The 72,089-nt window shown below is 44.0% G+C and overlaps 1 protein-coding gene, 1 long non-coding RNA gene and 2 pseudogenes across 2 annotated transcripts; 3 read left to right on the plus strand and 1 right to left on the minus strand.

Moving 5' to 3' along the window:
- The first annotated feature begins 7,664 nt into the window (after nt 1-7,664).
- On the plus strand, nt 7,665-11,903 carry LOC125391271 (uncharacterized). Its single transcript, XR_007229054.3, has 3 exons — nt 7,665-8,458; nt 10,274-10,479; nt 10,860-11,903. It is a non-coding gene; the product is annotated as an uncharacterized LOC125391271 (long non-coding RNA).
- Nucleotides 11,904-20,710: 8,807 nt separating this feature from the next.
- On the minus strand, nt 20,711-23,380 carry LOC146892045 (uncharacterized; annotated as a pseudogene).
- Smim13 (small integral membrane protein 13) lies at nt 23,141-44,841 on the plus strand. Its single transcript, XM_048420548.3, has 2 exons — nt 23,141-23,514; nt 40,738-44,841. Exons 1-2 carry the CDS (start codon nt 23,439-23,441, stop codon nt 40,923-40,925), a joined length of 264 nt encoding a protein of 87 aa, XP_048276505.1. The 5' UTR covers nt 23,141-23,438; the 3' UTR covers nt 40,926-44,841.
- Nucleotides 44,842-47,728: 2,887 nt separating this feature from the next.
- Nucleotides 47,729-48,006, plus strand: LOC125397971 (small ribosomal subunit protein eS27-like pseudogene; annotated as a pseudogene).
- Nucleotides 48,007-72,089: the final 24,083 nt, after the last annotated feature.

Consider the following 72,089-nt stretch of genomic DNA (forward strand, 5'->3'; position numbering starts at 1 on the left):
TTCTGTTAAAGAAAATTTTGTAATGGATTTTTCAAATGCTTCAGGTTAGTTTCATATTTAGCTAACAACGCGAACTTCCAACTGTCTTAAACATTCAGCTCATACTAGAGACAGACATGGTCTTTGTTATTTCTCTTCACCCCATGCCACCCAGGGTTGCCATGACAGTCTAAAAATTGGGCTCAGAGATCTTCTGAAAATATACTAATTTTATTTATTAGTAGAAATATAGTTCCTAAAAAATCCCACTAACTTAATGATGCCATTTACATGGGTGAAATGAAATAAATGTGGCTATTACTCCTTCAAGGTCTGCATGATACAGAACGGACACATTTGCAGACAATAACTGGATGTATGGCTCCAGTTATCGCAAAGACATGAGACATGCATAAAACAGTTAAGTCACACAAAAGCAAAAATTACTGTCCTAGTTATTAAGCATATTTGAAGTTTGTGTTTTCCAGGCTTTAACACGCTCTCAGATGTCGTACCAGCAATGAGGAAACCAGTGCCACCTGGTGCCTAGAGGGCCGGTCCAGGTCTGACAACAGCTGTAATTCACTGTGCAAGAGACTAAATTCTAGGAAGCTCACATATGTTAAGGTTAGCTAGCAAGTCTGGGGCTAAGTCATAGATTCTCTTTCTGGCCCTTTGATGTTCGCATCCATCATAGGTATCTGTCTCAATCATTTGCCCTGATGTGAAGCTGGGTGAAGCCTGGTGATGTTGCCAGCTGAATCGACTTTGTCGATTTGTGCTCAACGACTCCAAGGTTGATGCCTGATGCTTCAAAGGCAACAGGACATTCCTAAGGAACTGAAGTTCAGTAATTCCTGATCTTTGATACAGAAGAGTCTTTTTAGGGGCCCAGCATTTACAGTTGTCACGTTTATTATGCAACTTTGAATGCACCTAGTTCTCCTAAAGCTCATTCCGCCTCCTGTCTCCCTAGCAAACATTGCATAGCTTTTGGACTTTGCTAGGTGAACATCTGACTAAGTACACAATTTTATCTCCTGCTTTAAGCTGTGCTCAGTGACCAGACAATCTCTTGGACATGTTTTCCAATAACATTTCTCAGAAAGTACAACATACCCATAAGTGCAAATGTCTAACCACATTCTGAATTCTTTGTACAAACAAGGAGACACTAACTTAGATCCTGTGAGGAGCAGGTAAACAGCCCTTACTCAAGTAAAAAGGCAAAGGTTAAAACAAAAAGCAAACACACCCATGTTGAATTTTTGTGCTTGTGCTTTGATTCGTTTTGAGATAGTCTTTGCTATGCAGCGTTGGGTGACCTGGGACTGGTTGTATAACCCAGCTTGTCCTCAAGTTTGTAGCAGTCCTCCTGCCTCAGCCTCCCAAGTACAGGGATTATCTGTGTGAGCCACCAGCCTGGCATCCACCTACTGTGGGACAAAGGTTTTACTCTGTAAAAATTTGTTTCTTGTACTTGTTTAATAAAATGTTGATTGGCCAGTAGCCAGGCAGGAAGTAGAGGTGGGGCAATGAGAACAGGAGAATTATGGGAAAAGGAAAGATTCAGTCTGTAGCCGTCACCCAGATGCAGAGGAAGAAAGATGAGAATGCCTCATTGAAAAAGGTACCAAGGCATGTGGCTAACACAGACAAGAATTATGAGTAAATATAAGTTATAAGAGTTAATAAGAAGCCTGATCTAATAAGCCAACCAATTTATGATTAATGTAGACCTCTGTGTGCTTCTTTGGGACTTAACGGCGCAGGACCAGGCAGGACAAAAACCTCAGTCAACATCCACCTGTGTTTTATTGAGATTCATTTAAATCTTTATTTTTCCAGAAAGTAAGTTGTAAATGAAAATTCTAAACATGAAGTGATAGCCAGGTGTGGTGGGACATGCTAATAATCTCAGCACTTGGAAGGCAGAGGAAACGAGACAAGGACTTCAAGGCAAACCTCAGTTACACAACAAGTGCAAGACTACGCTGGGATATATTTGGCCCCTTGTCTCTAAAAAAGTGGAAGAGAAGACGGGCAAGATGCGTCAATGGGTAATGCTTGCTGTGCAAGCGTGGGGATCCATGTTCAGATATCCACAAGAGAGAAAGCGAGGACCAACACCCAAGTTTGCCCTCTGACCTCCACACTCACACCTTGACATGTGCACACCCTGATGGGCTTGTCAATTTGTTTACAGCTTACTAGGTCTTCTATCGACTTGAGTTGCCCTAACTTGTAATTAATCCTAATCTATTTTTAAATAATATTAAACTACTTCTCAATTAGTAAAATAACTCTAAAAGCCAGATGCGGGGAAATGAACCCAATAACCTGGTGCCTGAGAGAGTAAGGCAGGCTGATTGTGTGTGAGAGAACCATTTGAACCCTATGGAGAACATGTCTCCAAAAACCAACCAACCATCTGGTCACGGCGATACCTGCCTAGCATCCCAGCACTTTGGAGGTAGAAGACAGAGGAAAAACAGTTCAAAATCAGCTTGGACCACGTAAGACCCTGTTTCAAAACCAACCAACCAGAGACACATGGTATCGATTTCTTTTCCTAAAGCACATCAAGAGGTAAACTCTACTTCCCCTCTCCTTAAGCTTGGTCTGACATTGTGGTTTGACATGACCAATAAATAAGGCAGCAATCCCCGTTCATTCATCAGTGTTGTGTCTAGATTTCAGAGTGTGCCAGCAGCTTCTGTCTTTGCTTGAGGAAGTAAATTTGAATTATGGGCATAGTGTAGAAAGAGAAGAGCCGGTGTGAAGGAAGATCAGATGTAAGACTTGTGAGTAAGACTTTCTTGGACCTTCCATTGCAATCCATGTGCCTACTAAATTCAGTTGAGGCAGTGACCTTCGCTGATTTTCTGAAGAGCTGAATCCTGCCCAAATTCCTAATCTCATCACATGAGACAAGAAAAATTAGTTAAAATATTTCATCTATTATAAAACACCTTCCAGAAAATTTCCCATTGATCTAGAGCCATGTTCCCATCCAGTGATGTTCCAGTGTGTAAGAGCACGTGACAGTCAATTCTCACTGTCAACCTGACTGGATGTAGGGTCACTTGGGAGACAAGTGGGGCACATCTCTGGGTGTGTCTGGAAGGGCATTTCCTAAGAAGGGTAAAAAAAGAGAAACACTCAGCCTGAGTAGTGCCATCCCACGGGCTGGAGTTCTGGACAGTAAAGAAGAAAAGGGGACAAATGGCAGAGGCTGGCATGTTCACACTCTCTGTTTTCTGGCCTCCATGGTAACTCTTCTAATAGCTGGACAGAACACTCTAAAACCAAGAGCTCAAATAAAGTTCTTCTGTCTGCCATTTTCACCATAACTGTGAGAAAAAGTAACCAATACAGATGGAAAAACTTAAAACCGTATGGAATTGGTCTTACTATTTAACAGTAATTCAGAGTTGTCCCGGATCTAGAAGTTGAATGTGTAGACTAACAATAATAATTTTTCAATATGCGTTTGAATGTCATTTGAGTGTCATGAAATAATTTTGTTTCAAGAACTCTTGCCAAGGCTCCAGATACTGAGAATCTATAAGCATTTCTACTGAATAAAAACTTAACATTTTTTTTCACATTCGAAATTAAAAAAACAAAAACCCTGCATGCCACGGTGAAAGGAATGATCCTCAAGTGCCGGCCAACACTGACTCCCCATCTTTTGGCTGTAAGCCCTTCTCTGGAGATGTACACAGATGGCTCTGGGCTCAACAAGCCATGACTTTCTTGTGAGATAGAATTGGAGGCCTGCCATTCAGACCCAGGAGGAAACAAAGTCGGACGGGATGATGTGCTAATTAATGTGGCTGTCGAGGAATTTTCAGTGTTTTTATTTACTTCCTCTAACTTCCTTTCAAAGGTGGCTTAAAGAGAAAATTACACATTACCAAATTTAGCTAATAGACTTTCTGTTGCTGCGGAAAAAACATCTGGGGTTCAGTCCCGGGGGGGTTGGCTCTGTGGCCTTTGGATTTGTGGCGTGGGGCATCATATCAGCAAGAGCCTGGTGCAGCACAGCTGTTCACCTCTGGCCAGGAAGTGAGAGGAAGAAATCGAGGACCCACAACCCTCTCCTTGAGGGCATGACTCCCGTGGCTCAAAACCTCCCATTAGGCCCCACCTTTTAAAGATTCCACCACCTCCCCAGAGTGCCAGGCTGATGATAAAGTCCCTACTACATGAGCCTTTGGGGAACACTCAAGAATCACAGACATGCTTTCTCGTGATACCCGTACCAACTGATAGAGGGAATAGAGAAGAAAAAGATGACTTCCTTAAACACGTGAAACACTGCAATGCCTGCTGGGGCTCAGGGATGACTCAGTCAGGAAAGTGTATGCTGTTCGAGATGAAGACCCCTGAGTTCCAGCCCATGAACCCATGAGAAGTTTAGCATGGTGGTGTGAGCCTGTAATACCAGCAGTGCATAGTGGTGTGAGCCTGTAACACCAGCACTGCGTGGCGGTGTGAGCCTGTAACACCAGCACTGCGTGTGGTGTGAGCCTATGATGTCAGAATTGCATGGTGGTGTGAGCCTGTAACACCAGCACTGCATGGCGGTATGAGCCTGTAACACCAGCACTGGGAGATGGTGACAGCAGGATGCCTAGAGCTCTTCAGCCGGTCATTTTGCCTAATCAGTAAGCTCCAGGCCAACGAAGAGACTTTGCTTTAGAAAATCAAAGTAGTCAATGCTGAGGTTGATGTCTGTCCCCCATAAGCACATGCACACAAGCGCGCGCGCGCACACACACACACACACACACACACACACACACACACACACGAGTGTGCGATCCTTCAGGCGTCCTCACTAAAGATATCTAAAAGTCTGGTTTCTTGCTACTGAACGATAGTCATCACTATTCATTATCACTTTATTTCTCCATTTCTGTGAGTCTTGGCTTCAGAGAGCCACGTGTGTTTGCCCCAGCGAGTTGTCCTAGGCTGAAGCAAACCCCTGATCTAGGCCTCACTGAGTCTCTTCTGACTTTGTGCCCACAGGCTCATGCGGGAGCAGAAAGTACAGACAGGATCACTTGTTCTAGTTTGGATGGCTTTTCAGGGGATGGAATGGTCCCATTGTCCAGCTCTCTCTCTTGCTCTCTCCCTCTCTCTCTCCCTCTTTCTTCCCCCCCCCCTGCTCTCTCTCCCTCCCTCACCCTCTCTCTCTCTCTCTCTCTCTCTCTCTCTCTCTCTCTCATACATACATATATTCAGAGGGAGGGAGGAAGAGAAATATGCTCGCCCTTATAGCAATTGTTTCTCATCTGCTTCCCAAAGGAAATCAGCCCACAGTAAATACATCTGATCGGGTGTGTCTCTCCTAAATCCCTTTTGTTGAAACTAATCCTCAAGGTGATGGGATTAGGTGGACTCTTTGAGCGCTAAATGGGCGCTAAGCAGATGTGTTGGCTAATTTCCACTTGGTTGTGACAAAATGCCTTGTGAGAGCTGCTTAAGGAAGGACGGCTTTGTTTTGGCCAACATTTGAAGGGCAGAGGAAGTGTGGGGGAGAGAGAGACTGTACCTGTGACCACGGGAGCATGAGACAGCTGGTCACCTGACTGCTGGTCACACTGCTCTGCAGCCAGCAAGCAGCGAGAGATGGATGTCGATATCTGCCTCCTCCTTTCCTTCTTTTTATTCAGACCTGGACCCAAATTTATGGGATGGAGCCATCTCCATTCAGGGCACATCTTCCCCCTTGGAAACACCTGCACAGACACATCCAGAGTGTCTCCTAGGGGATTCCAAAGTCAGCTCAGCTGACAACGAAGAGGAACGATCACAAGAACGCTGCACCATATTTGGGATCAATGTTTATATAAAACAGATCCCAGAGAGTCTTCTGACCGTCTGCCCGAGAAGATACAGCAAAGCAACTCAGTTTATTAGGCCAGCACAGCGATTCTTTAGACGAAATGGCTTGTACTGCACACTGGACAATCTGAGTCCAATCCCCAGAACCCATGTGTGAAGGAGAGAACTGACTCCCAAAAGTTGTTCTCTTACCTTCCCACATGCACCATGACACATGTACGTGCACAGTGCAAATATATGCACACACACACACACATACACACACTACATATGCACATTATATACGTACACGCACTATATACACACACTACACATACACACTGTGTATACACATATAACATACACTACATACATACACAATACATATAACAATTATAAATATATAAAAAAGAGATGTGGTCTATGGATTGGAAAGGGGGCCCCTACTACATACCAAATTCACTGGTGCTTCAATTTGAAGACTTCCTCATTTCCAGAACTTCCAGGCAGCTATTTCTGTTGTTTGTAAACCACTCCTATTGGGATGTTTCATTATACTTATAGCACAAAGGGACTGAGTATCAACTCAACAGCAAGCCTTGATTCATGCAAACACTTCATCATTTAACCTTCCTTGTCCTATATTAGCTTAGAACAAATTCCATGCTATAAATTTTAATCTGTGAGCATACCAGGTTGTTTTTTCCTCCTGTCAACACTTCAAGACTCTCTGAGGAAATGCATGATCAGGGTTTAAATAGAATCTGTGTAGCGGGTAAAGTGCCCTGTTGCCCAAGCTTCCAACCCAAGTTAGACCCCGGTTGCTTTTTAAAAATTTTTATTTTGTGATTTTTTTTTGTTGTGTGTGTGTGTGTGTGTGTGTGTGTGTGTGAGAGAGAGAGAGAGAGAGAGAGAGAGAGAGAGAGAGAGAGAGAAAGGATGCATGAGAGGCAGCCTGGGTATATATGCACCGCATACAGACAGGTGCCCATGGAAACCGAAAAGGGCCTCTGAACCTCTGGAACTGGAGTCACAGGCAGCTGTGAGCCAGATGTGGGAGATGGGATCTGAACTTTCGTCCTCTGCGGGAGCAGCAAGTGTCCTTAGCCACTGAGCTGTCGTTCTACCCCTCCAGGTGTTTCAAATTAATTAATTGATCAGTCAGTTAATTATTCAGTGGTGCTGGAGATGGAACCTGGGACCTTATGCATTTAGAGAAGAACTCATCCCCAGACCCCAAACTTCCCTTAAATGAAACTAAGATTTCTATGTGGTTCTTACGTTTTAAGTTAGTCATAATTCCTTATACCATCGGCCAGTACTTAATTTGTTCGAATCGGTATCTAATAAAGTCTCATACACTGGAAAGGACTGGTAGGTCTTTCATTTCCTTTTGATCTATACTTTCTGTCTCTCCTTCATTAGACAGTCTTTATATAATATGCTTTTTAAAATTATTGCACTTTAGGTCTCAGTCATATGAATGTAAACATGTTACAATAATGGTTGTCTTGGGATGTTTGTATGAACGAGGCATTTTTGGAAGTACTTTGCATATATTATTTCAACTTGACTATTTTTGGGGCTGAGAATTGAACCCAGGGCTTCCTGTTTTCTAAGCATGCACCTGAGCATCGAGTTGCCTACTTTGCCTCTTCCATCTCACTTAATCTAGACCAGAACCCACTGAGCTGGTTGTCAATTTCATCTTATAGACAGACAGAAAGCCAAGGGTTAACAAGGTGAATTCAATTCCCTAGGAACACACAGTTAATCAGAAGCCAAGCAGAGTTTGGAGACCACATCATTCCTACTCCAAAGTCCATGCCCTTAACCTGCAGCCTCGACACCAGAGAAAACGCATCCCGAGAGGTTAATAGAGCGCTACGCTGTTCTCGGCATTTCATGGACGTTTTTGAAATATTTCTTAAGCTAACAAGGGAAACCGGATGATATCATAAAACAGCCACCCCGCCAAGCTAAACCCACAGAGACCTATTGATCAGCCGGTCTGTGGAACTGGGTGGGAGTTGGGTAAAATGGCAGGTAAGCCAGGTATGGTCACTGTCTCCTACTCACCACCCGGAGACTGTAGACAGAAGACTCTGCTGAGGTGAGTTAGAGCAGGCAGCAGGCTCTTCCACTTAGTGTGAGGGGAAGGGATCCCTGAGTAGGGTGTTAATAGACTGTGAAGCTCACGGCAGCTTCTGTTCCTTCCAGAACCCAATGGCATGGCATGTAGGCAGATGAACACCCAGACCTTACCATGCCCTGGCTGTCTTTCTTGGCAGAACCCCAGTGGGAAGCAGATTGTCCAAACATGGAAACTGCCAGCATCTCTTCGCCAATGCCTTTATTTAAAAGCTCAGTGTGTTCTTTGAATCAGTAGTAGCTAGGGTTCCTTTGACTCCTGCTGGGTCTCTGTCGCTAACACACGGATATAAGGCATCCTTCAGCTTGGCCCTGGTCAGGCACTTGTGGGTTCTGTCTTGGCAGCAGGGCCTAGGGTCCCAAGAAGACCAGCCCGGAGCATCGCTGCTTGCTGGGATTACAGTCCAGTGTTGCAGGGACCGAGATCACTGTAGGAGGCTCACAGCCTGTGGTTAGCTGCAAACCCATCTTAGAGTTCCCAAAGTCTGCTAAGGTAAGAGATCATATACTCTTTTCCAGACCTTGGGAGAAAGCTACTGACTTCCATGCTTGCTGCTCTGCCTTTATGACCCTAAGCAAGAAGTGTTGTTGAGCATTGATGTTTTGTTCCTATTTAGTCCCGTCTGCAGCAGAAACTCAACCCTCGGGTTGTTGACCCTCTGCTCTAAGCCTAATGTTCTTTCTGTTTCCTCGTGTACCCCCGAAATGACGGTGTTCTTAAGAAAGTCAAATAGCTTTGAACATGGATTAGAACAGTGATTTTTCTACCTTCCCAATGCTGCAACCCTTTAATACGGTTCCTCGTGTCATGATAACCCCAACCATATGATTATTTTTGTTGCTACTTCCTAACTATAATTTTGCTGTTGTGAATTGTGATATAAATATCTGTGTTTTTGATGTTCTTAGGTGACCCACCTGTGAAAAGGTCATTTTTTCCCCCAAAGGGCTTGTGACCCACGGGTTGAAAACCACTGAATTAGAGAAAGGCCTAATCTGAGAAATAGCCTACCACTTATTCCAGCCCATAAACTGTATACAGCAACAGATTAAAAAGCCAAAACCAAGATGCATTCATTTTCAACGTTAGCAGGGACTCATCACCAGGCAGCAACGTGGAGGTGATAAGTCCACAGGTGCTAATTCTGAAAATGCTAGGATAATCCCAAAGCCAATTCTGTGCTTCTACCTCTGATGACATTTAAACATTGTCAGCACTGTTTCTTGTGATCAATCAGAGTATAGTATATATCATATAATATATATATCAGTATATATATATATCAGTATATAGTATGTGGTAGTTGTGGCTGTGATGCTTTGGATGCCTCGGCTCTCCTCCCATAAGCACAGTAGAACTGCAGTTCCAGAACTCTGGAAGGATGTGTGGTTCACTTTAAGACACCAGGGAATTGGGATCCAGCTCTATTGGTAGAGTGCTTGACCAGCATCTCTGAAGTCATGCGATTGACCTCCGATACCACATAAACCAGGCATGGTGGGGCAAGGCTGTAATCCCAGCACATGGGAGGTGGATTAAAAGTTCAAGATCACCTTCTGCTACATAGCGAGTCCCAGGCTAGTCTTGGGTAAATGAGACCCTGCGTCAAGATTAGGGAGCAGGGATTAGCGAGCTGGGAAATGGTTTAGGGTAAAATGAGGATCTGAGTTGATCCCGAGCACCCATATAAAAAGTCAGGCACATATAAAAGAGAACTTTAGTTCTACGCCCTCCTATGCCTTATATTCTACAAAAATGGACACATATTTGCTGTAGGAACTTGATGAGACTGAACCAGTATCCTATTCAGAAAAGGGATGTGGCGCCTAACGGTGCCAAAGTGATGTTTGAGCACCCTCTGCTGGATGAATTAGGTATGTCTCAGGTAACTACAAGAGACTGCTGTCAATATGATTTGGGGGTGGAGGTAGGGGCACAACTTATACCTTTTTAAATATAAGCTCCGGAGAAGATTTTATTTAAAATCTGCACCAAAAGAATTGTATTCTTTAAACAAATGCCCTCTGACTCACCATCCATGTACCAGAAGTATTTGTCTTTTACAGACCCCAAAGAAAATGAAATTTATGTGCATAGTCATTAACAGACACAGTTCACATCTTGAAATATCTAAGACACATTGGAAAACAAGGAGACTATATACTATGCTTTTCTCCTTCACAACACCCCTGCTACCCAACGCAAATATATATATATATATATATATATATATATATATATATATATATATACACATCAGACTATACTTTTTCTACAATATTTTTCAATTTATCTTCCAAATCTCAGTCCAGATTCTGCCGGCCCTGTTCATTCACACACAAAGCCGTGCTGCAGACACAGTGTGGATAACAGGAAGTCCGTTTTATCAGCAGAAGTATCACCTCTGTCTTCAGGGAGCCTATAGACTGCCACCCAGGGAGGAAATCAGGCGGTGTTTGGCGTAAACTTTGAGAAGAAGCGACTCTCTGTGAAGATGTGACCTAATTGGGAAGGTAATCGGAAAGCAGGACTTGCTCAGTGGTTTGCAACACTGGCACTTGGGACACTGAGGAAGGAAGACACCAAGCCCAAAGTCCTGTTAGGATGTATAGTGAGTTGCTTGGTTACACAACAAGATTTCGACTCAGCAAGCAAAGAAGGGAAGGGAAGAGAAGAAAAGTGGAGGAAAGGGAAGGGAGGAGAAGGAAAGGAAATGGGAAGAGCAGTGGGGAAGAGGGAAGGCCAAGGGTGCCATGAACTCTCAACACCAATGGGAACCAGGTGTTCAATGAATGTGTGGGAGGTTTTTATACCAGTTGTCCAGGGACGATGGAATATTGCAACTTACTTTTCTTCTTTTTAAATTTTACTATTGTTATTTTATGCGTTTCAGCGTTTGTCTGCATGTACATCGCTAGCTCCGGCTGCAGGGAATGTATTGCCTTCTCTGGCCTCTACAGGCAAGCAGGCACAAGACAGATATGACATATTTTGACACCATTAGGAGGTAGAGCCTAAATGGAGAAACTGGGTTGTTGGGAGAAGACCTTGAGTTGAAACCCAGCCCCACTGCCTGTCCCTTTTCGCCTTCCTACCAAGATGTGAACAGGCAGCCTCCCCGCTGCTGCTACCACAGCCACAAGCTGCTCCAACTGCCATGCCTTCCCTTCATATATGGACAGAACTCTCACACTGTGAGCCAAAATAGACCCGCCTCTCTTTGGCTGCTTATTTTCAGGTCATTGAGAGACGAACAATGAGAAAAGTGGCTAACACAATAGGTAAAAATCTACTAGAGACCGAGTGCCCTTAATCAGAAAACACAAACCTCCGGCTCTCCAAAGTCTGACCCTTTTGAGCATTGTTGGGACACTACAAGTAGAAAACTCCACTCCTGACCACACATGAGAGGCCACAGACGAATCACAAACACAGATATGCTAAAATGATGTCTAAAAATGTCTTTAGGCTATGTGTATGAGGTAAGTATGAAACGTAATTTGAATTTTGTGTTTTGACTTGGATCCCTTGCACCCATAACCTATCTTACTATGTGAATCCAGGTTTTCCCAAGTCCCAAATCAAAACCAAACCCCAAACCACAGTGGTCCTGAGCATTGTGACTAAGGGATGCCCAACCTGTGAGTTGTTTACTGCCACGGGGCAGTCAATGCATTTTAGAGCCTACTCACCACTTGGCCGAAACATTCCTAATAACTGAACCCCAGGAATTTCATGTGAGTTTCCACATGGACAGAATGGGAGTGGGGCAGACTGATTGAAGCAATGCCGTGTTTCTAGCTAAGGCCTGTGTGAGCTTTTGTGTTTGTTACCACTATGGCAAAACACAGAAGATAATCAACTGTTTCAAAGGACTTATTTCCTTTCATAGTTTCCCAGGAAAAATATAGATATGATCTCCCTGTTAATATTTTCAGTGGTTGCCGTCTCTTTTGCTCTGGGCAGGTGAAGGTAACAGTTGGTAACAGCCGTGGCGGGAGGAGAGAAACAGTTTTCCTTCTACAGCTCTCACAGATGCAGAGACAAGTGAAAGCAGCACGAGGTCAAAGGTCAAAGGTCAAAGGTCACACCGCTAGGCTAGCACAACACCACTCATCCTCAACCCTCTAGATTGTGAGCAGGAGAGTCACTGTGAGTTTGAGGTCAGTCCGAGACCCTGTTTTTTAAAAAGAAAATATTTCTTTCAATGCTGTGCACTTAATTATATAAAGAGTTTGCTGTTGCTGTTGTTAGGATCCAGCTAGGAACTTTTCCATCTGTCTGGTGTTAATTAGTTGTTTTTAAACACTAATTGGGAAATGGCGCATTTTGGTTGTTTTATAAATAGAGTAAAAAACCCACTGAAACTGTTGGGAAAATTTAAACAAGTAAAGCAATTCCATGTCCCTGCTTGACACCAGTTTGTCCCAGAGGTGACACAACTGTATAGTTTTTGACAACACTGGAAATCTATATATATGTGAGACAAAATCCTACTGGCTAACTTGGAACTCACTATGTAAACCAAGCTAGGCTTGAACACACAGAGATCTGCCTCTACCTCCTGAGTGTGGGGCTAAAGGCACACACCCCAACACCCGGCCTTCTCCCAGTACTCTCTCTAAGGGAGGAAATCCTTTCAGCAGCAACTGTCTTCACTTATTAATAGGGTTGCTCCCTGAACCTGGAGTGTGTGTGTGTGTGTGTGTGTGTGTGTGTGTGTGTGTGTGTGTTTAGATACCAATTAGTATAGACCTCAACAGTTAAGGGCTTCCTTCAACTTCCCACTTAAGTGGCTAGTCACAGGTCTTCTGGGCCTCTCATACTTGTGAACAACTGGCTGTAAAGTGGGGGGGGGGTTCCCATGATCTCTTCAAAACCATAATTTATTACACTGGTTCTCAACCTGTGGGTCATGACCACTTTTCGGGGGGGGGGGTTAAACGACCATTTCACAGGGGTCACATATCAGATATCCTTGCATATCAGATATTTACATTACAATTCATAACAATAGCAAAATTACAGTTATGAAGTAGCAGTGAACTAATTTTATGTTTGGGGGTCACCACGACAGGAGGAACTGTATTAAGGGGTCACAGCACTGGGGAGGTTGAGAACCACTGATTTATTAGAGTGGTTTATGGAACTTGAGAATATGCTTTCTGCTTTCATCTATTGGTTTATTACAAAAGATGTAGACAGATAGACAGATAGATAGATGACAGGTATATATACACATAAATGATAGGTACATAGAAGATAGATAGAAGGATGGATAGATAGATGATAGATAGATAGATGAGAGATAGAGAGATAGATAGATAGATAGATAGATAGATAGATAGATAGATAGATAGAGAAATGAACAGAGATTACAAAACACCTGGCAGAAGCTACTCAAGGGAGGGGTGTTTATTTCATCTCCCCATTTCAGAGGTTTAAGAACTGTTCAGCTCAACATCCAGGAAGCAGAACAACAACAGGAAGAGGCAGGGCGAGGCATGTCTATCCAAGACACACTCCGAGTGACCTGCTTTCTCCAGCCAGAACCCACCTGACAGATTCCCCTAACCCCATAATCTGAGTCTGTGAAAGCAACAAAGCCTTTACATGGCCAGAGACCTCATGATATCTCTCAGGGGTCACCCTTGGTGATGTGTACCCCCATTCCCTCACATCCCACCCCATCCCAAAGGTGAGCTTTACTGATCAAGGTGTTTCTCAATGCAGTCGACAGACAATAAGATTAACCACCATAGTAGGAGGAAATGGATTGCCAAACAAAGGCCTCCTAGAACGCAGTCCAGAGGGGTCCCAAGGACAGGAGCTCCTGCCACCATGGGGTTGGATGTGCCATGCTCCTGCCACACAGATGTCTCCAACAACCAGAATCTTAGGGATGTTTGTAGAGGTTTTATAACATAGGTGTGACCCATAATTAACTCGGTGTCTGGCCCTTTCTTTTCTCCCATGAGGATAGGAACAGGACTGAATGTTCCAAGCTTGTAATCATGGTCTTTCTGTTGAGTGGCCCCATCCAAAGATCAAGCAAAAGTCAGCCGTGAAAACAAAAACTACGTATGTCACTATGGAAATTCCAAACCATTAGGAGCTGTTTCTGAAACTAGAATTAAAAACAAAATGTTTGAACAAAAGTTCTCCCCAGCACCCTAACTACTCCAAAAACTGCAAAGATTTTAGAAATGTATATTCCTAATTATATGAAATAATTAGGTTTATAAATAAGGGTTTTTTTGTGGGGTTAGTGAAGGTTTTGAGACAAGATTTCTTTGTATAGCCCTGGCTGTCTTGGAACTGGCTCTGTAGACCAGGCTGTTCTGAAACTCCCAGAGATCCACCTGCCTTTGCCTCCCAAGTGCTGGGATTAAAGGTGTGTGCCACCACCGCCTGGCTATGACAGATATTATAAGTATGATGGTAAAGACCAAGTGTTAAGAAACACTGAATTTGTACTGCTGGCTGCACTCTCCTGGCTGCCAGCCTGCTGCCCCTTGCTGTGAACTCAAACTGCAGCATTGAAACATCCTCCTCAGTGCGGAGACAGCTCTCTTATCCCATTGTTTTTTTGTTTGTTTGTTTGTTTTGAAAAGGAAGAAATACTGAATATAAATTACTAAACTGCTGACTCTCAGATATTCATCAGTTTTGATTTTGAATTTTTTTTTTAAAGGAAGGAAAGTTATTCGGCGATCCATAAGGATCGAACTGTATCGTATAAGAAGATATTGCTTTCTTTTTCTGTACTTGTAGAGCTTGATTATTTGACATGGGGAGTTTCGTTCCTGGTCTTGGTGTTTGAAGGCCCATCCCTAGTTGAGGCACTACTGCAGCTGACAGCGGCTGGGAGAGGGAGAGCCAGCTTTCTATGAGGGTGTGACCCCTGGTAGGTCAACCATGACCAGGATACCGTCCCATTCTCAAGGGTATGTATGTATGAGTCTGTGGCTAGAGGCACTTGCATACAGGCCTTAAAAACTGTAGACATGAATTGGGTGGGTAAGGTTTGTGTGAATATGATCAAGATAACATTAAATGCAATTTTCAAGGAATAACAGTATTATTTTTTTAAAAAAAATTGCTGCTGCCTCCTATGCCTTCAGAAGTTTATTTAGCTTTCCTTAAGCTTCACATTCCTACCTGTAAATTCTAGTGCTATTATATGGTCCTCATAGGGTCAATAAAATGACTTAAAGTTTTAGTACAGTACACATAGGTATCCTTCAACAGCCACCAGTATTAATTCCCAATTTTCTCTAACATTTCTGGCATATTTAGGGGTTTAACTTTCCTTTATAATTGCTATATTTCAAGAATGTTATCTATGTCACTTTAAATTTTCAAGAGTATTAGAATCAGTTGTGTATGGTATGAAAAGAAATGGTATGATTTGAAGGATTTTTATAATAAAGTTTATTTATTTATTTTTTTTACATAGAAGACACTCCTAGTACCTCAGAATGTTCTGATTTGGAAACAGGGCTACTGAAGACGAGGTCTTAAGAAGGTGCTGCTGTCTCTTATATGACTAGTATCATACAGAGAGATGACAAGCACTCATGGGGAAGTGCTGGCAGATGGCTACTTCTTTTAGGGGAGCATTTTCTTTCAAACCACCATAGGTACTTTGTATTTATATTGTACTATCAAACTAGTACAATAATAGTAAATATTGTAAATAATAGTAAATATAGTAAATATCTAACTTATTAAATGAATCCCCAAATGTTGCATGATGAGCATCCCTACATGCTCACACTGTGAATAGACTGCACTATTTAAATAAAATCAACCATAGGTCTAGAGGCGGAGCACCCAACCAGTTGACCAGAAATAACAATAGAGAGTGAGGGGAAGACTGGAGATCGGAGAGAGAGGCACAGGGAAGACATGTGGTTGGAGGAGTTTTCATTTCAGATGGCATAGAAGACAGTCCTCTTTATGAGACAGCAGGGAAGGAGGACGGAGCTGGGTGCTTTCTCTGTCTCTCTGAGCTGGTAGGTTTTCACCCTAGCATCTGGCTCTCAGGTCTTAATTGGTAAAATACAACGATGTAGACTTAGTTAAAAAAAAAAAAACAAACACATTTGCCCCAGCCAGGCGGTGGTGCGCATGCTTTTAATCCCAGCACTCGGGAGGCAGAGGCAGGCGGATCTCTGTGAGTTTGAGGCCAGCCTGGTCTACAAGAGTTAGTTCCAGGACAGGCTCCAAAGCTACAGAGAAACCCTGTCTCAAAAAAAAAAAAAGCAAAAAATAAAACAAAAAACCAAAAACATTTGTTCCCCTACATGGAGGCAGCTGAGGCTGCTGCAGAGACAATGGCAGCGGGAGGTGAAGGCCCCAGGGCCACAGCCTCAGTAGCAAGGCAGCGAAGGCTATGGAGGAGTAGTCAGCATCTGAGGCAGCCATCAGTTCAGGTGCAGCCCCTGTGCCGCAGATAAAACAACACCCGGAAGTTATGCTTTGCATTTCCCTGTGTCTCATCTCTTTGCCTATTTTTTTTTGTATCTCACAATGCAAAGTAACACGTGTGATGATTCATAAACAGGTATGTCTAAATGTGTATGGACAATCTTTGAATCTAAATTAGGAAAAGTACACTTGATTTTTATGTTTGTTTTTAGGGACAGGATCTCAGGTAGCTGGGGCTAGCCTCAAATTCTGTTGCTGATGGGAGCCTTGAAATATTGATCCACCTGCCTCCACTTCCCACGTGCTGGATTACAGGCATGTACACCATACCCAGATGGTATATATACTATTTTTAAAATGTTTGAAGTTGTACCCAGTGACATATGCCTATAATTCCAGTATTCAGTGTAAGTGAGGGTGCCCTGAAGCCACCAAACCAGACCACTCCTTTAGTAGAAAGAAAGTTTTATTGGGTATCCAACTACTAAGGCTATCTCTCTCTGGGGTAGTGGGGAGGGCAGAAAGAAGTCTGAAAAGCAAGCAGATTTTCTCTAACAGTCGTCAGAGTTGGGCCTTTGAGCTGACACGGGCTGTCCAGCTCACGTTGGGAATTAGATGCCCTGCCTGAGGTAGTTGATTGTGGGAGGTTCAGGGAAATAAAATCCCACCTCATGAGATACCTGAGGAACGTTGAGTTTAGGTTTACCCAGTAACAATCCTGCTTACCCGGTCAGCGTTCTTTTGTTTAGGACACTGTCACCAGCACTGCCATTTTGGGGGGACCCACTTTGGATCAAATACTCAGGAGCACAGTAGTAGGACCTAGAGCTCAAAGCCAGCATATGTGTGCTACAGAAGACCCTGTCTTCACACACGCACGCGCGCGCACACACACACACACACACACACACACACACCACAGAGCCCAAGTTGGGGTGTGTGTAGGAAATCATGTTGGAAGTTATTTGTAGAAGTACTTTGAGGCCTATGACAACTGCTTCTTGGTTTGTGTCTCCCAGGCCCCAGGGCTATACTAACCCAGGATTTCCTTAATCCAATTTCAGAATTTGACTGTTTCTAGGCCACAGGATCAGACAAAGCTGACCGAAGCTGCAGGTTTATTTTTGGTGCCTTTTTATTCCTGTGTGACTGCCCTTTGTTGTCTCAGTCCTGTGTGCCTTCCAGGCTCCTGTGCCCTAGCCCAGATGTCCACTTTGTCCTCCACAGAGAGGAGTCGTGGGTAGCATCATTCGGTGTGCTTAGCTCCCCACCCCACCACCAGCAAAGAGCCCAGTTCCTCACCTTTGTCCATTTCTATTCCTATCGTCTCATTCATGGTTGTTCCTCATTGTTGTTGTTTGATATTGGCAAGGAGATTTTTTTTGGATTTTTTAAAAAATTGTATCCAACTAGAGAATGGACCTTATCTACATAATCTACCTTTATCAAAAACACAGTCAAAATACATTTAGTGGCAGACTTGGTTCCAGATTCTTGGCCTTTTGTCCAGAGAACTAAAAATAAGGGTTAACACAAATTGCAAAGTAGCAAAATAATTTTTGAAGTAAATTGATAATATATACTAAATATGACTGAGACCACTTTGGCTTTGATTATTGTTTTGGGCTTTCTTTTTATATAGTACAAGAGATATTTATTTACTAAATAGGGTGGTTCTCTGTTCTGATTGACAGATTATGTAACTTTTTCCCCCTTACTGTGCATGTCCTTTCTCACAATGCATATGTTTTTACCTATAGGCATACTTAATTATTCATAAGCACAAAATGGTTGTTGTGGAATATTAGTTAAAGATATGTTACATTCCTTTATGCTGTGGAACATCACTTGTTTAGTGATGCAAAAATGTATCGCGTTCTTTTTATGTTGCATTTGTTTAACTCTGTAAAGCTGTGTTACTTTGCCAGCCTAAAACACCTGATTGGTCTAATAAAGAGTTAAATGGCCAATAGTTGGGCAGGAGAGAGAAATAGGTGGGGTTGCCAGGCAGAATAAATAAGAGAAGAGAGAAGAGGAGTAGGAAAAAGGAAAGAGAGGAGGATGCCAGGGACCAGCCACCCAGCCAGACAGCAAGCAACGAAGTAAGAAGGAAAGAGAGGGATATAGAATAGAGAAAGCTAAAAGCCCAGAGGCAAAAAGTAGATGGGATATTTAAGTTAAGAAAAGCTGGCTAGAAACAAACCAAGCTAAGGCCAGGCATTCATAAGTAAGAATAAGTCTCCATGGATTTATTTGGGAGCTGGGTGATGGGCACCCAAAGAGCAAAGAGTGAAAATAACCAACTACAGATGGTAAGTAGGAGAGTCTCCCTAAAAGTTCACTTTTGGAACAGTTTTGCCTCAATGGGTGTGCACCCTAAGCCAGTTCAAGCTGAATCCTCAGTGTTTTCATGATTTCTACCCTGATACATTGGGAATATTCACAAACAGAAACTATCCGAATCGGATTGTTGTAGGGGTAGAAAAACTTACATGGAGGTGTGTCTAGTCTGCTGCAGGTGGGGTCTGAGGAAGCTCTGAGGTTGACTAGGGCAATGTTTGGAGAAGGTGCGGTAAATGCAGGTAAAGAAACTGGGCCGACACCTGGTATTAACCCATTTGCTTGCATGCCCCTATCCCTATAGGATCAACTCCCAGTCTCTGGTAACATCTATTCTGCTCGGAATTTAGATACGATTAACCATTTTAGACCCCAAACACAAGTGAGATTGAACCTGCTGCTAAAATGTCTTCCCTAAGAGAGACACAAACATCTCCTCCTCCCAAAATACTAACAAACCAACAAACTAAGGACCTGGTCCATCTGCGTTTACTCTGAGGAATCAGTGAGGTTATTAGGCTTGCTTACAGAGCAATGAGTGAGAGATTATGGGCTGGAGAGTGGGTGGCCTTATTACAGCCGCACGAGAAAGCCTGAACCCGGCAGGAATGGCGTCTCCCCCGTGGATGCACAGACAGAGCCTTTTCCGTCATCCTTCCTCGCCTGTACACTTTTACCCCTCCCTGAAGCCGCAGGCTGCTTTCTGACATTCTATGGGGGGGCAGGTTTCTTGAAGCCCTGGGCCTGTTCTGTGACCCTGGTTTTAGGATGGAAGGTTTCCTTTAGGTTTTGTGTGTTCAAGCCTGTCCTTGAATTCCTGACACCCCCCACCCCCGCCCCGGACTTGTTTCACTTTCCGTGTGCTGGGATTTACAAACGCAAAGCACTGCAGCTGTAAAGATGGGGGGTACTTACAGTATTCAGAGAAAACAGTCTTCCCTATGGCACCTAATCGTGCCTTCATTCACCTAGGAGCTGGGGTTAGAAACTTGGGAGTTTTAAGTGACAGAGTATCATTTAATGTGCACACTACCATGTTTTGAAGTATTTGTAACATATGTGTGTGTGTGTTTGTTTGTGTATAATAAAACATGCCTTGTTTCACACTAGTTTTTAAAGATGTAAAAAAATTGTGTATAAAGATCTGTGTCTCTGTGTGGATTTGTGCACATGAGTACAAGGTCCATATGACCAGAAGAGGGCATCAGATCCCCTGGAGCTGGAGTTAGACTGATATGGGTGAGGGGAACCGAATCTCTTGAACTTACCTAACCGTAATATATAAACTTGGACCAACACCTCTTCTCTCCCAATTCCCCCATCCACCAGTTGCTTTCGGGGAGGGGTGGATTCAATTCTTTTTTATGAGATCAAAATTTTTTAGAATGAGATCATGCTTCATTTTTCCACATGGCTTATTTCACTTAATATAATATCCTCTAAGTTCATCCATATTTTTGTAAATGATATGATTTTGTTTTTTATTGCTGAATAGAATTCCCTGTGTTCTGTTTAGCCACCTTTTTAAAATTCATTCTTAGATGAAAATTTATTTGATCCCCTCCCCCAATCTTGTCTGTCAACTATTGCTGTAATGAACATGGCAGCACAGATGCCCCTTCAGAATACTGTTTTAATTTCCTTTGGATATATACCTAGCAACAAGATTCCTGAATCACGCGATACTTCTAATTTTATCATTTTGAGGCGCCTACATGTGGTTTTCTATAACCACAGTTTAAATTTACATTTTCACTAGTGTGTAAGGGTTCCTTTTCCTCCACATGAGCCTTTCATTTTTCTGAGATACAGTCTCATATACTCCAAGCTAGTCTTGACCTCACTATATGGCTAGGTGTAGCACAAATAATAAAAACCCAGAGACAGAAATTGGGGTTCAATCTGAAAACCAAAAAAGCAAAACAACCAAGTCACTAGAGAAATCTCACCTCCACCAAGGCTGGGTGACTGCAAACTAGACAGACTCCTCTCGTTTTATATTCCCTGTAGTGCTGGAATTAAGGACACATGACTCCCTAGTGCTGGGATTAAAGGCGTAGGCCACCATCACCTGGATTTATTTTTGCACTAATCTTGTGTTGCCCAGGGTGGCCTTGAACTCACAGAGACCCCTCTGATTCTGTCTCCCAAATATTGGGATTTAAGGTGTGTGTCACCATTGCCTGACCTCTAGTGGCTTTAGCTTTGCCTTTGGTCTTCAGGCAACATTTATTTAACAAGATACAAATAATACACCATGTACAGCTAGGGCTGGCCTTAAACTTCTGATCCTCCTGCCTCCACCTTCCAAGTGCTAAGAATACTGACATATGCTACTGATCCAGGCTTTCCAAGTCAGTTTAGACGTCTGTTTTCTTGGTCCTTACAACCAATCCATCCACTCACTAATCATAATGATTTTCTTCCACAATGTGTCTCATATCTGTCTGCTTTTCACCAAGCCGGAGATGACTGCCCTCACATAGTGACTTTGATTCACTAGTTCTGGGTGGTCCTGATGTGTGCCCAGAGCATCCCACTGGTCTGGTTTTGAAGGATACATCGCCGTTACCTGGCAACACTAAAAAACCAGTCTCCTTGGCCTTGCCTTGGAGACTGGAATTCTTTCAGTGTGGGGATACGATATAGGTTTTGAAGTCTCAATGGATGGTTCAGATGTACAACCAGGCTTGAAAAACACTGTCCGGGTTCAGAAGGAAGGCCAAGCCTACTTGAGATCCTTGGGGGCTCTGAACTACGGCTCTTATCATCCAGTAGCTCTTCCTGTTGGTCTCTCTACGGCTGGATTCGTAGTCAGGACTCAGGCCATAAATCACTTCCTCAGGTAGGTCTTCCTTCTTCCTCCAATGTAAATACCCCTGTGTTTGCCACATCACCTTATGTATTTGCATCAGGAGTGTAAAGGTCATGCCCCTATCGATGTTACTGTCTGCATCTCCACCTACAACATGCACACCTTCAGCTCAGGCACCATTTTTATCTCACGGCTCTATCCTCAGCACGTCCAAGAAGTCCCTGGCACACAAAAAGTGCTTGTTATAGATGGATAAAAGAGAAGGTAGGAAAAAAAAACCCTCTTGAATTCTTATTTCTTTGGAACTAGATCTATTCAAATGTGTTCCTTTCAGTCAGATTGTAATCAAATGTGCTCTGTTATGCAAGTGGATTGAATCATCCACTAAAATGAACAAGTTGATTACTAAGTTTACTGCATTGAGCTCACTTTCCTCACAGGAACTGTATATTAATACTTGTGCAAAGCAACTAATGCCTTAATATATTTTTATATACATTTATTCACAATAATGTCGCTTCTTAGTTATCTGGGAATGACTAGGGCATATTTATTAAATGAAAAGATTTCTTAGCTTTATGTGTGTGTAGAAACATGAAGACAGGGAAAAGGAATTTGTAGAAAAGTCTTGCGGGGAGCAACAGAATTACAGGGGAACTTGCCAACCTTGAATTCTCAAGGAGGAAAGTGCTGATTCCCCTTTATTGTGGGGCACCATTTGCATTAACAGATGTGGCAGAAGTAGAGGGTTTTCACTTCAGGTGGAAGGAGAGGCTTGAGATTGTTAACGTACCTTGTTTCTCAGAAGCTAGTTTATGGAAATGTGGTAAAATCTTCAGTTGTGGGTCATATGTCGCTTGAATTCACGGAAATAGCTGAATAAAACTTGCTAAGCAGGTAGGCGAATTAAGGGCACTAAGTCACCAGCCACTTCGAAATACATTATCTGTGGGAACACAACATCTGTTGCTGGGGGAAGGGGAAAAAGCTTTTCAGATTCTGACTTCTTTCAGTCAGGGGACTTATTTCCTCACAAGTATCCAACCTTCGCCGGAGGCAATAGGTTGGGTTCAAGTGCAACCAGTTTTTCAGGCAACAGACTCCCCCTTTCCCTCTTGCTCACTAAAAACAATTTTGTAATGGCTGAACTGTCACTGGCACCTCGACATAGCCTAGTAAGGAAGACAACCCATGGCACAACACAGGCTTTTTGAGAACATTAGCCAGCAGTCTTCAGAGGTGGTGACTCCAGAATACCAAAGGCACAGGGGACGGGAAAAGGAGAGCGCAAAGGAGAGCGAGGAGAAACCTTGAACAGTGTTGAGGCCTGGGAATTGTAGTTCCTTGTAGGGCAGAGACCGGCAGCATGCAGGAGCTTTGCACTCCATTTCCCAGCAAGCCCCGCGCAGCGGCGGAGTCGTTGCGGAGTGGGTGCCTGGTGGAGCTGCTGCGGGGGAGTGGAGGAGCAGCGGCGGCGGCGGCCTCGGGGAGTGGTTGACATCTGGCGTCTCTGAGGGCCGAGGGGTCCTCGCAGAAGCCGCAGCCAGGGCCTTGCGGCCGCCGCGCCACCTCCACACTCACGCCTTTCTCTTCGGTGGCCGCCATGGCAGCGCGTCCGTTCGCCGCCAGCCTCTGCACGCCGTGGCCCCGGCTGCCCGGAGCGATGAGGCGGTAGTGGCGCCTCGCGGCCCGCCCGCTCTTCCCGCGACTCGGTCGCCCCGGTCGGGGGTGGGGGGTCTGGTCGGCGGGCCGACCCCGCCGCGGCCGCCCCCGCACCGCCCAGTCCCGCCCCCTGGGGGCGCTGCCCTCGGGCGCCCGCCGCCCATGTCGCCCAGCCGCCCTGCCACCAGTCGCTGAGCCCGCGTCCATCCACCAGCTCTCAAAATGTGGCACAACGTGGGGCTGACCCTGCTGGTGTTCGTGGCCACGCTGGTGATCGTCCTACTGCTGATGGTGTGCGGTAAGTGGGGGGGGGGGGCGTCGAGAAGGCGTGCGTGGACAAGTGTCTTTGGGGTCTTGGTGGTCACCTGGCCTCCCAGGATCGAGCTAAGAGGAGCCATGCCTCCTGCTCAGGGCAGATCGCCGGGGCATCACGGAGGAAAGCTCAGCAGTCAGGACTGACATCCTGACTCTAGGTAGAAGCACGTTCCTACTTCCCGGACAGGTTTGTCCTTGGTGTCATTAATGCCATACAGTCTACCCAGATTTTCTCCGTGGCCTGTAATCGCAGGAGAAGTGGTTGGTTTCATCTTTTCATTTGGAGGTTCTGAGCCTGATCGAGAGATTTCACCACCTTCATTTAACCAAGGGTTGGAGCACGCTTGGGCTTGGGTTTCCAGCGCGTGTGAAGTTGTTTGTTTACTTCGAGTTCAGGCTTTAACCAAATTCCGAGCAGGAGCAGATATGAAACCCGGCAGAGCCTAAAAACCACTAATAAACATGCAGGGTCCGGTAAACAGTTCTTGGTTCTGCTGTAATGGTGCTGTTTGGTTTGCTGGGTGTATTTTCCTTCTCAGAATGAGAGAACGTTAAACTGTTCTCAAGGCGTGTTTTTGATCCCTCGTAATTTGTTATGCACAGTAGCTGATAACCACAGGTCTTAGCAGAGAGGCCAGACAGTTGTGAGAACCTGGAAAGTATTTCAAATAGATGCCAACGAGCACTGTTATTTATAAGAACGAAGTATGTGTTTGACGTGATGGAGTATTTGGTTAAAATTTTATAAATACCGTAGAGCTTATTATTACATAGTTAATGCTCAGTCCCGTGGCTGTACTTGGAAAAGATACTTACGCACTTGTATTTAGATACCTATATGTGTATTTAATTTTTGTCAGTCATACTGATTGAACCAAGGACCGCACATATGCTAAGCACATGCTGAACTATTGAACTGATCCCAACTCTAAAAATTTTTTACTATTTCTAGTGACACAAGAGTTAAAGTAGTATTCTTTTTTAAAAAACAAAACAAAACAAACAAAACAAAACAAAACAGGGTCTCACTATGTAGCTTTGGCTGGCCTGGAGCTTTGGCTGTCCTGGAGTTTACTAGGTAGACCAGGCTGGCCTTGAACTCAGAGCTCCAACTGCCTCGGCCTCTCAAATACTAGGATTAAAGATGTGCTAGCCAGTTGGTGGTGGCACACGCCTTTAATCCCAGCACTTGGGAGGCAGAGGCAGGCGGATTTCTGTGTGTTCGAGGCCAGCCTGGTCTACAAGAGCTAGTTCCAGGACAGGTTTCAAAGCTACAGAGAAACTCTGTCTTGGGAGCGGGGAGGAGATGTGCATCACCATACCTGGTCCAGATTTCTTTTCTCATGACAAAAAACAATAAAATAATCTCTCGATTTTTTTGATGCGGTGTAAATAGGTGATTTCCCTAGTTGTTGGTGTTTAAGATTTTTTTTTTTTTTTTTTCTGAGATGGGGGCCTCAGGTAAACTAGACGGGCACTGGGCTTGCTGTGTGGTGGATTACCTTGAGTTGCTGATCCAGAGTGCTCCATCCAGTTGATCCAACCCTAGGGATGGAACTCCAGGCTTCTGGCAGGCTAGGCAAACTATGCCCCTGTAGTGATACTTCATTTGTATTTTAATAAATAAAATTTGCCTGAAGATCGGAGAGTAAAACAGCCACACTGACCAGCCTTACAGCCCAGGCAGTGGTGCCACACACCCTTAATCTCAGTAGCCGTGCTAGTTTGCCGTAGACACCTGGTGGTAGTGATGCACGCCTTTAATCCCAGCCCCAGAGAGGAATATAAAATGGGAGGAGACAGCTCTCACACACATTCTGAGATTCCTGGAGGCAGGATGGCCATTTCGGACTGAGGTAGAGGTAAGAGCCAGTGGCTGGCTGTTTTGCTTTTCTGACCTTCAGGTTGTACCCCAATACCTGTCTCTGAGTATTTTATTAATCATGCTACATGCCCCCATCTTAAGGCTCTTGAAATAAGAAAAAACACATTCCTGAGCATTAATTAGATGAACGAAGGATGAAGGCATATGCTACCCTTTTTACTTGGAATGAGAATGTGACATACAAGCCATACTAAATCTTATGTAAACACTTGCCCAACTTGCTCTGAGACATTTTAATTCTGATTTCTCAACTTTCAATGGCCATCAGGTTGGTTTTTTTTTTTTTTTTTTTTTGAGACAGGGTTTCTCTTTGTAACCATCCTGGAACTTGCTGTGTAGATCAGGTTGGCAGGAACTTGCCTGCCTCTGCCTCCCAAGTGCTGGGATTAGAGGTGTGCGTCACCATCATACACCACCGCCCTTTACTCATTTTTCTAAGTGGGCCTTGCCATTAGTTTTGGGAAATGGTGAGAGGTAAGATAAGATACTTTAAAACTAATAAGGTCCTCCAAACTGTTTCTTGTTGGGAAACTAATGACAGGGTAAAGCGGCCTTTTGTTTTTACGAGAATGTGGCTGAAGGCTGAAGAGAAGAGGGGATATACTGGACTTGGGAACTGGGGTACCATGTTATCTTACGGCAGCTACATTGCAGAATAACACAGACGGGTTCACTTACCCCACAGAAATGTCTCTCTAACAGCCCTGGCGGCTCCAAGGGCTCTAAGAGCATCTCTTCTTGGCCTGGAGATGGCCATCTTTTCCTGGTGCTTTCACGGGGTCTTCTTACTGCATGTACTTGATATACCAGTCGTTGGATCTGGGCCCTAGCCCTTATGACCTTATTTCCTTCCCAGACAGAGCCACACTGGGGAAGGGGCACAGTTCAGTCTGTGACATGTACCGTTTCTACAGCCCTTGCAGAAGGGTAGGAAGTAGCTAAGTAGTTTAGGCATATGCCTTTAAAATAATTCTTACCTTTCTGATGGCCATTGCTCTTTGGAGAACTGGTTAATGTTTTGAAAATTTTCAAAAAAAATGTATAAACTTTTTTTATTATTTATATTTTTGGAGATTTTGTTACACCAGCCTCTGCCCTTCAGATTGGGTTTCCTGCTTTCTGATCTCATTCAATTCAATGATCTTTCTGTTTAGTGCCCACTAGACACTGGATCAGAATCTGTCACCAGACTAATCCTAAGGACTCAAACTTGAGTTTGCTGGAGAACCCTGATGCGCTATCTCACTCAGTGAATTCTAATTTTCAAATTTCATGTTCCTAGGGAGGTTTTCCTTTGTACATATTGGTTGTTTCAGCGTTTTCATTTTTTCATTCATTCTAAAATGTGTTCTGTCTGTGCCAGTCACTGAAGCTGCCCTTTGTGAAGGTGGGTAATAAGTGATTTCCATATTACTGAGCGGGTGTTCACTTACTAGTTAGCCCTCTTCTGGATAATTGAGGTTTCTCCCTGAGAAGCACTTTGCATTTTCATAGACCTTGGTGTCTTCCATTCACAGTGGCTGGTAATCATTTCCAAAGCCCTTTTCCTCTGAGACAAGGTCTCATGTCTTGATAACCTTCATTGCTACACCTGATTCTGTAATTTAGATGTTTATTAGGTGAGGTAGTTTTCTCTGTTTACCATTTATGACAGTTTTTGGCCAAATTAGTTGTCAGGGTTTATATTTGACTGTGTAAACATTCCCTGCGGACCAACAGTATAATCTGGCCACTTATAGTTTATTTTGCTTGAACTTAGCAATTGCCTTTTTTAACCTTACCCACTATTTTCATCTTTCCGATGCTGCGGATGTACCCCGGCTTCCTGGACATGGCCAGGCGAGTGGTCCAGCAGTGGGCTCCATCCCTAGCACCTCGTGCGTTGTTCTCTGTATGTACCTGTTGCTTGTTCTCCCTCCAGCCTCCAGAATCTACACTCTCACGAGCCATGGTTCCCATATGTCCAGTCCATTGCTGGTTCCCCTCCCGGAGCCCCCTTCACTCAGCAGCTGCCATTCTGACATAGAGCTGAGCTTGCTCTGCTGCCGCATCCCACACTCTGCCCTGTCCTGGATCTCATGGCACCGTCTTTGTCACATCTGCAGGAGCGAGCTTCCTAAGAAAAGGTGCATGTTTGATTTTCAGACTTGATATTTGATCAGTGCTCTGAATAGACCTGAGGTTGCAAATTGTTTTTATCTAGACTTTTAACAATTAGTACTTTTTTTTTTTTTTTTTTTTTTTTTTTTTTTTTGTAGCTTCCTGGGCTAATTTTGAGAAATCCAGTGACTTGGTTTTTGTCTCCAGATGCCTTTTCATCACTGATGGTGTACTGGAGTGTCAGGACGAACCTCGGTTCATTCTGCCTTCGTTTGTTTGTCTGGAGATATAAATATAAGACATTCTCCCCCACCCCGTTTCTAGAGAAGGGGTAGTTTCTTCTAGATTAGCAATAATTTCCTACTCTCCTCTGAAATAAGTGGTTTTGTTTTATTTTTCCTGCACTATCTTTGTTTTCTGCCTGTTTCCTTTGGAATGGAACCCAGGCTTTTACCCTAGACTCTTTTCTTAGCTATCTGGAGAGAGTCTTTGATATGTTCATATTCAAGCATGAGGTAATTAAAACAAAACAATGTTCTTACCCAGTGCCGTGGAGGCACACACCTTTATATCAGCACTCGTCCAGCAGCGCAGGCAGACCTCTGAGTTCAAGGTCAGCCTGGCCTACAAAGGGAGTTCCAGGACACCCAGGGCTACACGGAGAAACCCTGCCTTGAAACAAAACAAGAAAGCAACAGCAACAGAAAACATCCATGGGTTCTTGTTAACTGTGGTCTCACCTATGCCCAGTGATTTGGTAATGACAGAGTCTGGTTTGCACACACCCTCGCAATGTTAGCATTCTGTGAGAGTATCAACACTTGGTTTCTCCGCAGAGGAATCCACTTAGTTCCTACCTGCCGGTTACTTTTCTCCCTCTGCCCTTTTTTGCTTCTTGTTTGCATTTCATGTCCAGCTGATATAACCCCTCTCTACCTTAGGTTTTTAGTGATATTAAACCAAAATTGATAATAGAGATTCTCTGAAATGGGAGGATTTAGTGAGCTGGTGAGAATGTAGCCTGAAAGAACCAAGTCCTGGCACAGGCTCTACCCCTACCTCAGAGCCATGGTGGTTGGACCTGAGAACTGAGGGCATTTCCTTATCAACTCTTTTATGTTGGTCCAAGCAGTAGAGATGGGAACCACAAAGAGCCTAAGTTTTGGACTAGAAACTTCTCTGTAAGTTTCCTGGGCTGCCTGAGGCTAGAAGCTCCTCAGTGTGGATCTGAATAGAAGCTGGAGGCTGGGGTTTAAGTCAGGGCCTGACCCATGTTCTTCTTCAGAGAATAGGCTTGTTGGTTTTTGTTCACACCTGATAGCTGATTAAGCTCCCTTACCTCTCCCACTCCACAGATTTCTTTAAATCAGATTTTTGAAAGACAACTGGTTTATTAAGGATGGATTTAGGCACCTGCAGTAGAGAACTCAGCCCCACTTAATATGCTGGGAGTGATCTGCTAACGACCTCGGGAGCCTGTGGCAGTGGCTCAGTCCAGGAGCTTCACCTTGAGGTGTCCCCACATGATTCTTTTCTCCCTTTGTATCTGTGGCTAAGGTACTAGCTCACAGGGAGGCTGGTGAGGGGACTTGACACTTGGGGTTGTGCTGGTCTCTTCTAGCATCTAAAGCACAGCCATGGTGTCCTGACTGACTTGTCACACAGAAACACAGAGCAGAGGGCGGAAGAGTTCAGTAGTGTTCCTAGCACAGCCATGGTGTCCTGACTGACTTGTCACACAGAAACACAGAGCAGAGGGCGGAGGAGTTCAGTAGTGTTCCTAGCACAGCAAGGCGGCGTGTATGTGTCGTAATTTCTTTTTATTTTAGAATCAGGTATTTAATCTACAAAGTGATGTTGATGGTTTTAGTAGAAGATGTTGGGTTTTTTTTAGACAAGAAGTACAAACAGCAGGTTGTTCGTTGCCTTGTAAGGTGGAGATGGGCAGAACACCTGGAAAACAACTGTGTAGTGGCATTTCATTTATATTTTAATAAATAAAGCTTGCCTGAAGATCAGAGAGTGAAACAGCCCCCCTGGTCAGCATTACAGTTACCAGGCAGTGGTAACACACAAATTTAATCCCAGCTAGTTGCCATAGAAACTGGGTGGTGCGTGCTTTTAATCCCAGTGGTGCACACCTTTAATCCCAGCCCTGGAGAGGAATATAAAACAGGAGGAGACACCTCACACACAATCTCATTCTGAGATTCCTGGAGGCAGGATTGCCATTTTGGACTGAGGTAGAGGTAAGAGCTAGTGGCTGACTGTTTTGCTTTTCTGACCTTCAGGTTGAACTTTATTTACTAAAATACAAATGAAATATCACTACATAACTGGTTAATAGAAATTACTCATGAGGTAGGTAGGTGTGTGTGTGTGTTGTCTAACGATTAAGGCGGAAAGAACTTGATTAGCATGCCAGTTGAAACTGGTGGCCTGTTGGAGACTGGGCTGTTTTCTACTACTGATTTCTTGGCATCTCTTTAGTCCTGGTTTCTTGAGAAAGGTCAGGTAAATAGTTTCAGCTTTAGGACATGCAACTTTAGCAAGAATGACTGATTTCAGCCTGGTTTGTTCAGAAGGCTGAGACAATGGCAGTCTATTATTTACCATTGCCAGTCAGAGCAGAAACACTGTGATGTCAGTGACCTCATTTGCGCAGTGTCTCCAGACCCTAGTGTCATGCCTGGCACATCACATACTAGGCCCTCATCTCAAGAGGGGAAAACCCCTCTGGTAATCATTCAATTCCAGTATTAGTGGTCGTGTGTGCTATAAACCAGGATTGCCTCAAATGGATAATTTATTGGGTGAAAAATCCTGACTAGATTCTTAGGTGCATTTGCTGGGGAGGGTGGTCCTGGGGTTCATAGCGAGCAAAGCCCCACCTGTGTCCCTGAGGACGTCATCCTCCAGACTATAGGTAACTGGCCGATCTGAGCCTTTCCCAGAGAGGATGCCGTGTTTTATCTTGTACCTTCACTAGGCTGAAAAACTCAGGGCCCTCCCCTTTAAAAGTCTGTAAAAAACAAAGGTTTCCTTTGTTCTGTGTTACTTACTGTTGGTGGTCCTCTCTTAGCTCCTTGCTGAGTGGCTGCCCTTACTAAGCCAGAAATGCCTTGGTGTATCTATCAACCTGGAAATGTTGGGTTTTTTTTTTGGACAGGGTCTCACTGTGTACCTGGCTGCCTCTGCCTCTGGAAGTCAAGGATCTAGCGCTTGGGCCAGCACTTCTGGCAGAGTCTCTGTAAACCGCTAGTTATCTGACAGCCTCACCTGACTCTGAATCCTCACCTAAAACACGCTCTTCTGGTTCCTATGTTCGCTGCTGGATGAGTTTAATCTTCCTCATTTCCTGGACTCTGGACTAGGTTCATACCTATTCATCTAAATGTTTGATGTGTATTCGGAGGTACAAAGATAAGCACACTCTGGCTCAGTCTTTAAGCCACAAGCTGGAAGGTGACTCCAGCTTAGTCATTCAGAAACGCTGCAGGTGTTTGAAGAGGTCCACTAATGTGGGGCCACTGCTCTCAGGTGAAGTTCATCAAGGTGGCTTGTGTGCTTTCTTTTATCCCCCTCCTTCCCCGTTCCCTCGGGACTTCACGGGGTTATCTCTGCGCTATCATGAAGAGTAGATTTGGCACAAAGCCCTGGAACTCCACTTCTCTTAGACCAGCTTACGTGATAGGAGTGTCATGTTATCAGAACCCGGTCACAACCAGGGCTTATGCCCATGAAGTGGCTCTGGGGCCCCTAGATTATTTTAGGATGAAGACTGGTCACAGGAAACACTGAGCGTGTGGTTGGAGACTGGGGAGTTTGAGCCCACACCCTGACCTCTAGAAGGGGTGGGGAGGCATAGAGCTTTGGTTAGCCACACTCTCCAGTGAGTGCCACGACCATCTCAGGCTTAGTGCGGCTGGAACTGTGGCTCAGAGATTGCTTCTGCAGCTTTCCCAGGCCATGGACACGTACTGTCTCAGCTGTGGGTGAGGCTCCCTGCCTCTCTAACGATAGCAGCGTCCCCCTTCCTTTGCTCTTTGTAGATTTCCTTGTCATTGCAGCATGATAGCATTTGGACCATGGCAGGCGCTGGCCAATGTTTGAATGAAAGAATGAATAAATGAGTCAGTTTTCAGCCTGTGACCAGTGAGCTGGGGTGAGGTGATGATGAGTGCAAGGGGCATCAAGATTTTGGGACAGACGTAGGCAGCAAAGAGGTTTTATGGAAATGTCCAGATTCTCCAGCCTCTTAGAGCTACGGTCTGGGAGGAAGGGATCCAGTTAGGTGTATGCTGTGTCGATGACAGTTCTAGCGAAGGACACAGTAGTAGAGTTGGGAATGCCAGTGGCTCTGGGATTGTAGTGTGATTTGGCAGCAGTGGGGCCGAAAAGAGCACGTGAGCTTTGAAGTTTTAGGGCTGGTCTAGAACTCACATCCACATAGGTCCGAGGAGGTCAGAGTATGAGGAGAGCGGTTGTATTAACGTGGGTCACAACCTCTCGATAAGTTGGCAAGGCTGTGCCCCCTGGTTCAGCCTGAGCACACTGGCAGGTATAGTACTGAGTTCCAGGCTATGCTGTATCAGGCATGCCGATTGGCAGGTATAGTAGAGTGTAGAGTGCACCAAGTTGACTCAGTCAGACCTGGAACCGCTTTGAGCCATGTTCCAACCTCTGATAAATACATGTTCACAGATAGCGAGCCGCCTGGGACCCTGAAGTACAGGGAGTAGTAGTGAATTAATCAGTGTTTGGAAGTGGGTTTACAAAGAGCAAGCATGGCTTTAGTTTACTCTGGTCTGAGGAAAATAGATTTAAGTCAAGGCAGCACCACACCTCACAGTGCTGGGCTTGGCAAAGTGCCCAAACAAAAAGGCACTTGGAAGCAAACAAGGTAGAAAATACTGGAAATACGGGGAATTTCTAGTTAGTGGCCGATTGTTTCAGAGTGGATAGGCTCTTTTGGCCTCACTGTTGATGGCAAGCTTAGTTTCAGTTTGCCTGTGTAAGAATTCAAGGTTCTGGAACCATCTGAAAGTGATGGGTTTGTTAAAAAATTTGACTAATAATTGACTTTAATTTAAGATTTACTGAGCCTTACTTAAGTATAATTAACAGATAAAATGTTAATACCAACAACAAAAAATGTAAAAAAAAAAAAAAGTGCCACATCAGCATTGAGAGGGCTCTGCTGGGGTTTATCCTCTCCCCGGGTGCAGAGCTTCAGCGGCCCCCAGCACTCCCCAAACCATAATTTATAGGCAGAGTAGATGCAGAAACAGACATCCAGGTGCCTTCTTTTTGCCCAACGTTCCCTCACAAAACTGTACAAGAATTTAAGGATTTTGTTTGTTTTTGTTTTTTTGAGATAGGGTCTTACTATGTAGCCCTGTCTGGCCTAAAACTCCCTATGTAGATCAGGTGAACTTTGAACTCGCAGAGATCCACCTGCTTCTGCTTCCTGAGTGCTGGGATTAGAGGCATGCACCATTCCTCCAGACAAAGGTAAGGATTTAAAATGTGTATCAACTGACTATTGAGGGCCAGCGTTAACTGAAGATTCCTGCTGGTTAATATAACTACAGAACCCAGACCCAACTGCAGGTGCCTTTTTACAAAGACGCTGAACAATCCTATCAGACCAGTCGACCCGAGACGTACAGAATACACTGGTGACACAGGCATCAGTGCCATGCCTGATGCTTTCATGAGAACCGTACCTTCTGACCTCGTCACCTCCCAGAGGGCCACCCTCCAGTGCAGTCACAGTGGGGCTTGTGTTGCAGTGTGTGAATTTGGGCCATTGCAGACATCCCACTGTAGTGGATGTTATCATCCCTGAAATGGTGCCTTGCCATACTTCTGCCATGAAAACCCAATAACCTGATAGACTTGAATTCATTGCTCTGCCCTAAGTAAGGCTTTCTTTGATAACTGTTACTCGGGCAGGGCAATCCCAGCATTTGGGAAGCTGAGGCAAGAGGATCTCAATCTCTTAAGTTTGAAGCCAGTCTGGGCTACCATATCTTTTAAGACTCTATCTTAAAGAGGGTGGGGGCAATAAACGGCAGTTGCTTATAGATCTTTACTTATAAAAACCTGCTCAGTTTTCTTTTTTAGTTTTTTTTCCCCCTCTCACATATTATATCTTAACTGCAGCCTCCCCCCAACACACATCCCCTCTCCCCCCAAACCCACCCCTCCTCCGTTCCCTTCAGGAAGAGGCAGACCTCCCAGGGATATCAACCAAACGTGGTATATCAAATTATAATAAAACAAGTGCCTCCCCTCATACTAAGGCTGGAGGAGACAACCCAGTAGGAGGAAAGGGTCCTACAAGCAGACAGAAGAGTCAGAGAGCCCCTCCTCCCACTGTTGGTTGTCCCGCAGAACCTCCAGCTACACAGCTGTCACATATATGCAGAGGACCTAGGTCAGACCCGTACAGGTCCCCTGATTGTTGGTTCAATCTCTGTGAGCCCCTCTGGGTCCAGGCTGTTTTCTTGTGATGTCATTGACCCCTCTGGCTCCTACAATCCTTCCTTGCTCTCCTCTTCAGGATTCCCAGAACTGACTCAAAAAGTAACTTTTCCTTTCCTCTTTCTATCCACATACCAACCCCATCTTAAGTGTGCCTGTTCACACTCTGGATAGTCTGTCTCCAGCCCCTCCCAGCGCAGCTGCCTGCCGGCCTCCTGCTGAACCCAAGGCACGAAACCTTCTTCCTCTTTTTCTGTCTGCTTTCTCTGAGCAGTTACTGGGACTTACTTAGAGCTTGCTTGCCCTGTGTTGTTTTCTCTCAGATTCTTAACCAATTGGTTTCTTAGCTTAAAACAAACAAAACACAAATCCCCTGTTAACCATTGTGTCTTTTATGTAGGAATGGGAGTAATGGTTGGCGGCCTTAAATAATTCAGAGAGGTTATGAAGATTACGTGAGATGTTGAATGTAAATTCACTGATGGTGAATTTTTAGTTATATTGATAGTGATGGTTAAGTGTTCAGCTCATCTATGATCACTACCCTTCTGACACATTTATCTGTAGAAATCCTGTACAGTGTGTTCCATAACATTTATCCTTGTTCTAATGCTTAGTTACTGACACACATAAGTGAGTCACCTTTTATTGTCCCAGAACCCAGGGCCTCTGTCACCAGCCAGTTTTTCTGACTTGTAGTGCTTATTAGTCTAAGGGTAGAGCAAGGCCTGAACCTTCCTTTTACAAGCGTGTGAAGAACTCATTTTAACACACAGCCTTGGTGTTTGACTATACATAAATAGAATTTCCCTTTCTCCTCCCCTTTCTCTCCTTCCTGTTTTTCTTTCTAAATCCCAGGACATGGTGCAAGAGCCATGTCCATAGAACAAGAGAAGCAAGAAGTTTGTTCTGTGGCAGGGATCTAGTGAGCTGTGCTTCTGTGAGCTAGCCCATATGCTACAGGGTCTAAGGAGGTAAATACTTTTCAGTAAAAGGTCATCTAGGTTTTCATAAGCTTCTTCTTCTATCCTGTTCCCCCGTGACATGCACACACCTGGGAGAAGGTATTATCCCACAGCCCAGAGTCCAGTAAGGCCAGTCTACCCTTAGGCTAAGTTGAAGTTATGAATCTGAACTGCTAATGCTGTCCTGTGTCTGTGTGGCTCTTGGCTTCATAGCTCCCATACCTCATACGCACACCTGACCCATTTGATGTGTTTGTCTAGAAATGTGTCAAGGGTGAAGCTTTGTTGCACTTGTGTTTTCTTACATGCCAAGTATACAGGAGAGTGAGCTCCAAACGCGCTTCTTGTATTAAACAATTCTATGGAGCAGACACAGCCCAACTCTAGAGCATAGAGTTAGTTTTTGCCTAACTCTGACTATCTGCTTAATCTGTTTTCTGCTGCTACAACAGAACCCCACACACTAGTAAGTCATAAATGATAGTTGTTCATTGGGTACATAGCTGTGGAAGACTGTAGTGCTAATACCCAGTGATGGCCTTTGCTGTGGCATTGTGGGGTAGAAGGGCAAACAGAGGGAGAGACAGACAAATCTATCCTTGTGATACTTAATATATTCCCTCTTTGCTGATATTAACTTATTTCTTAATCCCGTCTTTAAATTAAGATTTCAAGTACATCTCCTCATGAGTTTTAGAGAGGCCATTTAAACAGCTCTGACCATTATTATATCTGTTATTTCATCTGCGCACTTCCTGTGACATCACCCAACTCATTGGTCATAGTTGGGAAAAAATTTTTCTAATTGAGGTGTTGTGTAGCACAAATTCTAATTGTTCTTAATAAAAACCCGGAGTCAGATATTAGAGGGTGAAAACAGAGATCAGAGAAGCAGTGCAACCAGCACTAGAGAAACCTTTTACCTCTACCAAATCATCAGACCAGAAGGGCGATCCTGTCCTCAGACTGCATCCTCAGTCTTCAATGAGCTCCTGTCTCCTCCCGCCTTATATTCCTCTCTCGGCCCAGTCATATCCCTCCTGTCTCCACCTCCCTAGTGCTGGGATTAAAGGCGTGGGATCCCAAGTGCTGGGATCACCTTTGTGTGAGCTCTGTTTCCCTTTTAGACTGGATCAATTTTGTGTTGCCCAGGGTGGCCTTGAATTAACAGAGATGACTCTGCCTCTGGGATTAAGTGCGCCACCACTGCCTGGCCTCTCTAGTGGCTTAGCTCTGCACGCTGATCTTTCTGGTCAGCTGGTTCTTCAGTTCTTCCCCATGGACATCAACCATGAATCTCACTTTCTCCTTTTCCTTGGCCATGTGATTGACCCACTTTTTGACAGCCATTTCTGTGTTTCCCAAACTTGCATGTACATTAGAATAATCTATGGAACTTCAGAATGAGTAAGGGCAGCCAATTGACACACACCTCTAATTGCAGCCTCCTGGAGACAAAGGCAGGTAGATCTCTGAGTTTGAGGGCAGCTTGTTTTACATGATAAATTCCAAGACAGGCAGAGCCATATAGTGAGACGCTGTGCCAAAAAGCAAACAAATAAAATTGAGTAAGCACAGCTCCTAGGTTGACTTGGGGTTTGGGAGGCGAGCCCTCAAGAATCTAGTTTCTGAGAACTCCCTAGAAGATTTGAAGTTCGAATGATACGCTTAGGAATTGCTGCAACCAGGTGTCTTTAAGTAGAATCATTACATTGTGTTGTTTTGACTGTGCCTATGTTTACAGTGAACTTGTACCTCAGAGGGAAACTATGGCCCTTCCTTGCCTCCACACCCAAGTAACTCTGCTCTATCGGTTGGAGCCTCTTGCAGTGTTGACATTCACTCAAGATAACGCGTGTTAATGCTTTAAAGGATCCAGGGAAGGTTTGTGTTGATGCAGGGTCTTTCTATAGCCCAGGCTAGCCTGGATGGAACTCAGGATTCTCCTGTTTCCAGCTCACCTCTCAAGTATGATAATAGGCACCACCAAGTCCAGCACTTTAGTTAGACTTTAACTAGCAGATTTGTTTGTGAGTTGGATATGATAGTGTGTCTGTAATTTCACTTGGAACACTTGCACATCAGAATTGTCCCAAGTGTAAGGCCAGTCTGGATGACACTTCAAGTTCCAGGCCAACCTGGGCTACAAAATGACATCTTGTCTCAAAAAGCAAGCAAACAAGTATGTGTTTTGAGCAACTTCCCACCAGCCCTCACTCAGTCCCTCTCCATCTCCTGCAGGACAATAGTGAATGCTTTTCAGTCAGAGACATCGTGTTACCCATCTCTTCCCTCATTCTTTATAGAAGAATATTTGGTCTAAAGGATATAAAGACCTCTTTGAACTGAATTTTCTGATAGTGAATTTACATTTATGTTTGCAGTTTCTGAGTTAATATTCCTAGCATCACACAAAAAGCCAGGAGCGGTGTTGCACATCCATAATCCCAGAGCAATAAAGGAAGACACTGACATCGACCTCTGGCCTCCATACACACATGCACATACATGTGTATGCACAATATAACCATGTGTGCTCATTTTGGAAACATTTTGGTTAACTAGAATGACACTACAGAAGCAGTGCAGGCCCCACTTTGACCTACAGACTTGTTGCTCTGACTAGCTGACTCTGAGATCACTTAGAAATGCAAGGGATCCAAGTAGTCAAACTAATCTTGGGAAAGAAGAAAGTTGGAAGACATACACTTCTTGGCTTCAAAATGTAATGCAAAGCTACCATAGTTCAGATAGTGTGTGTCAGCTTAAGATCAGTATATGGTGAATTAAAGTCCAGAAGACAATTACCGTCATAAACTGGCTTTTGACCAAGTTTCCAAGAGAAGGATAGTCCTTTCAATAAATGATCTGGACAATGTGATATACATATGCTAACGAATGAATATGGACCCATCTCTGTTGTCATATTAACAGTAGGCCAGAGACCGAAGTGCTAAATATGTCGAACTTTTAGAAGATTGACAAGTGTAACTCTTAATCTGGAATCACTCAGTAGTTTTCTCTATGTGACACCAACAGCCCAGGAAGCCACGTTACAGGGATTTACTGGGTCTCATCAGAACTAAACATTGTTCTTCAAAAATCATTCCAAAATTAGTGAAAGAAAGACACTGGATGAAATCGGGGGAAAACATACTGTCTAGAACATGTAAGAAACTGTCTAGAACATGTAAGAACTTACACCTCAAAGTTAAAAGACATAATAATAGCAAAGCAACCAAAACCAAATCAGAACAGTTCTTCCTTTTAAACTACACAGAATTGGTTAGACATTTTCTCAAAAGCAAAGCAAAAAAAATTGACAAATAGTTAAAAAATTAAAGTGGGAATATGTTATTAGTTATGTAAACCAATGAAAGTCAAAGCCACCACTGTAGTGTGCCATTTCATATCTAGAGGGTTGACCGTGTGTACGAGTGGCAATAAGAAGTGTTGGCGATGATGTGGAGAAATGGGGCCTCGTGTGTTGCTGGATATAGTGCAGCCACCAACAAGGATGCACCTTGAAAAAGGTCTTATAAATAAAGCCAGACACAAAGGCCAGATACTGATTACATTTATGTAGCATGTTCCTAGTGGTAGATCTGTAGTGATGTGGTGCACAGTAGTGACCTTTAGCTGGGAGGAGACTGGTGCATGGCTGCTGTTGGCTGTGGCAAATCCTGCCTCCTGCGTGTTGGCTGTCACTGAAGCCGTTTACGTTGTTACTGGCAGTACAGCTTGGGAGGAAGAGAGCATGGACTATAATGGAAAGTCCTTGTATCCAAAGCCTTTGACAACTGTTGCTGTCTTCAGCTTTTTGTTTTGTAAATTTTCTTTTTTACACAGGGTCTTACTGTGTAGCATTGGCTGACCTGGAGCTTAGTATGTAGACCAGACTGGCCTTGAACATACAGAGATCCACCTGACTCTGCCTTCTGAGTGCTGGGCTTAAAGATGTAAGCTGTCACCTCCAGCAACGCTGGGAGATTCTTATGGAATACCAGGGTTCTTTTTGCCTTTTTAGAAGTTTCATATAGCCCAGACTACCTCAGACTCACTATATAAAGGATAACCTTCGATTTCTGATTCCTTTGCTTCCACTTCCAAGTGTTTGGATCCTGGGTGTGCAACACCATGCCACACCTGGTTTTATAGATGTGCAACACCACACCACACCTTGTTTTATGTGGTGCTGGGATTCAAACCCAGGACTTTATATACAGTTAGATAGGTTTTCAGTCATCAGAAATCCTTCCCCAGCCGTTAATGGCTCTGGAGGATTCTCTTAGAGTTGGTGCACAGACTCCAGAGTTCAGCAGTGTTGATCATGCGGCCTTGTGAATATCTCAGAAACCATTAAGTTGTATACTTCAAAAGGATAAACTTTATGGTATGGGATCATATCTATAAAAATATAATTTAAAAAAACAAAAGCTACCTCAGATTTCCCTGAATTGTTAGCATTTGAATTCATGTCAGTTGAACAGTTTATAGAACACTTGTTAAGTGACAGCTAAGCCCTCTAGGTGTCTCCTCCCATAGCCCTAAAGAGGCAAGCTCAGCTTTGTGAGCCTTAGGTCAGAAGTGGTTCATCCCATGCTCCTTCCTCTAATCCTCCCTGTTTATCAGGGAATTTTGGGTAAAAGTCGAGCATGTTAATTTGAAATGTCATTAAAATGTTATTTTACAGAACTTGGGCATTTATGCACATAGTTGACATATTCAGAGTTTGATTGACAGGTAGTATTCAGTCTGAAGAAACGACAAAACCCAAGAAATGGAGGAAGGCTCCCAAGTTAGTCTTTATGCTCTGAGGAGTGAGTGTTGAGCTCCTTTTCCCAAGCGACTGTAGGGAACAAGACAGATTGAACACTGCCCTCTGTGGCAGCCATTCTCTTGGCCTGGTTTAACACGGGGTTGGAAAGCCATTGGGATTTCTGGCCTGCTGGCCTTTTTGAATAAATGGCATGAAGCAAACAGTGGTAGGACTGTCTTCCTCTGGCTTCTCGGGTGTTCTGCTCTTAGCACTGTGGGGCAAGCTGACCTTGGCTTAGTTGACTGATCCGTTATTGGATGATGCTTTCCTTAAAGAATTTGATGTAAAGATGTCATTTTCTGAAATTTTGAACTTACACTGTTGGCTCACAGGCTTTATTTTTCTGTCATGAACTTAAAGTATTTTATGCTGTTCTGTGAACTTCTCAGCAGGGCGGTCTTGACAGAGGCGTTTTCACTGAGACTCAGTTGACCCCTGCTGCTTAACATCTTTTCACTGTGACTCAGTGGCTCATCTTGAGTGTAACTGAGATAGGGCGTGTCCACTCATTAGTCAAGTGTATTTCTTTTCCACAAAAAATACTCTCAAAATTGATCTTAATACAAGAAGTACTCTTACTTAGTCCAAACCTCATTTATATTTGTATGGAAAGTTGTCATTTAAGACTGGAATCTTATCGTGTAGCCCAGGCTAGCCTTGAACTTAACCATCCACCTGCCTCAGTCTTCCAAGAGTGTATGTGCAACCGTACCCTGCATCATTATGTTAATGCTGGATTCAGAATTCCATGAAATCAGAAACTTGTCTTCCTGTATGACCCTAGAATCTATCCTCATGCCTTGCACGTTGTAAGTGCCCAGTGTTTGTTGTATGAATGCATACTGTAGTCTACATACTGCTTTGTAATAGACTTTTCAGTTTATTTCAGTAGTGTTCTGAGCTGAAAACGGTATAATAATTTGTCTGGATGATTTTGTCTTTCTTTAGGTTGGTATTTCGTATGGCATCTATTTTTATCTAAATTCAAGTTTCTGCGGGAACTGGTAGGAGACACAGGATCCCAGGAAGGAGATCACGAGCCTTCAGGGTCTGAAACAGAAGAAGACCCTTCAGCTTCACCACACAGGATCAGATCTGCTCGCCAGAGAAGGGCGCCTGCTGATGAAGGCCACTAGCCAGATACCCACTGTCCTAGAATATGGTCTAAGGCAGTCGTGAGCCTCTGTCTTCAGCGACCTGGCTTGGAAAGTTACTAAGTGACTGAGGAACATTTACAATTGGATTTATATCCAGTTCAAAAGAAGATTTACACGTAAGCCATAAAGAAATAAAGGGAATTTAAACCAAATTGGACCATTACAGATTTCATCTTGGATATTTTGCTTCACTGGGTCTATTTAACACTCTTACTCTTTGGCTTTTTTTTTTTTTTTTTTTTTGCACTGGTATAAATCTGTAAACATTTCAGGCTTGAAAAAAATGTTATTAGTCATAAAATGTCCCCTTTTCTTGACATTTTAACTTGTCCTACATCGGGACATATCTCATTACTGTCAACCAGGTGGTAGGTAGTCTTGTCATTATCTTAGCTCATGCATATGTGAATTTGCAGCTTGTTACAGTGTCATTACCTCAGCCGATGTGTATATTGTTGGTATCAAATGTGTCAGGTCTACTGGCATTTTTAAAATGTCTTCAAAAAGTACTATGAGTCAGCATTGAAATGGAAGGTTAGTGTATACGTAGAAAACCATGGAAACAGCGGTAGAGCGTGTTTGATATCAGTGATGCCAACAGTTGCTGCTGGAGAAACTATCACAGTTCTGTTTCCTTGCAAAGAAACAACCAAATGCTTTAGAGGACCTGAGAAACGACGATACCCACAAGTTGATGGAGCTGTGCTGCATTTTGTCAGCAAGTCACTTGCAAAACAGTTGTCCATCTCCACGCCGAGCGATTGCAGTCGAAGGCAGGAGAAATTGCCAAAATCCTCTGAAATGATCTAAAAAACTTCAAAGCAAGGAGAGACTGGCATGGCCACTTCCCGGAGAGGACTGCCATTAAGACATCAAACATTTTATCCAAGGCTGCCTGCTGGTATTAGACAGAGGCAGTGGTAGGCCCCCCTTCAGGAAATGCCACACAACCAACACTCTTGACATGTATGGGAAGGTTCAGATCCCCATGACTGATTTGAAAAGTGGTTTGGAAGAAGGGGACTCGGAATGTGAAGTTATAGTTCATAACTTAACCAGTTTATCTCACACGTTCTTCACATAGGCACGAGATTTATGTGATATAAATATTTTAGAACATGGGATAAATACAAATAAAACATTTTTCTGTGATACAAGGCATATGTCATAGCTTACTGGGCAGTGTTTTTTCTTAAGAGATACATGTGGTGCATCTTAATTGATGGTCACCTAGATTAAGTAAAAGTGATAATTTGTAAATTACTTTTCAAGATAGCAGTTATTTATTGGAGAACTAATTGTAAGTCTTACAGTGTTAACAGTGATTTTCTATGAAATACTTTTGGGGTAAACCTGTTGGGGGTTCTAGAGTTGTAGTTAGGGATCTAAAAACTCTTCTCCTTTAGGGAGAGTAAGCTTGGTCCCCCCTTTATATGGGGACTTTATGTTCTGGGCTTGTGTTGTGGAGAAAATACTTCAGACCTCAAAGAGCACTAGGGCTTGAAACAGTAGTGGTTGAAAAAACCTGCTTGCTTGTGTAAACTGCCTCTTGCCAGGAGTCCATGTTTGTTTTAACTGAACTTTGGACTGTTTACTAGAGAAGAGAGATGGATTAATGAACCTTCTAGTGTTGTCTGCTCTAGACAGAAATGAACTGCAAAGCCAAGTTCCTTTCCTGGTTCCTGTCCTTCATGGCTGTGTTTGATACCTCATTCTTCATCCTGGCAGATTTTGTCTATTGACTGTCTGCTGGCGCTGCCCCTAATTGAGTAGGTTCCTAAAGAACTGCGTGTAGACATCATAGCCCTTTGGGTGCACTGGAGGGACGCTGTAGAGGACTGTCTTCATTTGTACATTTTCTGGGGAAGATGCCCACAGCTGAGTGTGGAGCAGTTGTTCTGTCTTTTTTCAAAACGGCTTCTCTGTAGCTTTGGAGCCTCTCCTGGAACTAGCGCGTGAAGACCAGGCTGGCCTGGAACTCACAGATCTGCCTGCCTCTGCCTCCCAAGTGCTGGGATTAAAGGTGTGCACCACCACCTTGTTCTGACGTCTTTATGGGACATAATATGAGCAGAAGGCACAGAGAGCAGTGGCATTGTTTCTGGCGTTGATTTTTGCTATTTCTTACACTAACTAAATATCACTAAGTGGGTCAGGATGCCCCAAGGCATCTTGGTACCCGGAGGTTTACATTAGATTTTTTTTTTTTCATAATCTAATGTTCTGAGCTCCAGGTTTTCATTTTTTACTGTTTTGCCGTGGGTGTCTAAGATTTTATGTAGCAACAGGAAAAACTTGAAGCTGCAGGCGCGCTCTCTGTGTCAGTATTAAAGAATGGGAACTGATGTAATCCCCCCATCTATAACCAGGCCCAAACTAATCTCTGTAAAGATACATATAGGACATTATTTATTGGTATTTATGTTCCAGCATATCTTATAAAACTTTAATAAAAACTGTTTGGCCCGAGAAATAATATCGTATGCTGTAAGGGCTCATAGTTGTGTTTTACAGAAAGTGAAGACATTTCGGATGCCAGTGTGAAGAGTCTAAGGCATAGTCCTTTGTGTAGAATTGGGGTCATGAACCTCCTTTACCCCACCTCGAGAGAAGAGAAACCACTGTCCCTCCAGGATTCCTCACGTGCTGTGGCTTTCTGTCCTGTTTCCTCTTTCAGTGTGTTTGTAGCCATTATAACTGTCACACCTGTGTTCTCAGGCTCTCAGTGCAAGGGGTGTGCTTAACTTCAAAGTTTAAAGACACAGCATCCAAGTACTAGAGACTTGCCTGATGACATCATCTCTGAGGATTGATTAGAAACTTGAGGACTCAGGTAGCTTGTTGCAGTTCCTTCGCAACCAGCCCTTCCCAAATCTGTGGTTTGCCTCTGAAGTGTGTGTGTGTGTGTGTGTGTGTGTGTGTGTGTGTGCGCGCGCGTGTGTGCGTGTGCGCACATGTGTATTTATTTGTTTGCAAATTGTTCATTTGGTAGCATGGCTCAGATTTAAATGCCAAAACACTAAAGATTTATATTACAGTTAACTGAAGCATTAACACACACCTGAAGCTGGTGTTCGAACTGAATGACCTCTCACAGTGGAAGTAGATACTGGATAGCTATTTCATGGACACCTTGACTTCTTTGTTTGGATTAGTCTTAACCATTTGAAAAATGTATTTTGCTAAAAGTTTAGACTATGCATGTGCCGACATCTAAAACATGATGGAAAGTAGTCCGTGCTTCATGTTAAAGAGGAGCAATGTTTGAAGTTAGAAATTCTGAGTCCACAGTGCAATCCTTTTTTAAAGTCAGTTTTCCTTAGAAGGTGTCTGACCGTGACAGGCAACCAGTGTAACTGGAGATCTTGACTGGTAAACCAAGTGCTTTTCTATTTGAAGCTGACTTCATAAAGCCAACGAACAGTCAGTCCTCGGAGCTCGGAAAAGCTCAGGCGACTGCAGAACGGCGTTGGGGTCTAGAATCGAAATCAAAGCACCTTTTAGTGTCTGCTGTTAAAGTGTCCCCGAGCCGGAGACGTGTCCCCTAGCAGGTTACGTGTTTTACTCTGTAGTCGTAGAAGCTGCACCTCCGTTTGTCAGAGCACATGCTACCTGTGGAGGGCGGTCTAGCGTTAACCTCCACACCAGTTCTATGCATAACCATTCACCAAATACTGCTGCTGTGCTTTCCCACAGGAGCCTTTCTGTCCCGTGCTGTGTGACACATTGTCATCTTGCTGCTTGGCAGATACGTTGTGAGGCGTTAGAGCTGTATGTGTTACTAGTTTCCTTAGAGAACAAGATGTAAAATACAGATGAGGGATATGCAAATGAGTGATGCGCCTGTCTTAGAATATCTAAAACTTCTTGCACAGAATAAAGGAAAATGAAATAAGCAAGTGTGTGTCTCTCATTGATTAAGGATAATGAGTGCGGTGGGTACTTTGAACGTGATGGGATTTTAAAGGCGTTCTTTTTGTTTTTACCCCCCCCCTTATGGTCTACACCTCAGCACCCCACTCACCAACTCTAAAAGTCTAAGAATTGGGAGGACAGCATCCACCATGCTAGGAAATTAATCAACGTAGAGCCTAAAAGACGTGCAGCACAGCGCTGTTGGTAGCTTAATCATACTTAGCTTTACCCCACCAACAACCCCGAGAGCTTGCTAATTTGCTCACCACTGGCCATGCTCCACTTTTGGCACTGACAACCAGGAAGACCACGGGAACTGAATCCTGCCAAGTGAGAGGATCCAGGGAGAACCTGTTGGAGGCAGGAGACCATCTATTCCAGTGACCGAGCCAGTGTTTCTTCAGTGCTCAGGTGCCAAGAGTATAGGACAGGAAAAGGGACTTCATCAGAGCTTGGTTTTGTAAGGCAGGTCTGTCTTAGAGACTGGTCTGGGATCTGGGCTGGTTAGGAGACTCAATTCTGGTGCCAAAGGCTTGGGATGGTAGGCAGCACTTAAACAGAGAAATGGAGCAGAATGTTCTGGAGTAACGGAGAATGTTCTTACTCCTACTCCTACCACTGTGGTCCAACCAGCTGGCGTAAAGACGGTGCTGTTTACGAAGGACTGGGAGAGGAGGCACTAGCTACCGTAGTCGTTTTCTCGGTAGTAGGCAAGAAGAGGGTTTCAGATGAAAGCCCACACAAGGACAGGTGAAGAGGCCTTGCTGGTGGGGCTGTGTATAGGTAGTTGTTTCTGGAATCGAGACTGCACATTTGAGGGTAGAGACGTGTGAAAGATGCAATGGCACACAAGCCATATGTGATGGTATTGAAGTATTTCTAATAGCTGCTGCTTGCATATCGCGTAGGCTGACCTCAAGTCCTCCTCCTCCAGCCTTACGCCTGTATCCCGGCCTTGCACAACCACAGCAGGTTGGAAATACTTTACAAATGAGGATCCGGATCGACGTTCTTAAGATGCTGAATGAGCATTCTTCCAGGCACCTGGACTGGGTGCAGATGGCTTAGAAAGGTCATACTACTTATGAGGACAAATTTGACATAAACAGGACCTCCTTTTAACTGACCTGTACAGAGACATAACCATGGGGCCTTTGGGGTTAAAGAATAAGATGAGATTAGCGTGTGAAGGCGAAGGGCGGGGGGCGGGGGGGGGTAAATGATAATGTCAACGTTTTAGGTTTGTAGTTGATACGAGAGCAATTCTTGTAGGAATAGACTTGAGCTTGAGTATTGGAAGGTACAAGTCTAGGTGAAGGCCTCTGACTGAATTGGGGAGTGCTTTTTGGCACTTTGGCAGAAATGGTGAACCAGTTGTAAAACTTGTATGAAATATGAGATTGTAACTCTGTGGTTAGGAGTATATGGATACAGATGAAGCCGTAGGCAAAGGATATGACAGCCCCCCCGCCCCACCAGGAAAGTCCTGGAAGAAGTAACCCTGTAACACAGCAAGGCTATGGTTTGCCCCCATGACAGTTTATTTTATGGGGGTCCCCCAGTGTCACAGAGTTGGTTGATGAGGCCTTTGGGGGGAGGTGTTTAGATCTGGAGGGTTCTGTCTTCATGAATGGTTAATGATACTGTAAAAATGGCTCGAGGGGATGGACTTGCTCTTTTTTCTCCCTTAGACCATGTGAGGACAGAACAGAGAGGCGTCATTGTAAAGTCAGATGTCACTCCGCCGTTACCTCGTTCCTTATACATTATATACATTATGTGGTATATACAGTCTGTGGTAGCAGCACAGAGTCATGTCCCCAGAGAGCATCAGTACTTCGGACATTGACACAAAGTCCGTTATGAATGCTGAGAAGCACTGGTAGAGAAGCAGGATGATGTGCTGGAGGCAAAACAGAACGGGAAGAACAAAGCTTGGAGCTGAGTGTTGGTGCTGCCTGACTGTCAGGGATTGGTAACAGGAGGCTGGTGCAGGGGTCCATGGGTCAGGGATCGGTAACAGGAGGCTGGTGCAGGGGTCCATGGGTGGGTCAGGAATTGGTAACAGGAAGCTGGTGCAGTGTTTTCATGCCTAAAATATGAGTCTTTAAGGCTCGAGATGGGAGTTGATTTGACAGGCTTTGTGATAATATATAACAGGTGAAGAACATGGATGAGCTAGTGGTGGAGGATGCTGGGATTGGAGATGTAAGAGACAGACTGAGTGAGACCAGGTCATGTGACAACAATTAAAATGGCCAACCTAGGTCCTAGGTTGGTGTTGTTCTGTCAGCTTAGCAGGTGCACACAAATCATCTGCTATTTTAATTACCGTCTGCAGCCCCACAATCCTGCAGTCAGTGCCCCACCAGCTGCTCAGACCATGGCTTGACAGGGCTTCCAGTCCCAATATGAAGGTTTAAATAAAATCTCTATTGTTCTGTTTATCAATAAGACTCTGGAGTCAAAGGCCGGGGTAAAAACCTGCTAGCTCAGAGAGGTTGAGTAGCTGGCCTTGCTTTTTGGCTAGAGATACCACAAGAGACACGTCTCTTCCCTCGTCCCAGAACCAAAGGAAGCTCAAACTCTCATCCCCACCCTTTCCTTCCTGTGCATCTTCTTTTTCCAGATTGCTGGTTTCTCTATGGCTAATTCTGGTCAGCTAGTTGCTGACTCTGCTTCCCCTGCTTCCGATTCAAGGTAAACTTTATTTAACTGTTATTTACTTAACAGTCTTGGAGTATCACAGTGCAATCAAAATATCCCACAACATTAGGTTAAAATTTGGGAGAAACGGCTTTCCGGCGGTGACGACCTCCCTACGAAAACATGCCTCTCTCAAAGGATCTCCTTCATCCCTCTCCAGAGGAGGAAAAGAGGAAACACAGAAAAAGCGCCTGGTGCAGAGCCCCAATTCCTACTTTATGGATGTGAAGTGCCCAGGATGCTATAAAATCATCACGGTCTTTAGCCATGCACAGACGGTTGTCTTGTGTGTCGGCTGCTCCACTGTCCTCTGTCAGCCTACAGGCGGGAAAGCAAGACTGACAGAAGGATGCTCCTTCAGGAGGAAGCAGCACTGAAAAGCACCTGATTCGAGATGAGTGGGAACCATCCCAATAAACACATTTTGGAAAAAAAAAAATTGGGAGAAACGAGATCCTATCCAAATGTTATAACTTTGTGCTTTACGGAGTGTTTTACCTGTTCCTTGGTCTATTAAATGGGAGAGTTAAGACTATCCAACATATTAATATCTAAACAACCAGTAGCTGTCCCTGCTATTCATTCACCTTTGTAACTGTAGAAGTCTTCCAAGGACAGCTTAATCCAGGAGTTGCTCAGGTCATTAAAAAGGTCAGTTCTGAGGGATTCACAAAACATCCATCCATTCTATATTATTTCTGAATAAGACCAAACCAATTCTCCTCACTCCCTTTTTAACCGGATTGCAGATCCATTGAGTTTTATCTTGTCTTTGCAAAGCTCACACACAGTTCTCTGATTCAGTCTTGTTATCTCGAGAACAAACCTTTGCAAAGAGTTTTTACTATATTATCCATGATACCATTGTATCTGTATATAGTCGGAGACGGTCTCAAATCCTGTGATGTCCTGTGATGGTCTGGGGCTCACTGTGGAACTCAGGCTAGCCTCAGAGATGTGAGCCACTGCATACGGCCCAGTATGTGTATTTTAAACTTAACTACTCAGATGGACAGGGTTTTTAGTCTCTTACCTTCTTGAGAAATCCCCAGCACGTTCAGACAAGTTTCCATGGACATCGCCTCTCTCCTTACATTTGCTGTAATATTTACTTGAAATGTGTGTGATTACAATGTCAGGTAAGCAGAGTATGCATATTCATGCTTGGGAATGAGTTCCATTAAACATAAGACTCATTAGTGAGAGCGGGTCTGTGCACACACCAATCCTCTTCCCTACTCAGGACCAACCTGGGCATCTTGTTTAGAAGCCAATGAGAACATTAGCCTGGGATCCGTCACATCCTGTGTCTGCTCCCACCTTGCCTTCCTCCTGATATGGGACAGTCCCTCTGCCTGTCTAGATGTGTCTTCCTCTTTACCAGCAAATTGACACAACCAGTGACTTCTCACTCCCTATCCACTGGACTGGCCCCTTCAACACAAACATTCATCAAATGTCCTCTTGAAGGGATGAAGGAAAGGCCTCCTCTTCATGCCAGACCCTACTCAGGAGCCGCCTCTGTGATGTCTCTGGCAGAATCTGAGGGACAGTTTTCAGTCCTCAAGTTGACCTGGGCATGTCCTGTGTTTTTCCTTCCTTCCCTGAAATGTGCTTTTCCTTGGCTCATATGGAACAAATTCTGCTCATCTGGCCCTGCCAATATCCCGTGAACAGCCTGAAGCTGCACCACACTGCTCACAACCCTCAGTTCTAGCCCTGCTCTTACCCTGCGCTCCTTCTCTGGGCTGTTGTCCTTGTGCCTTCAAGTGTTTTCTCTTCACCACTAGGACCCTGCTTCTCTCTGGAGCCAAATTCCTTCTTACTCTCTCCTTTGGCTGTCTTAAAGACTGATCAAGGGACTGGGAGATGGTTGGTTGGTAAAAACACTGCCAAAGCATTAGGCCCCAGGTTCAGATTCCTAGTACTGGGGGTTGAGGGTTTGGGGGAGCTGAGAAAGTGAGGGTGTACAGATCAACAGGCATTTGTAACCCTAATGTCCTAGAGAGAGTGATCAGTGAGCCCAAGGTTCAGGGAGAGAAAGAAAAAGGAAGGAAAAAAAGGAAGGTGTGACTGTGCTAATTGAAAATAATGTGGAGAAGTGACTGAGGAAGGCACTCAACATTGACTGCTGCCCCACACACATGTGTATGTATGTGTGTGTGTATGTATATATATATATATATATATATATATATATATATATATATATCCCTTGCACACATAGCACACATACACACACACACCATCAAATTTATGTATGGTGTTTTAACTTGGTGTTCTTTTTTTCACTGCCCCTAATCAATTACTCAAGTCAGTAGTCTTGGTGTGGCCGTCTATACCTCCCTGCCTGGTGTCCTGTACCCAACTTCCTCGGTGCTTGTCAGTCCTTCTGAACTAGTTCCATATGCTTTCCTCCATGCCATTGTTAACTCCTGTACTGTAAGTTAACCATTGCCCTGCAAATGCTTGCAGAATAGTGGTTACAGGTGAAGTCTCCGAAATTCGCTTTCTGTACACTTCCCTTTTAATCTGTAAGATGGATTTTTATCATGATTAATATATATGTGGTCTTCCAATGAATCAGTACAGAAGATGTGTTGTTCTGCCCTATGTACGTTGAGCATTTCCTACTGTTGCACTGCTCACCTGGGCTGTGTTAAAAGTGTGTTGCACACTTATGGTGTGTCTCTGGTGGTTTCTCCTCTCACCAGAATGATCTTTCTGGAACTCAATTTTCTGGCCTCCTTGCTTATAACATGTGAATGGTTTCCTGTTGATTCTGGGGAAGAGAAGGAAAGAAAGGTTGAAATCCTTAGTGTGCCCTGTGCCTTTCTACCTGGCTGTATGTATGCACCCTCCAGCATTAGCTCCTAACTTCCGCTTCCCATTTCTACAGCTGCGGGAACCATCTTGGTTGCACCAGTGCGGTCCTCTTCCCATAGGCCTTAAGCATCCAACGCCCTTTCCAAACCATTCCTTTGTTACATGTTCTCAGAGAACAGATCTCAGGCAGGGATTCAACATCTGTTGGTGGATTTATTTAGCTAACGGTCACCATCCTCACTATGCTGAACTTATAATATTTCAGTATATGGTAGGGCTTACATAAAATAACGCTTCAGCCTGCAAGCCCCTGTATCCAGTCTTCTTGTTTGAGCCTGAGCCTAAAATCCAAGCAGCCCAGTTCAGCCTCAGCAGCTCCTGTAAACACGCCACTTTGCATAACCAACCAGATGTGATGGGCTGTTCATTCTGCCAGGCCCTGGTCCCACTTATTGTCCATTTTACTCGCTCTGAAAAGGTCAAACAGCAGCTTTTGACCACAAGGTGGCGACAGTTTTCAAGAGTTAGGATTGAGTATTGCTTCTGTTCCAGCTGGGATCATGAGTGTGCCCTTTAAAAGGCTGCTGGGGATGGGAGTTTGATAATCTGGGCATCCTGTTTGGGGCCATGGGCGTAAGGCTGTGAGGGTGAACATGTCAGTTATTGCTCCCAGAACAGAGTCAAGGGGAGGGTGGCAAATCACATGTCATTGAGTCAGGATAGCAGGTCAGCCACCTTCCTCATCTACAGCAAAGATAAGTCAGGGAGCTGTAATTCTAGTCCCTGTGACACCCATTGATGAGAAACTGAATCCTGAGGAAAACAGCAGTTAAAGATAACATTTGAACTTCATCTCTCAAGGAAACTAGAGGATTTCAGAAGATGTCTTCTCCTCCTCCTCCTCCTTCTTTCTCCTCGTCCTCCTCTTTCTCCTTTTTGCTTTGCAGTAGCTATGGGAGGCATAGCTCATGGGTAGAGAAACTGAGGTCCCAGGAACTGGACAGTAGATGCCATGAATAATCACCAAACCCTGGGCTTCTGTCTTGTTGCTTAGAGAGGAAAATATTTTCTGTTTTAGAAGCTTCTGGGTCATTTTGGGTCATCCAGCACAAAGGAAAACATATTCAGATGCAAGCACAAGAGGAGGCCTGTGTCTTTGAGCCAGTGTGATGGGTAGTACTTGCTGTCATGGTGCTTTTTTTCGTTTGGTTTCATTCCTACCCCGAAGACAGAGAAGCCAGCCTTTGTGCCTTCCGTTGCTGACTTTCCTCACTCCACAGGGACTCAGCAGGTTTGAGTTTAGGGCAGCTCCAATCATTGGCTACCCGGAGGATGAAGTATTTGTGGGGTCTGGAGGACCTTTAGGGAGAGTCCTGTACTGCTGTGTGAGCAGTGACAGGATTGCTAAGGGTTGGCAGCAGAAATCTGTATCCTTTATTCATTTGGCTCTGAAGGTGGCAAGACTCTGAAGAGGATGGCTTACAAGTTTGGGGGTCAGAACCCCAGGTTGTAGTTTGTAAACTACAGCTCTGTTTCCAGGGGCCACAGAATGCCCAGGGAGTGATACCATTATCTCTACGGTGTCCTGTCTTCCTATGGACCACCAGGACTAGAAATGAGCATTGCAGGAAGATTTCTGGGTTGTGGTAGTATCCTTCTGGCCTTTAGCAGGAAAGTATATTTGTCAGAAATAGTTAATATCGAATGCCTCCCTCAGTGCTGAGTACTCTGAAAGTCACATTGAATTTGATGCAGACATAAAATGTATGTAAAGAAATAAAATAAAACAAAAATTATGAAACCTTTCATGACTGTAAAATTTATACAAATGTATGGGTGATTACAAGTTAGACAGAGCCCAAGTTCTTCCTACACTAGGAAATAAAATACAGAAAGATTTCCTGCTATGGGACAGTGGTCTGTACCCTGTCACTGTATTTTAAATAAACGCTGATTGGCCAGTAGCTAGGCAGGAAGTATAGGCAGGGTGACCAGGCAGGAAGTAGAGGCATGGCAATTAGAATTATGGGAAGAGGGAAGTTTCGGTCTGCAGTCATCACCAAACCGCAGAGGAAGCCAGACACAGAGCAAGCAAGATGTGACTGCCTCACCGAAAAAGGTATCAAGCCATGTGGCTAACACAGACAAGAATGATGGGCTAATATAAGTTATAAGAGTATAAGAGTTAATAAGAAGCCTGAGCTAATAGGCTAATCAGTTTATAATTAATGTAGTAAACCTCTGTGTGATTTCTTTGGGACTTAATGGCTGCAGGACTGGGCAGGACAGAAACTTCAGACAACATCCCATACCAAAGCCCTTCCTAACCCCACACCATTAGCCAATCAGATTTGATACTTTGCCATTGCTCAGCTCTGTGCCCATGTTGTTGCATATAGGCCTTAGGTAGTCTGGTCACCTCTCACCTTGGATTCAAGGGCCACCTCTTCCGTGAAGTCTTCCCTGGACTCTTGTGGCCCTGCAGCCTTCTGATATCTAGGGTGCCACTTCTCACACACAGAAGTTCTGCCAAGGTAGGTGTTAGATGTAGTCTCTGCCCTTTTTTAGTTTGCCTTCCGCCTAGGGGGACAGGGCTAAGTGTCTGTATTTCAAAGTGTATTTTCTCCTGGGGGTTCCACCTTTCTTTCACCCTCTACTCTATCCTGAATAGTTTCCCTGCAGAATGCATGCCGACTTGGACTCTCTGAATGTGACCTTACTTGAAGACAGGGTCTTTGAAGATGTAATCCCGCTAAGGTGCAGTGACAAGGAGGCGGGCTGGCCCTAATTTCTAACCCAATGACTTGCGTATAAGCAGAGTAGGGAACTGGGTGAACAGTGATGCTGTGAAGGATGCAGAGAGAGGAATGATTCATCTCCACTCAAAGAATAACAGAGATTGGCCCAGCCACCAGAAGCTTCTCGCTCCAAGGCTCTGAGAAGGAATCAAGCCTGCTAGCCCACAGACTGAGAATGTGATGGTGGCTTTAGGAAACCCCTTCCTCTAGTTTTCCCCACCATCTACCATCCTGATTATTTTTCTTTCCTTGTCCCTTCACAGAAGGTTATACTTCCTGATAAATTATTTTCACTGTATTGCAGATACATTGTCTTCATCACTGCCTTATTATTCTGAGACATCACCATGACAGCTTAAAAGGACACATTAAATTGGGGGCTTGCTTATTGTTTCAGAGGATTAGTCCATGACCATCATGACAGGGAGCATGGTGGCAGGCAGGCATGGTGCTGGAGAAGTAGCTGAGATCTCAAGTCTGACCTGCAAGTTGTAGGCAGGTTGGAGAGGGGTGGAGAGACTGACACGGTGCCTGGAATGGGCTTTTGGAACCTCAAAGCCCACCCACAGTGGAACATCTTCTCCATCAAGGCCACTCCTCCTAATCCTTCCCAAATAGTCCATAGTCCATTTTCTTTGGTCGTTCAGTGGCTAACTCATTACCTCCGTTGTCTTAAGGCTGAGCCTAACTCAGCCCAGCAGAACGTTTTCCCTGCCTTCAGTGCAGGAGCTGGGCAAGCACATCACCTGCCCTCTTTGAAAGAAGAGGTCCACTCAGGGCTAAGATGGGTGGGTGTCCTGGAAAGCCCTCCCTCTCAATCAGCAGCAGCAACTGAAGTGCTTTTATTTCCCCAGGAGACCCTTTAGGGGTTCTAGGTATCGCTAGCAATGCTCTATAGCCTGGTTGTTCCAACTGCTCAGGGCCTGGCTCAGCTCCCAGCTTTACCTGAGACAGAGATTTCCAGTGTTTTTTATAACCCCCTTTGTTGCTAAAATCAGTTCCGGTTGGTTTCCACTGCCTTCAGCTAAAAAATCCAGTTGTCATGGAAGGATGTGCGTGTTCTTTCTGGACATGGACATGCCATTAAAAACAACAACAACAACAACAACAACAACACCGAATAGACACCACAGTGATTCTGTCAAATACCATGAGATAAGGATAGAGCAGGTGTTCTCTCTCCTTGCATGTTACTGGGTTGGATATTTTTGCTCCGTCTTAGTTTGAGCTGGGCAATTATTACTAGTCATTAATTCATCACCACCATTACTATCATTATTACTACTCTTAAAAATTAGTTTTGTAGATACAACACTTTGCTTGTATCCCAGGCTGGCCTTGAACTCACAGCAGCCTCCGCGCTTTAGCCCTCCCACCCCGTGCTAGGAATAGAGGTGTGTACCACCATGTGCCGACGCTTCTTACATTTTTAAAGACAGCTACACTTGCATGCACCCCAACTTCTTCACTTCCTCCTCAGCCTCACTCCCCCTCTGGCCTCGATTTCTTTTTATACAGAGCATCACATGCTGTGCATTTAGAGAAGGTCTTGCCTGCTCTATTTTTAGCCTTTATCTAAGTCTCTTTATCTTGCCTTCCCACACAGATGAGCTAGATGAAGAGTCTTAGGTAATAACTATTTCCTGTTGGCTCTTTGACGTCAGTGTTCCATCGTCGGCTGGCTCTTATTGTGGGTGATGAGAAATGTTGGAAGGTACCAACTGTCATCTTCGCAAAAGCAATCTTTCCTGTCTCCTTAAGGGCAGGCTGAGGCACACAGAGTGTTCCAGCAGAGGGTTTGATCCAACCGTGGTAAGGATGGCTGCCCGGGCTAACAAGAGCTCTAGTTGATCAGAAAAAGGGCTGCTGAATGGTTACTCAATACCAAATGCTCAGCCCTGAAAACATACATACAAGTAATATATAGACTGAGCATGTTATACTTAGCAATATATATGCATTATACATATATGTGTGTAACAACAATTAATGAAAGAAAAAGAAGCCATGATTGACAGAGAGCCAGGAGGGGTCAGAGAATCACAGGATTTACTAGGCCTTGGTCTTCTCTACCTCACAGCTGGCTCCTGCTTGTCTCTCACTTCATCCTGCAGTTGGAAAGTTACAGGCAGTCAACCATATGACTGAGCCCATTATTAGGAAAGGAGGGACTTTCAAGCCCCAGGATATAAATTAGACAAAGATTTGAATCCACAAACAACAGGATGGGGAATCTGGGAAGGGAACAATTCTAGACACTGGGAAGATTATACCTCCTTGAAGAACTTGGTCAGTGAGGAATTCTGGTTGGGAGGCAGGGAAATGTGATTAGGAAAAAAAAACCCACTCCTTTGTGCCAAATTAGGACACCAATCATTTTGCAAAGGGGCTATAGGAGTGTGGAAAAGCCCCGTGGGGTTGCCTATTTTCCAGGGCATTTAGAGGGCAATTGGAGATGATTTGCACAATCTTCCCAGACAGGTTACCAGAGGAAGATGGCCAGAAGGACTGGCGGAGGCACTAGTGTGCAAAACTGTGAATATACAGAAACTTTAAGTAGTTTGAAAAGAAGATCGTGTGTATCATAACACAATGTCCATGTCTAGATATAAGTCTAATAAATATGCAAAATGTAGGAAAACTATAAAACATTTTTGGAAGGCTTAACAATACTTTTAAATGATTGGGAGGAGTTCTCCACTTCACCTTCCTTGATCTTTTGAGAAAAAGTCTCATGTAACCAAGCCTGGTTTAAGACTTGCCACATAGCTGAGGATGACCTTGAACCTCTGATCCTTGTGTCTCAGCCTCCCCAGTGCTGGGACTACCTGGCTTTTATACTTTGCTATTGAAAAGGAAAACTTTGACATCACAGTAATGTTATTTTGCCCTAAATTGCACCTCTCAGTTATAAACCTCCTCATATTTTTCCCCTGGAAAGAAATGTGTTGATTTAAAAGTTTATATGAAAGAATAAGCACATGAGAATAACCAGGAAATACTTGGAAATACTACACTGTCATGCATGGCTAATCCTGTTATGTTTTAGCAAAAACGCCATAAATCCTCCAGATTAAAGCAGCGAGATACTGCTTGAAGAAAAGACTCTAGATCAATGCACTAGGAATCCCCAGCAAAGGCAGCTCTGATGTCAGAGGGGAAATCCTGGCTTCTAAATATTGTTGGGGCAACTGGATTGCTGTAAAGAGAAGGTTAAAATTAGATTTTAAGAAAAGCTTAAACTCAAGGATAAATTACAAATGCATTACAGATATAAACAACAAAAAAAAATCAGGTGTGCATGAAATCCTAGCACCGGGGAATGAGAGATGGGCCAATTCCTTGGCCTCACCAGAAAGCTAGCCTAGAGTCCTGGATCAGTGAGGTAACCTGTTCCCCAAAACAGGATGGAGAGCACCTGAGGAATGACGTCTGAGGTTTTAACCTCTGGCTCTACGTGTGCATGCATCTATGTGCATGTACAACTGCATGCACACATAAATGTGAACACAAGTACACACTTAGCACAAATACTAGAGGAAAAAATGGGTGAGTCCTCATTTCTAACCTTCATGCAGATTTCTAACTCTGACTTAAAAGATAAAAACAATTTAAAAAAGATCAATTGTGTTAAAACAATATGATCAAAGCTCATAGGAACTCACAGAGACCAAGGCAGCACACACAGAAACAGATGTTCCAGGTTCTTTGAGTATACATGATGGTTTCCAGTTTAATGTTTTAATGGGATTTCTGAGTGTGAGAACAAGAGATTCTTGTGCCTTCTCTTGGGCCCTTTTTTGTCTGTTTGTTTTTTTTTTTGTCTTGTTCAACTTCAATGAGATAGTTCTTATTTTATTTTATTGTATCTTATTTTGTTGTATTTATTATTACCCTTTAGAAGCCTGTCATTTTCTTATGAGAGATAGAAAGGGAGTGGACCCAGATGGAAAGTGTGGTGGATAGAAACCAGGAAAAGTTGAGGGAGGAAAAACTGTAATTATATTTTATGAGAAAAAAAAATCTATAAAAGGAAAAACAAAACAAAAATATCCTATGTAGTGAAAACTGCAAAGTAGTATTGGAATAAAACACTAGAGAATTTTAAATAATAGGCTATCTCATGATAACCCATCAAAAGACTGCTTTCTGAATATCAATAATTCTAATCCATCTGCAGATTTCAACAATCCCTCTCAACATTCATCTGAATATTCAGAGACACCAGGACAACCACTTTTGAAAAGGCCAGTGTGTATGCGCAGCTTCCTGACTGCTTAGCACACCGCAAAGCTCTAGAGATTAAGACAGCGAGGTGCTGGCTCGAGATAAACCTTAGATCGAGAATCAAGAAATAAACCTGTACAATTATGGTCAAGTTATTTTTAACAAAATAGCCAAAGAATTTCAGTGCAAAAATAATCGTTTTTTTCCCCCAACAAGCAGAACAAGAAAAGATGAATACTATATGCAGAAATCTCAGTTTTAACCCCCAAACCATACGATACACAATAATTATCTCCAAATGGATCAAAGACTTATATGTAAAAGACAAAACTGGTAAGCTCACAGAGGAATATACAGTCAGATTGAATAATAATTTTTTAGTATAATAACAAGGTCCAGGCACACATCAGTTCTTCTTTCCGTTGCTATGGTAAAATACCCTGACAAGGGCAATCCAGGAAAGGAAGAGTTTATTTTGACATTAGCTCCAGAGTAAATTCATCATAGAGAGCGTCCTGTAGGAACTACTGCTGTGATGAAACACCACGGCCGAAAGCGACAGGAACTCCCCTGTGGTCTGAGGATTCAGCAGAGCTAAGAACTAGTAGCTGGCTGCTCTGCTTCTCTGACCAATTAGGAATTGCACTAAATCCCATATTCTAGGACATCGTTTATATGAAGTAGTCCAGTGGACAAATCAGTCCACAGAGGAAGAAAATGTGTTGTAGTTTCCTGGAACTTGGGTAGGGCAGAAGGGGACAGACTTGGAGGGACTATTAGTAGATACAACATCTCCTTGAGTGGTGATAAAGTTTTTGGTTACATTATGGTAATAATGCCATAATTTTTTTATTTTTTTCTTCCCTCCTTCCTTCCTTCTTTCATTCCTCCCTTTCTTTCACTCACTCTTTTTTATTTTTGGGGTGGGGCTCATTCTGCAGTCCAGACTGGCCTTGAACTTGTGACGTTCCTTTTGTTTCAGCCTCCCAAGTTCTGGGATTATAAACATGTACATACCATCATACCCAGAAACGGTTGTATAATTCTATAAACACATGAAAACTTCTAGAATGTTGCAGTTTAAGTAGTCAACATTAAGGTACATCTATTATAGTTCATTAAAGTTATCTTTAAATTTAGAATACTACAAACAAAGAAAAACATTTTGGATTCCTCTGGCGATGTCAGGAGCATCAACTATTATTCTGTAATGAATATTCTTTCCCATGGAGTTCAGGGCAACGAAATGACTGATGAGGGAAAGATATTTATTGTGGTATAAGGATAGCTGGTAAAAGCTAACCGAGAAGGTGGAATTAGCATTCACTCATTCAAATCCTGAAACTATTCCAGTTAGAGGGGAACAAAACTGTACTTTTCACACCCACAAGGAACTAATTTAAAACTGTAGAACTGAAAAATAAAATAACTGAAAAACAAGATTTTTCCCATAGCAGAACAGACACAGCCGAAGCACGAATTTGCAAATGGACTGGTTAGAAGTGCAGACAGACAACAAGACACAAGGTATCCAAAGACAAGAAGCGACACCTATCACATGAAAGTCTTCTAATACACATTTTAATGTGTGCACAGACAGGACAGGGAAGAGTTGGAATGTCTCTAAGAGTGTGTCTGTGCTTGAGAGAAAGACACCATACGACAGAGTTCACGTGAAAGAACTTTTTTTTTTTTTTAATTAGGGGAAAGGGAACTCAAAGGGGGAAAACGGAGGGGCAGAGAGACTGGCCTCTGGGGACAGGAGCAGAAGAGAAGGGGGAGGGGTTGCGACAGACAGCAAAGAAGAGAGAGAAAAAAGGAACAGACAGAGCTTCTTTTAAATGTTCTTCATTTAACAGTGAATGTGCCCAGGAGGAGCTCTTCGTGTTTGCAGCTGAGGACATACCCTGTCAGGACCCCAAGGGCAGGCCAGTGCAGATGCCTGAATACTAACATCGCCAACAGGCCTAGCAGTCTATAGGTATCCTTGATGGCTGAGTCAAATTTTGGATCAAATGTATAAGCACGAGTTCAGAGATTCCTTGAGGCTAATGGATCAAGTTCAGGCTCTTGTTGCTCGTGTAAAGACAGAGGCAGAGGCTCTGAGGCAGTCGCCTGCTGCTTAGTTCCCCCGACTTTTCTGGTTCTAGTCCCTAATAAGGCTCGTCTGTATTCTTTTTCTTAATATTTATAAGAAATTCACTTTCACTTCCTTTTTTATTGTTCTAAATGTTTGATTTTTAAACCCAAATCAGTCTTTTTTTCATGATCATGGGCTGCTGATTAGGGTAGTTTTGTTTCAGCTCCGTGGAAATGCCATCAGTATTTCCTTAGCATTTTCTAAGGTTTCAGATTCTGGAATCATCTCCATCACAGTTTAGGGAAAACATCTGTTTCATGGATGGATGTGAAATTCTTTGGAAAATCTTTTGAGGAAAACACGAGATGGTTATATGGATTTCTTTTGCTGCAACTTATTTTTGTGATAATTTATGCTAACAGCCACTTTGGTTAGTAGTCATCTTCACAGGGATAGACCTTTCTTTGTCATGAGATGTAATTCTTTTTGCTTGCTTGTTTGATTTTTTTTGAGACAGGGTTTCTCTGTAGCTTTGGAGCCTGACCTGTAACTGACTCTATAGACCAGGCTGGCCTCCAACTCACAGAGATCCGTCTACCCCTGCCTCCTGAGTGCTGGGGTTAAAGGTGTGTGCCACCACTGCCTGGCAGTATGTAATTCTTTTAATGCCCAGAAGATACAATATTTTTAGGTTATAAATGTCTTATTCAGGACCTTTGCCTCTGTCTCATTAGATTAGTTTTCTTTGTTCTTTGTCTCCTTGTGGTATCAGAATGCTACAGTCCTCCTAGGTTGGAAAAGAAGATGTTTATTTCTCTTTATTTTTGCATAGCTTGACTCATTTAGGACTTATTAATATCTTCCTTGAGTCTTTGATAGCATGAATTCTAGAATTCATCTGAATCTAGAGTCTTATTTGGAGAAATTATTTGAAAATGTTCTTTTCCCCTCTAGGGATTATTTTCCATGTATGTTCCTATTCTATTTTTACTTACCCTGATGGTTAATTTTGTTGGGAGCCACCCTTCTTTAGCTGGATTCTAGAGCATGTTACTGTAGAGTTGCATGCCGCCAATGCTTTTGCACCCTATGTGGGTCGCATCCTAGCGTTACAGACTCAGGTTTTACCCTTTCCCCTGTGCATACTTGTCAGACATTTACCTTTTTGGAGGACTTTTAAAAACAAAAATCTTGGCTTTAACCACAATTCTACTTTAGAAAATCATTTGCTTATGTATTTATTTGGGGGGGAGGGAATACATATGGCACAGTGAACCTGTGGAGATAATTTTCCAGAGTCGGTTCTTTGTCACTGTGTGAGTCCTGGGTCTCACACTCAGGACATCAGACTCAGTGGCACCATCTTCCCTGCCCCATAGAGTCTACTTTTTAATTTTTATTCAGTACTTTTGTTTCTATTCCTATTAATCAACTCCTCCTTTCATATTTGAAGTTTTTTTTGAGTTAAAATTATCTATTTAGTTTATTTATTTAGTTTATTTGCTTAATAAATCAGTTTGCCTTTTTGGAGATGTTTTAAAAATGAATATGAGGGTAAGTGCCTTTTGAAAAGACCCAAAATTTTTCATTATTTTCATTTTTCATTATTTTGTGTTCCAAATATGGCGGTGTGTTAATTATGTTATTCTATTCAGAGACTGAGTCTGCGCCAGTTCCCACTGAGATCTGACGGATCCGCAGGAGGGAAGAGAGCAGCTGGTTGTAGAAGCCAGGTGACTTTCTATAGGAACTTGAGATGCCGAGGACCACGTTTGTATTATTGCTACTTGCGTGTAGGGTTGTTTAGCTTTTATTTCCTAAAACTGCCCATTTCCAAGGAGTACGTGTCCCCATGGAGCTTTTTAACAAGCCTCGCTGTGTGTTCCCTCAGCTTTCCGATGAAAATGACCTGACAGCTCTCATTCCCTTTGACGGGCGACTTTCCCAAGTTTCCCCAACTCTGGTCAGACACTGAAATTTCTTTTTTTATAATGCAGAAACATGATTCATTGTAATTGGAGAGAACTGGCCCAGAGTTCCCAAAATGAAATTTAAGCTGAGACAAAGAACACTTTGGGCAGAAAGGTTAATTCTTCACCCGCTACTGAAACCAGAGGACATGAACTTCAGTCTGTGACCTTACATTCTCACTCCTGACAGGCAACTGAAGGGCCATTCTTCACTCGTCTTCAGTGACTCTGCCCTGGTGTGTGCAGAAGCGATCCAGCTCCCAGCAGGGTCTTCTACCCCTGGCTTACATGACTTATGCATCTTTTGTGCTTATCGTCCATAATTTAGACATTCCTCTTTGCGGCGTTATGTGTCACCCAGATTTCACACTTGGGTTTTGAGAAGTGGCACGCCACTTAGCAACTCCTTTCCGTGGAAAAGGAGGTGGCGGGGGTTGGGGCCGTCCATACAGATGACATGCGCGAAGGATTTAGTGGTCATGGGAACCTGGGGGTGGGGTGGAGTGGGGGAGGAGCAGTGACTCCTCCCATCACTGGTGGCCAAGTGTGAAATAGGTGCTTCCATATCATGGGGAAAAATGCACAAAGTAAGTCGGCGGCCCCAGGGTCAGAGAGCCAGATGGAGGGGTGAGGTCATTCATGGATGCGGATGGAGATTAAAGCAGGAAGTGGAAACGTGTGCCGATGGGAGCAGATATGAGTGACCATGGAACCCAGATTCAGGTGGCACTGAATGCATGGTCCAGCATGCGAGGAGTCACAGTTGTAGGACAAGAGAAAGTCACAAATGAATGCACTTATTAGTCCCACTGCTGGGGACATCAGGAAGGCAGGCTGCAGCAGGGCCAGTGAATCTGTGTGGCAGGTTCCAAATGCTGTCAGATGACAGCCTCAGTCTGTGGTTGGTGAAGGCTAGTGGCCTGACGAATCCGTCCACCCCGAAGGATTTATCTGACAGTTAAAAGGATGTTCCATTAGATGAGGCTAGCTATTGAGCGAGCTAACACTGGCCCTTTCTATAAAATAACCTTTTTCAACTTCTGCCAATAAGAACATGCACGTTTGTGTTTCAATGTCCTGCCTCCATAATTCATACAGTGTCCTTTAATTTCATCCACGCTGCTGCAAATGACAAGATTTCATTCTTTTTATGACTGTTATTATATTCTGTTGAGTTTTCAGTCATTATTTATTTGGGGGGCCTGATACAAGGTCTCACCGTGTAGCTCAGGATGACCTGGGACTTCCAATTATTCTTCCCCCGCCTCCCCAAGTGTTGAAATTACAGTGTTAGTCACCCTTCCTGGCTTCTATTTTGCATAAATACCACATTCTTTTTTTTTTTTATCCATTTCTCTACTTATGAACGTCCCACAGCTTGTAAATAGCAGCTTCCCCAGGTCAGAGAGAAACGTCTCAGGAGTCCTTGAGAAGGGACAGTCACATCAACAGAGCACCTGCATAGAACGTTACTGCCTGCTCCATCCTTTTCTGGCCACCCGGTGTGTTGGGAGAGTGGGTTCTCATCACAGATAGTTTGAAGATTATCATTAGTAGAACGCACAGCATGCTTGAATTTTGCTAAGAAAACAGATCTTTAGCATCCCCCACGTGTATAAACAAACACTAAGACTTGATGAACTTGATGGATTGGCTAAGTTTTTGACTCGGGTGTAATCATTTCACAATACCTTTGTGTATCAAAACATCATACGCCACTCCGCAAACACATAACTTTGATTTGTCAAATTATGCCTCCATCAAACTGGGGAGGAGGAAAAAAAGCTTCAGGGAAAGGTCAGGACTAGGAAGGAGCTAGGCCCAGGATTTTTCTGTGTCAGAAACAGACAGCACAGGCACTGAATGAAATCTCCTTAAAGGCCAGGGCTCGCCATGGAGGCCGAGAAAATTCCAATTTCACGGGCAGATAATCAAGGACAGGCACTGCTGAGGAGAGGAGTGAAAAGCAAATGATGTGGTGTCTTTCACCAGACCCTGAGAAGACTCCCTCTGGGATGGTGTATGCGCCACTGAAGGCTAACACCTTCTGACCTGCACTCACGGCTTCCCCACGCTCTTTCTTCCTCTACTACGTATATGTGAGTGGACCTACGGTGCTGTTATCTAGTCATTACATTGATTAATTAATTACTTTGGGACATGAGTGTCTGGGAATGCAGGTACTCGTGTACTTCAGTGCCAGTGTGGAGGTCAGGGGACCATATCAGGTGTCAGTCCCCACCTTTCACCTTGCTTGAGACAGGCTTTCATGGTTGCCCTTCCATAGATGCTTATGCAGACTAGGTGGTCAGTCAACTTCCAGAAGTCTTACGTAGATGCTCCGGGTACTTTTTCGATGTGAGTTTTGGGGAGTCAAACTTGGGTCCTCACACTTTTGTGAACTGTTGTGAAATAATCCTGTTGTACACTGTGAAGATGTGTCTTTGCCAAGGCGCCTTTTAATTGGTTTAGTAAATAGCCAAATGGCCAATAGCTAGACAAAAAAAGGTTAGACAGGACTTCTGAGCAAAGAGTAGAGAAGGGGACAATGAGTCTAGGCGTGGAAGAGACGCCAGAGGACACAGAGAAAACAGGAGGTGCAAGATGGAAGAGAGGTGAAAACCCCACAAGTCAAAACATAGATTAATATAAATGGGATCATTTAAGTTATGAGAGCTAGTGGGACAAGCCTAAGCTATACAGCCGAGCTTTCATAATAAATAATAAGTCCCTGTGTCGATTTTTTGTGTGTGTGTGAGCTGGCAGCCCAAAGAAAATTCTGTCTACAGTGGATAGCACATATACCCACTGAGCCATCTTTGCACTCCCTGTGCCAAGTAGCCCATAAGACAGTCGACTGACAACCAAAGGAAAGGGGCTGGAGAAAATCTCTATAAAACGTCTGCTGTCGGTGCGCTCTTCCCTTCGTAGTCCTGAGGATCATTGCACTGTTTTACGTTCATCCTTTGCAAACAACAATCACGCCCACCCTAGGATAGCTTGTTTGTTTATCTTTTTAATTTGTGCACTGATATTTTGCTTGCATGTCCAACTGTGTACCACATGGGTTCATGGTGCTCAATGAGGCCGCACAGGCATCGGGTCCCCTGGAACTGGAGCGGTGGAAAGTTGTAAGTTGCTATGTGGGTACTGGGAGCTAAACTCAGGTCGTCTGGAAGAGCGGCCAGTGTTCTTAACCACAGAGGTCCTCTCTCCAGTTCTTCTCCGCTTAGAATATCTTACTGGAATAGAAAATGCCGGTGTTTCATTTAGTATTATAAGACCCTAGACAATAGTAAGAATTTTTGCGTGTATTTATTAACGCAGAAGATGATCCATTTTAAAGCTTGGACAAACTTCTGCAAAGCAGGTGACTCACAGGGATTCGAGTTAAGGGACCAAGTTATTTAAATGAGCTTCTTTCTTAACTCTGTAATGTAAAGGAAATTCTCTCAGCGAATGGAGAGTTGCTTGCACACCCATTAAGGTGGGGTGGAGCTAGGGCATAAAGCTAGTAAGAGCAATTTTGAGATCTGGAGGTCAAAGCAGTTGATTCCAGGTGTGGTACTTGCTGGTGGCTGGATTGAACAAGAGGAAGTTTGGAGTAGCTGGAGGGATGGGTGGGTGCTACACACTGGGGAACCTTTAAAGCCTTGTTTTACCAATGCCTCCCTGGTACAGTGATCTCACCCTTCCTTCTTGGAACAAAGCGGTAGGGGTGGTGGGGACCTATCTAGGGGTGGACTGCAGGACCCTAGGACCAGGAAGACAGTGTTTGACCAGGCCCTCCTGAGATAAGGATTTTCCTAGCAAGCACTTCCAGGGGTTTTCCATAAAACTGATTCTTGGTTGTTCCAACTTTGACCTTTTCCAGGGAAAATTATAGTGTAGGGGCCAAAGATAGGACGTCTTAGCCAGTCTCTTGATAAGGTGTCTGCTGTCATAAGACACTGTCCTGCAAGGTTGGGAGCATTAGTCATGACTGTAAGAAGATGCTGTCTGAGCCGGGCAGTGGTGGCGCAGGCCTTTAATCCCAGCACTCAGGAGGCAGAGGCAGGCAGATCTCTGTGAGTTCAAGGCCAACCTGGTCTACCAGAGCTAGTTCCAGGACAGGCTCCAAAGCTACAGAGAAACCCTGTCTCGAAAACCCAGAAAGAGGAGGAGGAGGAGGAGGAGGAGAAGCAGCAGCAGCAGCAGCAGCAGCAGCAGCAGCTGCTGTCTGATTTTCCAATTGTTTTGCATCCAGAACCAAAACAAGCTGTGGAGGGTAGTGTCGTATCCCCTTCTCCTTATTTCCCAGAAGCTCAAAGTAATGACAAAGCTGAGTTCAGAGGAGTAATGAGTGGTCAGTTGATTTGTGCTCATTTAGGTCAGTGTCTCATCCTTAATCTCTCTCCTGGCTTTTGCACAAGCTGGTTCTCACGAGGAGCCCAAGCTCGTCCATATTTCTAACTCTGCTTGATTTTGATTGGCGCCACACAATCAAAACAGTTTATGTTAAGTCTGTGAAACGCTGACAAGTGATATTGTAGTGAGCCTGGGAAATCCCAGTGGCAAAATTTCATGTGCCCGTTTTGCATGTAATTTCAGAATAGTCCCAATATATTTACCAAATATTTATATAAGAGAGTTGGGGAGATATATGATGATCAAAGGTCTCTATTATACAGGAAGGATATTTTCTATTACATTACACAATGTAATGAAAATATAATGACATAATTAATGGTAGAGAATCGAACATTTCAAAATCACTAAAAGTGAATTACAAATGTTCCCCATGCACTCTTTGGGGTGCTGGATGCTATTGAGCTTGATTTAGTTATTACACATCATTCCCATAAAGCACATCTCTGTACATCATAAGTTTGTAGAATTTTCATCAATTTATAATAAAAAGGAAACCCCAAATACTAAAACAATTGTGTGATACCTGTTGGTCGGACCTGAATCCACGCCTTAACCAGTCTCCACATGTAGTGTGTTGCCTTTGAACAAGCTTCTGACCCAGTTATTGTTTTAGATTCCTTTTTATTATTTTTGTGCACGCGTGCCATCTCTCCAGCCCTTGATTTAGCCACCGTCATCATAGTCACATTACGGTGACCTGTGACAGCTTGCAGGGAGATAAGAAACTCCAGGTCCCATAGCTAATGAGATAAGACTGAAGACAGAAGCCTTGTAGATCAGGCTAAGACAGCGCTGCTTTTGCTTCTTGCTTATAAATCATTTCCAGAGCCTGTGGGTGCAGGTTAAGGGAGACTGCCTGCTTTGCATGCATAGGAGCCTGGGTTTAGTACTGGCCACTTCAAAATAAACATAGAATATCCTAAATCAGGAAAGCTGTAGGAATAGCAGCAGCACACACAGTTTACTGAGGCTCCCTTACTGTTAATATGTGTACAGTCCTCTTGCTGTACACATGTAACATGTCACCTTTTCTTAGAATACCAGATGACACTGGACTACATCTTTGCTAAGAGTGGGATTTTTTTTCCCTCAGAGAACATCAGAGTATTTATCAACTCGAATACATTGAACACTGATCCAATTTGCTTAATTTACCATCTGTATTTCCATGTTGACAGTTGACCCAACAATGCCCTCGGTTATTTCCTCCGAGATCGGATCCAGTGCAGGGCCAGGCATTTGTGCCCAGCTGCCACGTCTCTCTGCCTGCTGTAATTGGAAACATTTCAGCAGCTCCTCTTCATCTTTGGTAACAATGCCCCTTTTGCGGAACTTACTGCCCCTGCCTTTGAAAACTAGAACACACACTTCTTCATGTTGTACTTGTCTATTCAAGATGACCCTGCGACCATCTCAGAGTCTCCTTTCTGGGACCCATGTGTCTTTGCTCTCTATTCATGAGGCTAACTTTTACAGCCTCAGTTGGCCAAGGGGCTGCCTGCTTTCTCTACTGTGTGATCTCCATGTCCCCCTTCCTTGCAACCAAACAACAGTCTTTTGGAAGCTGAAGTGTGTTTCTCTGCCACGGAGAGGTGAGGAACATGGGATGAGAAAAAAGGGGGGAGGGGATTCTGAGATGTCGCCAACCTAATTGGAAAGGCTGGACAGTGGAGGGGCAAAGAGATAAGAACAGTTGATCTGTCAATCAGCTGACAGAGGATGATTCACAGTCCTGGATGTCTGGAGAAGCTTAAATCACATGGCATCATGTAGACCACTCGGGGCCACTGTACCCTAGTTCAGGTGTTCTCCACCTTTCTAGTGCTGTGACCCTTTAACATGTTTAACATGTTTAACATGTTCCTCATGTTGTGGTGACCCCCAACCGTAAAATTATTTCGTTGCTACTTCATAACTGTAATTTTGCTACTGTTATGAATTGTAATGTAAATATCTGATATGCAGGATATCTGATAGGTTCCCCCCCCACCCGTGAAAGGGTTGTTCATCCTCAGAGGGGTCGCCATCCTCAGGTTGAGAACCACTGTTCTATGGACACATGAACTTTGCAGGCTTTTAACCCCAAGGAGCACTGAAGTGTCATGTCGTGATATAAATGAACTGACCTCCCACCCCAAAGCCTTCCCCACTTATTTCATGAATTCTGGGGAAATGCCCTGGGCTTTCCATCCTCAGATGCTTCTTATAGAATGCTCCAGAGGTCATTTTCCCCACTGTTTTATACATTACTGTCGTAAGTTGTGGGAACTTGTGCCGAAGCCTGGACCTTTTCTGACGAGCCCTTGTAAGGACTCAGAGCACTTGGTACTATGAGTTTTGATTGACAAGAAGCCACACACTCCCTTCACCTTCGGTCTGCTGCAGTGGCAGAGGCACACTCATGCCATAGCATTTGGTTAGATCTTAGATACAGCCAAACATTTGGGGGTTTGCATGTTTGCAGGCTTTGATGGCTCAAACTGGCATCTGTGAAATTATAAAGTGGCCAAGGCATGCCATGGAAGAAAAAAAGAATGGAACCCACCCTCGTGGCAACCTTTGAGGGCAAAATAGGTTTGAAAATGTCTGTGGTCAGACTTGAGGAGAGGGCAGCACCTCCCTGCAGGCTGACAGACGGTAACCGAGAGGGAAGTCTAGCTAGTTTTACACGAAGGTCTGGAGGAAGCTATAGGGAAAGATTAGGGAGGTGTGTGAAAACGACAAGATGTATTACCCTAGAGGAAAGCTCACAATGCAAGAGGGCTTGAGCAGTATGCACGCAGTCATAGGTTCAATCCCAGGGATGAGCCAAAGTGTGGGGTAGGGGAAGTAAGGGAGAGTGAACTAGTCTACCCAGTAGTCTCTTGGGTTGATTATATATTGAAGAGAATTGATGATGACCTGCAAGCCCAGCCCAGCCTAGGACTGAACATTTTGATTCTGTATAGGGAGATGTTGGTAGAAGGCTGGTAGTTAGTTCCTGGCTGCTCAGCCCCGAAATAATTACACAGAAACCGTGTTATTTGCAATACTGTTTGGCCGGAGAGACCACATCCATGTGCATCACTACATGTGACCCAAGAGAGGCATCTAAAAAGAAAAGATGAAGAATAACTCAGGTAGAAAGAATGAAAGAGAAAATTTAGTCACTGCACTCAGTGTCAGATTTGCCTTTGACAAGACCAGTTAGCTATGAAATCGAATTCCCATAAGAAAAACTTATTAAAGAAACAAATAAGCCTGAAAACAAGCTTATCAGTTTCTTAGGGAATATAAAACATAACCCCTGGTTCTTAAATATGAACACATACCCTTTTAATTTGCTCATGGATGATCAACCGATTCCTCAGCCTGGCCTCCTGTTGCTTCTCTGTTTAAGCATGTTACCTGTTGGTAATATGGTTCAAAGTCCGTGACGCTGTGATACATGGAGGTCCTGAGATCAAGATGGGTGACAGAGGGACTGGCCACGTTGAGATGGTGCCTGGGGTGATTAACCTCAGACTCGCACAAAACCGTGAGCACTAAATCCAGCATTAGATTCTTTCTGGTGACGCTCTCTTTGCAAAGCGGTTCCTAGCACCCGCCACAGCTGTGAGCTGAGGACACACAGCATGGAGGTGATAGTTACCTAGCTACAGGACATCTGTGGGTACCCTCTGCAGACTCATCCTTTGGAATCTCAGTAGTGGCATGGGTGGTATTTGGAAACCTGTGGAGCCTGGAGTGGGGCCTGGCTGTCACGGTGAGCCTTTGACATGGTCCCTTGGGTCTGTTCTAGCTTCGTCTGCCTTCTGACCTTCTGTGGTTGACTTCTCCATGCCTTCCTCATCATGATGGACTGTAACTCTCTGTCTTCCCTTAAGTGGCTCCTGTCAGGCGTTCCTCACAGCAATGCAAAAAAATAGCTAACACGTGATGGAAGTCCACAGAGGAATATGATACAGCAATGGCTGATGGACATCCTGTCCTTTGGAGGGACTTTTTTTTAATTATTATATTTAAGGATCCTCTTCCTAGCACTTACACCAGGTGGTTCACAACCACTGCAATTCTAATTCCAGGGGATCAGACTTCCTATTCTGGCCTCTGTGACACACACACACACACACACACACACACACACACACATACGTATGTATGTATATATATATATATATATATATATATACACACACACATATATACAAATGCAAAGTCCCATTTACTTAAAAAAAATCTCTTTCATCATTCATTTGATTGGTCAGTCAAAATGTGTTCCTTTTGTGAACCCCATCAGAAGGCAGAAAGGAACTCATGGTCCAAGATGCTTCTGCCCAGAAATTATAGTGTTTTATGTGTTTGAGGAGCATTTTTATTATCCCAAAACCTTGTTTTCATAGCATTGAGAGAAGCCTTTATTAGCATCCCCATTTCACAGACTGGTTAGTTGGTGGGAAAAGCCAGTTATAACCCACCCCACCTCAGCTTTTCTATTTTCCCATTGAACCACAAGGGGTCACTGTGCAGCATCCCTGAGCAGGCGTCCAGGTTTTCACACTGGACCACAAGGGGGCACTGTGTGCAGTATCCTTGAGCGGGCACCTAGAGAACATGGCTTCAGATGAGCTAAATGCACCAAAGAGCTCATTACTGCAGTGAAGGGGTGCTGGTTCCTTGCAGTAGGAGGTTGATAACGAATTCTTGGGAGCCCCTTCCCAACAGGGACTCCCGTCTGAAATGGGCCAACGGCCCACGTTCACTTTGGTTGCAAACAGCAGAATGGGTGCTAATTTGTTTCCAGCATGTTTTTCCCTACACAGGTCCCTACAAGTCCTGCCCCAGGTGTTCCTCACCGGGTCTTTTGTTCCCTTGCTTGTTGATTTTCTTTTGCAAACAGGACAATCACTAAACCCAAACTCTCTTTTGTCAAATCTTAGGTCCTTGCCTGTGTGGACTGGGTGGGTGTCTAAGTCATTGCTTGGGGGTAAGGATATCTTTAGGTTTTTAACTTGCGTTTTTTAGACTCTCCTGAAAACACTCTCGTCAGGTCTTTGCTTTGACGTTTGAACCTTGTGCAAGACTTGGAACTAAGTTGTGCTTCCGGCCGATTCTATGCTCCCGTTGGCAACCACTGTTCTTGGAAGTTTCGACCTCTTGCCTAGCACCTGAAGCCCCCAAGAGCTCAGATGTTCTCGAACGCCACCTTCAGGCTGCTGGGTGGTGCCGGAGGCTCATAAACTGCCTTTGGAGATGACTGCGGGCGGCGGGCAGCGCCTTGTGTCTGCCCTTACCCTGGCTGCCAGGCAGGGGAGGGAAAATTAAGGGTATGTTTCACTTAACATCATTCTTTGCTGACTCTGGTCTTTCTGGAAAACTGTCTGTGAGAAGACAATGTAAGACACTCTTTCTGTTAGCTCGGTTTTTCTTAATTATAGTACTAGCGAGAGGACTTACGTAGACCACGCTTTGAGGCTCTGAAGTGATCTTTTTCTATCCTCAAGGCTGCAAAGGAATATCTTGCAAATGCAGGTAATGGTAAATTCTATTTGCTGAATTTTCAGTTGCCCCCTCTATCCGCTGTGTTCTCGCCTCTATTAGTTAAAATCCTTCCAAGGATGCTTGGTTTATATATTTTCTACAAACCAACCTTTCTTCTTTTGTTCCTTCCTTCTCTCCTTCCTTCCTTTCCCTTCTCCTCCTCTTCTTTCCTGTTTTGTTTTGAAGTACAGCCTTGCATGCGTCCCAGGAGAGTGTCCTTGAACTCATGATCCCCTTGCTTCAGCTCCTGAGAGCTGGGATGGCAGGACTATACTCCCAGGCCCAGCTGCAGTTTGGAGTTTCTTTCTCAGCGAGCCCCCTTTCTTGTTTTGTGCCTGGCCTCTTGCTCAGTGCTAGATTAGGAGAGCGTATCAGTAAAGATTGCACCAATGTCTGGTGCAAAGGACATGCTGAGAGTTTGGTGCACCCTGAAAGGACATAGCCTACTCTAGCATGTGGCTCTCATACATAGCCTTACCCTTCTCCCCCATTCTCACTGCCTTGCTAAAAACAATTAGATTACATTCCTAAAGCTAGCCACAAGGTCTATTCCCTTATTTGGCCACTTCCCTCTTCTGAGGCTGCCTACCAAAATCCTGCAACCAGAAGCCCATTTGGCTCACCTAATAAACATGCCCAATTAAAATTAAACCCCTCCTCCTAACACGGGGTTTCCCCCTTTACCTTTATA

The sequence above is a fragment of the Myodes glareolus genome, chromosome 14 (genome assembly GCF_982192425.1).
Source record: "Myodes glareolus chromosome 14, mMyoGla1.1, whole genome shotgun sequence".
Taxonomy (NCBI): domain Eukaryota; kingdom Metazoa; phylum Chordata; class Mammalia; order Rodentia; family Cricetidae; genus Myodes; species Myodes glareolus.

Coding starts and splice junctions, on each gene's coding strand:
- Smim13 (XM_048420548.3), top strand. CDS start 23,439: ATGTGGCACAACGTGGGGCTGACCCTGCTGGTGTTCGTGGCCACGCTG. Junction 23,515..40,737: donor CCTACTGCTGATGGTGTGCG/GTAAGTGGGGGG, acceptor GTCTTTCTTTAG/GTTGGTATTTCGTATGGCAT.